We start from the raw sequence: 72089 nt of genomic DNA on the forward strand, positions 1-72089 counted from the left end.
GTGAAGAGGAAAGGCATCACATTCATTGTCAAAAAAAAAAAAAAAAAGTCAAGATCTATCCTGAAGTACAATGCTGTCAGTGACAGGATAATATCCATATACCTACAAGGAATGCCAGTTAATACAACAATTATTCAAATTTATGCGGCAGTTGCTAATGCCAAAGATGAAGTAATTGAAGATTTTAGCCAACTTTTGCAGTATGAAATCGATCAAACACGAAATCAAGATGCAGTGATAATTACTGATTGGAATGTGAAAGAAACAAAGATGGATCAGTAGTTGAAAAATATGGTCTTGGTGACAGAAATGACACCTGAGATCACATGACGGAACTTGCAAGATCAGCAACTTATTTGTTGCGAATATCATTTTTCAACATCATAAACGGTGACTATACATGTGGACATCGCAGGATGGAACACAGAAACCGTACCGACTATATCTGTGGAAACAGACAATAGAGCAACGCTACGTCATCAGTCAGGACAAGGCCAGGGGCTGACTACAGAACAGATCATAAATTGCTCATATGCAAATTCAACTTGAAGCTGAAGAAAATTAAAGCACATCCAGGAGAGCCAAAGTATTACCTTGAGCGTTTACCATCAGAATTTAGAGACCATCTCAAGAATAGATTTAATGCATTGAACTATAATGCCTGAAGACCACACGAGCAATGGGATGACATCAAGCACATCATATATGTAGAAAGCAAAGGTCGTTAAAAAACCAAGAAAGAAAGGAGAGACCAAAATGAATGTCAGAAGAGACTCTGAAACTTGCTTTTGAACACTGAGTAGCTAAAGTGAATGGAAGAAATGATGAAGTAAAGGAGCAGAACAGAAGATTTCAAAGGGTGGCTCAAGAAGACAAAATATTATAATGAAATATGCAAAGACATGGAGTTAGAAAACCAAAAAGAACATGCTCTGCATTTCTCAAGCTGAAAGAACTGAGGAAAAAATTTAAACCTCTTGTTACAACGTTGAAAGATTCTATGGGCAAAACAGAGCCCTGTTAGCACAATTGTTAAGAGCTCAGCAGATCAAATCCAACAACAGCTTCTTAGAAACCCTATGGAGCAGTTCTACTCTGTCCTGTAGGGTTGCTAGGAGTTGGAATCCACTCAATGGTTATGGGTGGATATGGGCAAAATATTGAAAAACACAGGAAGCGTCAAAAGAAGATGGAAGGAATACACAGAGTCACTATACCGAAAAGAATTGGTCAACGTTCAACCATTTCAGAAAGTAGCATATGATCAATAACCTGTGGTACTGAAGGAAGAAGTCCAAGCCGCAGTGAAGACATTGGTGAAAAATAAGGTTCCAGGAGTTGAAGGAATACCAGTCGAGATGTTTCAACAAATGGATGCAGAGCTGCAAACATTTACTCATCTATGCCAAGAAATTTGGAAGACAGCTACCTGGCCAACTGGCTGAAAGAGATCCATATTTGTGCCAATTTCAAAAAAAGGTGATTGAACAGTATGTAGAAATTATCAAATAATACCATTAATATCACACACAAGCAAAATTTTGCTGAAGATATTTCAAAAACGGCTGCAGCAGTACACTGTCAACAAACTCTCAGAAATTGAAGCAGATTCAGAAGAGGATGTGATACAAGGGGTATCACTGCTGATGTCAGATGGATCTTGGCTGAAAGCATAGAACACCAGAAGAATATTTTTTTTTTATATTTTATTGGCTATGCAAAGGCACTCAACTGTATGGATCATAACAAATTATGAGCAACATTGCAAAGAATGGGAATTATAGAACACTTAACTGTACTTACAAAGAACCTGTACATAGACCAAGAAATATCCATTCGAAAAGAACAAGGGGATACTTTGTGGCTTAAATCAGGAGAGGTGTACATCAGGGTTGTATCCTTTCATCTTACTTATTCAATTGGTATGCTGAGCAAATAATCTGAGAAGCTGGGCTATATGAAGAAGAACAGGGCATCAGGATTGGGGGAAGACTCATTAACAACCTGCAATATGCAGATGACACAACCTTGCTTGCTGAAAGCAAAAAGGACTTGCATCACTCACTGATGAAGATCAAGTATGTGTCACACCTCAACATAAAGAAAACAAAAATCTCCCAACTGGACCAATAAGCAACATCATGATAAACTGAGAAAATACTGACATTGTAAAGGATTTCATTTTACTTGGATCTACATGGAAGCAGCAGTCAAGAAATCAAGTGATGCGTTGCATAGGACAAATCTGCTGCAAAAGGCCTCTTTAAAGGGTTAAAAACAGAGATGTCACTTTGAGGAATAAGGTGCACCTGACTCAAGCCATGGTATTTTCAATTGCATTATATGCATATGGAAGCTGGAGAATGCATAACGAAGACCAGAGAAAAATTGGTGCTTCTGAATTACGATGTTGATGAAGAATATTTAATATATCATTACCCGCCAAGAGGATGAACAAATGTGTCTTGGAAGAAGTACAGCCAGAATGCTCTCTAGAAGATAGGAAGGCTAGACTTTTTCTCACATGATTTGGGGATGTAATCAGAAGAGACCAGTCCCTGAAAAAGGACATCATGGTTGGTAAAGAAGAGGGGCAACAAAAAAGAGGAAGACCCTCAGCTAGATGGATTGATACAGTGGCTGCAACATGGGCTCAGATGTAGCAATGATTGTGAAGATGGTGCGGCACTATGCAGTGTTGTGTTTTATTGTACATAGGATCACTGTGAGTCGGAACTGACCGGACAGCCCCTAGCAACAAACAATGACATACACACGAAAGTGCTTGAAGTGATTAAAAAAAAAAAGTACATGCTTTGTATTGTCAGACATAAACAATTCTGGTATTACTCCCTGAAGGTAGCTGTTTGCACACCATCTACTCTAAGTTTCTTTATTTTGAGTTTGTCATTTAGGAATCGCTACGTTAAGACCTGTTCCTTGATGTATGCTGGCCTCTCAAATCTGCAAGTAAATATTGAGTCTGGAATACCAGATAACCTCTGAGGTATGTTGGGCATTTCATAGAATAACATGGTATCTGATACATAATAGAGCTCAAAAATATTTATTAGATTCAATTGAGATGTAGCATTTGGAAAATTGTAGCTCCAAAATAGAATCTCACTTTTCTTTGAAGCATAGATTATCATTTTAATACCCAAGTGGTTAGTAAACATCTACATGAACTCCTCAGGTAACAAAGAATTCATGTTTTTTGATCATATGGTTTAGCACATCCAGTTTCTAATTTTTAGAGACTAACTGTGAGCATCCATTGAGTTGCCTGTCATAAAGCTTTTTATTTCAGCCTTCTTGAGCATCTCCCCACTTTTTTGTTTTTCTTGTGGAATTATCAGGGAAACCAAATAAAGCTTACCAGTAAGTACTGCCAAATACAGCACACAAATATTGAACACATTATGTGCCTGACAGGTTCCATGTGTCTACCAGAAGCACAAGGATAAGGTGAATCCTTGAACTCAGCCCACATAATGTGAAAGAATCAAAAAAATAAATTGATGGTTTTAGTATGGTACAAAAACTCAGGAGGGAGGGCACACGAAAGGCTTTGAGAAGAAGTGATATTTGAGCAAAGTCTCAAAAGACCAGAAGTCGGTTGTAGGTTGAACAAAGCAGAAGGAATTCAATTATCAGATGAAATGGTGACATGGGGACAATTCTTGGATATGTAAGGAGTGTGGTTCATTATGCAACATGTAATTAATTCTGGATTGCTGATCCAAAATAAGTAAGGAGGAGGCAAGCTGTGGGAGGATAGGCTGGAGAAGAGGGCTGGGATTGGATCCTGAAGTGTTTATACGTGATGATGAGGATTTGGATCTTAGTGTAAGAATAAAAAGGAGTAATTCTGTAGCTTTAAACAGAAGATCCTGGTAATAATTGATGAGGGCCAAAACTAAGGTAGAAGCAGTTAGTTAAACAAAAAAATAGCAAACATACAAACAAAAAAGCAGGGTTAATCTGGAAAATATTTATCAAATGGATTGGGAAAGACCTGAGAAAAGATTGAAAGACAAGAGGTGAATAAACAAAATAGCAGCCTAAATTGATCAAAGGTCCTGATTTCTGGCTTGAGTGCCATGGGGAGGAATGATGCCATTCTCTACACAGGAAAGGCAAGAAGAGAAAAATAGATCTTCGCTGTTGTTAACGAAGAGCTCGACTCCGTGCATTTTCATTTGCAAGCCTGTTGGGCGATCCAGTTCACAATATGGTAATCAGATTTGGGGTAGATGAAAGAAAGAAGCAATAGGGAAAAAAAAAAAAAAACAAAGGAAGCTTTGTACTGAAGGGCTTTAAAGAACAGAAATTTATTTGCTCACAGTTTCAGAAGCTACAACTCCGAATGCCGGCACCCACTCTAGGGAAAGGCTCTCTCTATCCGTTCTAGGGTAAAAACTTTGTCTCAGGTTCTCTAGTCCCAAAGTTCCGTGGAGTCACGTGTCATAAACTTGGTGATTTCCACGGGGCATCTATCCTATCATTCCTTTATTTGTGCTTGCTTGCCTTTGTATCTCATCTGCTCTTTTCATATCACAAAAGTTGTTAGGTTTAAGGCACAGGCTATAATGATACGGTCTCAGTAACAGCAAAAATCCTATTCTCAAATGGGATTACATCCACAGGTTTAGCGGTTAGGATTCCGACACATATTTTGAGGGGCACAATTCAGTCCATAAAAGTAACATAATGAAATTTCAGATGTAGGACAAATATATTAGAATAAGGAATGTAGAGTTATCATGAGTCAGAGCAGTCTTTAAAACACAGGACGAAGTTAAAAAGTGACTGAAGCCCCGTTCTCCCAGGACTCGCACCAGCTGGCCGGGTAGCCGCTTCCTTCGTTGTCCTCGCGAAGCCCTGGGCGTACTTTTCTCCTCTGAATGTTCAGAATGTTCTCCTCCTTCTGCTGTATGCAGGTTTCATCATTTATAAGTCCAACTCACGTTTTATCATCTCTGTAGTAGTTCTGAATTTGCTTACATTTTATCTAATAGTTTTATTATTTAAATCTCATTTTAACAACTAGGATTTTAAGCTTCAGGGATTGCCTTAGGCATTTTTGTATTCTCTTTAATGGCTTCAGAGTAAGTTCCCAGTAAATACTTGCCAATCAAAATAAATATTATGTAGTTTGCCTAGGAATAAAAAGTTAATGAATGTAAAGAAAGAGGTATTCCCCAAGATGAACCACTTTCACAAATTTGACTGTAGCTTGGGAGTATACGTGTATCTTCAGAAAATAACGCTAAGACGTTTTGATGTTATCGCTCGCTCACTGCAGTACAATTGAGTTGATTTCTACTCACGGCAAACCCATGCGTGCAGAGTAGAACAGCTCCAAATGGCTTCACGACTGTGACCTATTGGAAACAGATCACCAGGCCTTATTTATGAGGTGCCTCTGGGTGGGTTTGAACCTCTAACCTTCAGGTTAGTAGTCAAGCATTTAACCGTTTGTGTCACTCAGGAACTCAGATATTTTGTTAATCACTTATAAAATCATTGCTTGAAGATTTTAAGTTGTTTTCTAGAGACATAAGAGTATTAGTGCTGCTCCCAGAGAGGTTGACAAGATAATGGGAATAAGGGGTGGACAGGACACTTCAGTGTTTACCTCATTCCAAAAGATATCCCCCATCAAGAACAGCATTAAAGAAAGGCATTGTGTGAAGTGGAGGTCTAGTGGCACCTTCTAAGATGAACGACTGTCCTTATTTTATAGCTTTGTATCATTCCACTCAGTATTGTCATAAGTCAGGCTAGGAGAGAAGGCACTAGTTTCCTTTCCTAACATGGCAAGATGAAACTTACAGTCATTTGCCCAAGGTCACCATCCAGTGAAAGAAAATGAAAAGTGGTCTTTTGTACAGTTGTCTCTAATAAATGACACCTCTACCCAGTTGTGCTTCAAATGGAGATATATTCAGCAATTCAGGGGTACAAGCGAAACTTTTGTAATTGCATAATCCAAGTAATGACTCATAAAAAAATGGCTTTTAAGTTTCCTTTCAAAAAATGTGTCCCTAATGTTGAAGTAATTTTTCCCAGGTTGTGCCTGATGCACATTAAAAAAAAAAAATTTTTATTGTGTTTTTTTTTTTAAATAATTTTTATTGAGCTTTAAGTGAAGGTTTACAACTCAAGTCAGTCACATATAAGCTTATATACACCTTACTCCATACTCCCACTTACTCTCCCCCTAATGAGTCAGCCCTTCCAGTCTCTCCTTTCGTGACGATTTTGACAGTTTCTAACCCTCTCTACCCTCCTATCGCCCCTCCAGACAAGAGATGCCAACACAGTCTCAAGTGTCTACCTGATACAAGTAGCTCACTCTTCATCACCATCTCTCTCCAACCCACTGTCCAGTCCCTTTCATGTCTGATGAGTTGTCTTCAGGAATGGTTCCTGTCCTGGGCCAACAGAAGGTTTGGGGACCATGACCGCCAGGTTTCCTCTAGTCTCAGTCAGACCATTAAGTCTGGTCTTTTTATGAGAATTTGGGGTCTGCATCCCACTATTCTCCTGCTCCCTCAGGGGTTCTCTGTTGTGCTCCCTGTCAGGGCAGTCATTGGTTGTGGCCAGGCACCATCTAGTTCTTCTGGTCTCAGGATGATGTAAGTCTCTGGTTCATGTGGCCCTTTCTGTCTCTTGGGCTCATAGATATCGTGTGACCTTAGTGTTCTTCATTCTCCTTTGATCCAGGTGGGTTGAGACCAATTGATGCATCTTAGATGGACGCTTGTTAGCATTTAAGACACCAGACGCCACATTTCAAAGTGGGATGCAGAATGTTTTCATAATAGTATTATTTTGCCAATTGACTTAGAAGTCCCCTTAAACCATAGTCCCCAAACCCCCACCCTTGCTCCGCTGACCTCTGAAGCATTCATTTTACCCCGGAAACTTCTTTGCTTTTGGCCCAGTCCAGTTGAGCTGACCTTCTGTGTTTTGAGTATTGTCCTTCCCTTCACCTAAAGTAGTTCTTATCTACGAACTAATCAGTAAATAACCCTTCCCTCCCTCCCCCTCTCGTAACCACAGAAGTATGTGTTCTTCTCAGTTTATACTATTTCTTAAGATCTTATAATAGTGGTCTTATACAATATTTGTCCTTTTGCCTCTGACTCATTTCGCTCAGCATAATGCCTTCCAGGTTCCTCCATGTTATGAAATGTTTCACAGATTCGTCACTGTTCTTTATCAATGCGTAGTATTCCATTGTGTGAATATACCACAATTTATTTACCCATTCATCCGTTGATGGACACCTTGGTTGCTTCCAGCTTTTTGCTATTGTAAACAGAGCTGCAATAAACATGGGTGTGCATAAATCTGTTCGTGTGAAGGCTGTTATTTCTCTTGGGTATATTCCGAGGAGTGGGATTTCTGGGTTGTATGGTAGTTCTATTTCTAACTTTTTAAGAAAACGCCAGATACATTTCCAAAGTTGTACCATTTTACATTCCCAACAGCAGTGTATAAGAGTTCCAATCTCTCCACAGCCTCTCCAACATTTATTATTTTGTGTTTTTTGGATTAATGCCAACCTTGTTGGAGTGAGATGGAATCTCATTGTAGTTTTAATCTGCATTTCTCTAATGGCTAATGATCCAGAGCATTTTCTCATGTATCTGTTAGCTGCCTGAATATCTTCTTTAGTGAAGTGTGTGTTCATATCCTTTGCCCACTTCTTGATTGGGTTGTTTGTCTTTTTGTGGTTGAGTTTTAACAGAATCATATAGATTTTAGAGATCAGGCACTGGTCGGAGGTGTCGTGGCTGAAAATTCTTTCCCAATCTGTAGGTGGTCTTTTTAGTCTTTTGGTGAAGTCTTTAGATGAGCACAGGTGTTTGATTTTTAGCACCTCCCAGTTATCTGCTTTCTCTTTGTCATTTTTGGTAATATTTTGTATTCTGTTTATGCCTCGTATTAGGGCTCCTAACTTTGTCCCTATTTTTTCTTCCATGATCTTTATCATTTTAGTCTTTATGTTTAGGTCTTTGATCCACTTGGAGTTAGTTTTTGTGCATGGTGTGAGGTATGGGTCCTGTTTCATTTTTTTGCAAATGGATATCCAGTTATGCCAGCACCATTTCTTAAAAAGACTATTATTTCCCCAATTGACTGACACTGGTCCTTTGTCAAATATCAGCTGCTCATATGTGGATGGATTTATATCTGGGCTCTCAATTCTGTTCCATTGGTCTATGTGCCTGTTGTTGTACCAATACCAGGCTGTTTTGACTACTGTGGCTGTATAGTACGTTCTAAAATCAGGTAGAGTGAGGCCTCCCACTTTCTTCTTTTTCAGTAATGCTTTACTTATCCGAGGCTTCTTTCCCTTCCATATGAAGTTGGTGATTTGTTTCTCCATCACATTAAAAAATGTCATTGGAATTTGGATCAGAAGTGCATTGTATGTATAGATGGCTTTTGGTAGAATAGACATTTTTATTATGTTAAGTCTTCCTATCCATGAATAAGGTATGTTTTTCCACTTAAGTAGGTCCTTTTTAGTTTCTTGCAGTAGTACTTTGTAGTTTTCTTTGTATAGGTCTTTTACATCTTTGGTAAGATTCATTCCTAAGTATTTTATCTTCTTGGGGGCAACTGTGAATGGTATTGATTTGGTGATTTCCTCTTCGATGTTGTTTTTGTTGATGTAGAGGAATCCAAGTGATTTTTGTCTGTTTATCTTATAAGCTGAGACTCTGCCAAACTCTTCTTTTAGTTTCAGTAGTTTTCTGCAGGATTCCTTAGGGTTTTCTGTGGATAATATCATGTCATCTGCAAATAGAGTTAATTTTCCTTCCTCCTTGCTAATCCAGATACCCTTTATTTCTTTGTCTAGCCTAATTGCTCTGGCTAGGACCTCTAGCACAATGTTGAATAAGAGCGGTGATAAAGGGCATCCTTGTCTGGTTCCCGTTCTCAAGGGAAATGCTTTCAGGCTCTCTCCATTTAGGGTGATGTTGGCTGTTGGCTTTGTAGATGCCCTTTACTATGCTGAGGAATTTTCCTTCAATTCCTATTTTGGTGAGAGTTTTTTTTTTTTTAAATTTTTATTAAGCTTCAAGTGAACATTTACCATTCCAATCAGTCTGTCACATGTAGGTTTACATACATCTTACTCCCTTCTCCCACTTGCTCTCCCCCTATTGAGTCAGCCCTTACAGTCTCTCGTTTCGTGCCAATTTTACCTTCTTCCCTCTCTCTCTATCTTCTCATCCCCCCTCCAGTCAAGAGTTGCCAACACACTCTCCTGTGTCCACCTGATTTAATTAGCTCACTCTTCATCAGTATCTCTCTCCCCCCCACTGACCAGTCCTTTTCATGCCTGATGATTTGTCTTCGGGGATGGTTCCTGTCCTGTGCCATCAGAAGTTCTGGGGAGCATTGTCTCTGGGATTCCTCTAGTCGCATTCATACCATTAGGTGTGGTCTTTTAATGAGAATTTGGGGTCTGCATCCCAATGGTCTCCTGCTCCCTCAGGAGTTGTCTGTTGTGTTCCCTGACAGGGCAGATATCGATTGTGGCCGGGCACCAACTAGTTCTTCTGGTCTCAGGATATTGTAGGTCTCTGGTTCAAGTCGCCCTTTCTGTCTCTTGGGTTCTTAGTTGTCATGTGACCTTGGTGTTCTTCCTTTGCCTTTGCTCCCGGTGGGTTGAGACCAATTAATGTATTTTAGATGGCTGCTTGTTGGCATTTAGGACACCAGGTGCCACAATTCAAAGTGGGATGCAGAGTGTTTTCATAATAGAATTGTTTTGCCCATTGATTTAGAAGTCCTCTCAAACCAAGTTCCCCAGACCCCAGCCCCTGCTTCGCTATCCTTTGAAGCTTTCATTTTATCTCGGAAACCTCTTTACTTTTAATCCTGTCCAATTAGGCTGACCTTCCTTGTTTTGAGTGTTGTCTTTCCCTTCACCCAAAGCAGTTCCCATCTACAGATTGATCAATAAAAAGCCCTCTCCCTCCCTCCCTCCCTCCCTCCCCCCTTTGTAACCACAAAAGTATGTGTTCTTTTCCGTTTTTTCTATTTCTCAAGATCTTATAATAGTGGTCTTATACAATATTTGTCCTTTTGCCTCTGACTCATTTCGCTCAGCATAATGCCTTCCAGATTCCTCCATGTTATGAAATGTTTCAGAGATTCGTCACTGTTCTTTATCGATGCGTAGTATTCCATTGTGTGAATATACCACAATTTATTTACCCATTCGTCCGTTGATGGACATCTTGGTTGCTTCCAGCTTTTTGCTATTGTAAACAGAGCTGCAATAAACATGGGTGTGCATATATCTGTTTGTGTGAAGGGTCTTGTATTTTTAGGGTATATTCCGAGGAGTGGGATTTCTGGGTTGTATGGTAGTTCTATTTCTAACTGTTTAAGATAACGCCAGATGGATTTCCAAAGTGGTTGTACCATTTTACAACCTCACCAGCAGTGAATGAGAGTTCCAGTCTCTCCGCAGCCTCTCCAACATTTATTATTTTGTGTTTTTGAATTAATGCCAGTCTAGTTGGTGTCAGATGGAATCTCATCGTAGTTTTAATTTGCATTTCTCTAATGACTAATGATCGAGAGCATTTTCTCATGTATCTGTTGGCTGCCTGAATATCTTCCTTAGTGAAATGTGTGTTCATATCCTTTCCCCACTTCTTGATTGAGTTGTTTGTCTTTTTGTGGTTGAGTTTTGACAGAATCATGTAGATTTTAGAGATCAGGCGCTGGTCTGAGATGTCATAGCTGAATATTCTTTCCCAGTCTGTAGGTGGTCTTTTTACTCTTTTGGTGAAGTCTTTAGATGAGCATAGGTGTTTGATTTTTAGGAGCTCCCAGTTATCTGGTTTCTCTTCATCATTTTTGGCAATGTTTTGTATTCTGTTTATGCCCTGTATTAGGGCTCCTAGGGTAGATCCTATTTTTTCTTCCATGATTTTTATCGTTTTAGTCTTTATGTTTAGGTCTTTGATCCACTTGGAGTTAGTTTTTGTGCATGGTGTGAGGTATGGGTCCTGTTTCATTCTTTTGCAAATGGATATCCAGGTATGCCAGCACCATTTGTTAAAAAGACTATTATTTCCCCAATTGACTGACACTGGTCCTTTGTCAAATATCAGCTGCTCATAAATGGATGGATTTATATCTGGATTCTCAATTCTGTTCCATTGGTCTATGTGCCTGTTGTTGTACCAGTACCAGGCTGTTTTGACTACTGTAGCTATATAATAGGTTCTGAAATCAGGTAGGGTGAGGCCTCCCACTTTCTTCTTCTTTTTCAGCAATGTTTTGCTTATCCGGGGGTTCTTTCCTTTCCATATGAAATTAGTGATTTGTTTCTCTATTCCCTTAAAGTTTGACATTGGTATTTGGATTGGAAGTGCGTTGTATGTATAAATGGCTTTTGGTAGAATAGACATTTTTACTATGTTAAGTCTTCCTATCCATGAGCAGGGTATGTTTTTCCATTTGAGTGTGTCCTTTTGAATTTCTTGTAGCAGAGTTGTATAGTTTTCTTTGTATAGGTCTTTTACATCCTTGGTAAGATTTATTCCTAAGTATTTTATCTTCTTGGGGGCTACTGTGAATGGTATTGCTTTGGTTATTTCCTCTTCGGTGTTCTTTTTGTTGATGTAGAGGAATCCAAGTGATTTTTGTATGTTTATTTTATATCCTGAGACTCTGCCAAACTCTTCTATTAGTTTCAGTAGTTTTCTGGAGGATTTCTTAGGGTTTTCCACGTATACGATCATGTCATCTGCAAATAGTGATAGCTTTACTTCCTCCTTACCAATCTGGATACCCTTTATTTTTTTGTCTAGCCTAATTGCTCTGGCTAGGACTTCAAGTACGATGTTGAATAAGAGCGGTGATAAAGGGCATCCTTGTCTGGTTCCCGTTCTCAAGGGAAATGCTTTCAGGTTCTCTCCATTTAGAGTGATATTGGCCGTCGGCTTTGCATATATGCCCTTTATTATGTTGAGGAATTTTCCTTCAATTCCTATTTTGGTGAGAGTTTTTATCATAAATGGGTGTTGGACTTTGTCAAATGCCTTTTCTGCATCAATTGATAAGATCATGTGGTTTTTGTCTTTTGTTTTATTTATGTGATGGATTACATTAATGGTTTTTCTGATATTAAACCAGCCTTGCATACCTGGTATAAATCCCACTTGATCAGGGTGAATTATTTTTTTGATGTGTTGTTGGATTCTATTGGCTAGAATTTTATTAAGGATTTTTGCATCTATGTTCATGAGGGATATAGGTCTAAAATTTTCTTTTTTTGTAATGTCTTTACCTGGTTTTGGTATCAGGGAGATGGTAGCTTCATAGAATGAGTTGGGTAGTATTCCGTCTTTTTCTGTACTTTGAAATACCTTCAATAGTAATGGTGTTAAGTCTTCCCTGAAGGTTTGGTAGAACTCTGCAGTGAAGCCATCTGGGCCAGGACTGTTTTTTTGTTGGGAGTTTTTTGATTACCGTTTCAATCTCTTTTTTTGTTATGGGTCTATTTAGTTGTTCTACTTCTGAATGTGTTAGTTTAGGTAAGTAGTATTGTTCCAAGAATTTATCCATTTCTTCTAGGTTTTCAAATTTGTTAGAGTACAATTTTATGTAGTAATCTGATATGATTCTTTTGATTTCATTTGGTTCTGTTGTGATGTGGTCCTTCTCGTTTCTTATTCGGGTTATTTGTTTCCTTTCCTGTTTTTCTTTAGTCAGTCTAGCCAATGGTTTATCAATTTTGTTAATTGGCTTTGTTAATTCTTTCAATTGTTAATTCTTTCAATTGTTTTTCTGTTCTCTAATTCATTTAGTTCAGCTCTAATTTTTATTATTTGTTTTCTTCGGGTGCCTGATGAATTCTTTTGTTGCTCACTTTCTATTTGCTCAAGTTGTCGGGACAGTTCTCTGATTTTGGCTCTTTCTTCTTTTTGTATGTGTGCATTTATCGATATAAATTGGCCTCTGAGCACTGCTTTTGCTGTGTCCCAGAGGTTTTGATAGGAAGTATTTTCATTCTCGTTGCTTTCTAAGAATTTCCTTATTCCCTCCTTGATGTCTTCTATAACCCAGTCTTTTTTCAGGAGGGTATTGTTCATTTTCCAAGTATTTGATTTCTTTTCCCTAGTTTTTCTGTTATTGATTTCTAGCTTCATTGCCTTGTGGTCTGAGAAGATGCTTTGTAATATTTCGATGTTTTGGATTCTGGAAAGATTTGTTTTATGCCCTAATATGTGGTCTATTCTAGAGAATGTTCCATGTGCGCTAGAAAAAAAAGTATATTTTGCAGCAGTTGGGTGGAGAGTTCTGTATAAGTCAATGAGGTCAAGTTGGTTGATTGTTGTAAGTAGGTCTTCCATGTCTCTATTGAGCTTCTTACTGGATGTCCTGTCCTTCTCCGAAAGTGGTGTGTTGAAGTCTCCTACTATATATGTGGAGGTGTCTATCTCACTTTTCAGTTCTGTTAAAATTTGGTTTATGTATCTTGCAGCCCTGTCATTAGGTGCGTAAATATTTAATATGGTTATGTCTTCCTGATCAATTGTCCCTTTTATCATTATATAGTGTCCTTCTTTATCCTTTGTGGTGGATTTAAGTCTAAAGTCTATTTTGTCAGAATTAATATTGCTACTCCTCTTCTTTTTTGCTTATTGTTTGCTTGATATATTTTTTTCCATCCTTTGAGTTTTAGTTTGTTTGTGTCTCTAAGTCTAAGGTGTGTCTCTTGTAGGCAGCATATAGATGGATCGTGTTTTTTTATCCAGTCCGTGACTCTCTGTCTCTTTATTGGTGCATTTAGTCCATTTACATTGAGCGTAATTATAGATAAGTAAGTTTTTAGTGCTGTCATTTTGATGCCTTTTCATGTGTGTTGTTGGCCATTTCATTTTTCCACATGCTTTTTTGTGCTGAGACGTTTTTGTTAGTAGCTTGTGAGATCCTCATTTTCATAATGTTTAACTTTGTGTTTATTGAGTCGTTACGTTTTTCTTGGCTTTTTTCTTGAGTTATGGGATTGATATTCCTTTTTGTGGTTACCTTTTTATTTACCCCTATTTTTCTAAGTAAAAACCTAACTTGTATCCTTCTATTTCGCCTTGTATCACTCTCCATCTGGCAGTTCAATGCCTCCTATATTTAGTCCCTCTTTTTGATTATTTTGATCGTTTATCTATTGATTTCCATGATTTCCTGTTGTGTGTATTATTTTGTTTATTTATTTATTTTTTAGAATTAGTCTTAATTTGTTTGTTTTTGTGCTTTCCCTGTTTGAGTTGCGTTGATATCAGGACATTCTGTTTTGTGACCTTGTATCGTGCTGGTACCTGATATTATTGGTCATCCGGCCAAACAATCTCCTTTAGCATTTCTTGCAGTCTTGGTTTAGTTTTTGCAAATTCTCTAAACTTGTGTTTATCTGTAAATATCTTAATTTCTCCTTCATATTTCAGAGAGAGTTTTGCTGGATATATGATCCTTGGTTGGCAGTTTTTCTCGTTTAGTGCTCTGTATATGTCGTCCCATTCCCTTCTTGCCTGCATGGTTTCTGCTGAGTAGTCTGAACTTATTCTTATTGATTCTCCCTTGAAGGAAACCTTTCTTTTCTCCCTGGCTGCTTTTAAAATTTTCTGTTTGTCTTTGGTTTTGGCAAGTTTGATGATGATATGTCTTGGTGTTTTTCTTTTTGGATCAATCTTAAATGGGGTTCGATGAGCATCTTGGATAGATATCCTTTCTTCTTTCATGATGTCAGGGAAGTTTTGTGTCAGGAGTTCTTCAACTATTTTCTCTGTGTTTTCTGTCCCCCCTCCCTGTTCTGGGACTCCAATTACTCGCAAGTTATCCTTCTTGATAGAGTCCCACATGATTCTTAGGGTTTCTTCATTTTTTTTAATTCTTTTATCTGATTTTTTTTCAGCTATGTTGGTGTTGTTTCCCTGGTCCTCCAGAAGTCCCAGTCTACATTCTAATTGCTCGAGTCTGCTCCTCTAACTTTCTATTGCGTTGTCAAATTCTGTAATTTTATTGTTAATCTTCTGGATTTCTACATGCTGTCTCTCTATGGATTCTTGCAACTTGTTAATTTTTCCACTATGTTCTTGAATAATCTTTTTGAGTTCTTCAACAGTTTTATCAGTGTGTTCCTTGGCTTTTTCTGCATTTATCCTAATTTCATTTGTGATATCTTTAAGCATTCTGTAAATTAGTTTTTTATATTCTGTATCTGATAGTTCCAGGATTGTATCTTCATTTGGGAAAGATTTTGATTCTTTTGTTTGGGGGGTTGGAGAAGCTGTCATGGTCTGTTTCTTTATGTGGTTTGATATGGACTGCTGTCTCCGAGCCATCACTGGGAAACTAGATTTTCCAAGTAGTCAGCTAAAAAAAAATGCAGTCAGATCCCTATCTGAATTCTCTCTCTGGCTCCGGGTATTCGGATGTTAATGGGGTCGCCTGGGGAGGGTGGGGGAGGGATCTGAGAGCTAGGAGTGTAGCACCACAGAATATAGAGCTGAACAACACGTTCACGCTCCGCCCCCGTTCGCCAAAATCCGGGCTGGACGGGTCCCTGGCTAGGACACTGCTTTCCTTGCTCAGAAACCAGTCAATTCCTCCTGGGGACTTCCTCTGGTGCGCGGCACCGCTCGTGGGCACTGGGTGGGCGTTTCCCGCACGAACGGGTGGGCCTGCCCCCAGGGTCTATTCAGGCGATTATAGTTAGGTCCCGCGGTCAGTTAGGTCCAGCGGGATGACTTCCGGTTAAGACGCTCCTTTCCCTGTTCGGGAACCAGTCACTTCCTCCCCGGGACTTCTCCTTCCAGAGCGCCACACCTCTCACGCGAACTGGTTTGGCGTCACCTGCACGCCCAGGTGGGCCCGCCCCCGGGTCAATTCAGGGCAATAAAAATGGACTCTGTGCTCACGCCCCGTTCGTGCGCGCGCCCAAGCCCCGGCAGGACGGCATCCCGTCTGGGACGCTACTTTCTGCGCTTCGGGACCAATCAGTTCCTCCGCACGGCCTGGTGGGCCCGCCCCCTGTGTCAATTCAGGGCAATAAAAATGGACTCCGCGCTCACGCCCTGCTCATGCGCGCGCCCAAGACCCGGCAAGACGGCACCCTGTCTGGGACGCTACTTTCTGCGCTTCGGGACCAATCAGTTCCTCCCGGGGACTTCTCCTTCCGGTGTGCCACACCTCTCGCGCAAACTGGGAGGGCGTCACTCGCACGACCAGGTGGTCCCGCCCCCTGGGTCAATTCAGGGTAATAAAAATGGACCCCGCGCTCATGCCCCGCCCGCGTGCGTGCGCGTGCGTGCCCAGATCCCAGCGGAATGGCTCCCCGTCTGGGATGCTGCTTTCCCTGTTTTGAGACCAGACACTTCCGGGGATTTCTCCCTCTGGTGTGCCGTGCCACACGCGCGGACTGGGTGTGCGTCCTCCCACACGAACGTGTGGGCCCCGCCCTGGGGTCACTTTAGGGAAATATAGTTGACCCCCCACCCACTCGCGCCCCGTCGGCTTCTCGCCTAACTCCCGGCGGGACGGCACCCCAGCTGGGACGCTGTTCTCCCCCCTCCCAGATCAGTCACTGCCTCCCGGGTGCTTCTCCCTCCGGCTGCGCCCCTACGCCGCCCGCGCCAACCTGCTAAGCTTCCTCCCGGGATGGGTTCCGGGGGGGAAGGGGTGGGCCCCCTTTCTGTGCCGTCTGCCCCCCTGGGTTCTGCCCCAGATCGAGCTCCGAAGGTCACCTGCCTGGTGCGCTGGCTCCTAGTTCTGAAAACAGTCGCTGTCTGCCCGTATTTGTTCGTTTTCCGTCTCTAAGTCTGTGCTTGTTGTTCAGAGTTCGTAGATTGTTATGTATGTGATCGATTCCCTTGTTTTTCCGAGTCTTTGTTGCAAGAGGGATCCGCGGTAGCGTCCACCTAGTCCGCCATCTTGGCCCCCCCACCTTGGTGAGAGTTTTTATCATGAATGGGTGTTGGACTTTGTCAAATGCCTTTTCTGCATCAGTTGATAAGATCATGTGGTTTTTGTCTTTTGTTTTATTTATATGATGGATTACACTAATGGTTTTACTAATATTAAACCAACCTTGCATACCTGGTATAAATCCCACTTGATCGTGGTAGATTATTTTTTTGGTATGTTGTTGAATTCTATTGGCTAGAATTTTGTTGAGGATTTTTGCATCTATGTTCATGAGGGATTTAGGTCTGTAATTTTGTATTTTTGTGATGTCTTTACCTGGTTTTGGTATCAGGGATATGGTGGCTTCATAGAATGAGTTAGGTAGTATTCCGTCATTTTCTGTGTTTTGAAATACCTTTAGTCGAAGTGGTGTTAACTCTTCTCTGAAAGTTTGGTAGAACTGCAGTAAAGCCATCTGGGCCAGGGCTTTTTTTGTTGGGAGTTTTTTGATTACCATTTCAATCTCTTTTTTTGTTATGCATCTATTTAGTTGTTCTACTTCTGATTGTGTTAGTTTAGGTAGGTAGTGTTTTTCTAGGAATTCATCCATTTCTTCTAGGTTTGCAAATTTGTTAGAGTACACTTTTTTGTAATAATCTGATATGATTATTTTAATATCAGTTGGGTCTTTTGTGATGTGGCCCATCTCATTTCTAATTCGGGTTATTTGTTTCCTTTCCTGTATTTCTTTAGTCAGTCTAGCCAATGGTTTATCAATTTTGTTAATTTTTTCAAAGAACCAGCTTTTGGCTTTGTTAATTCTTTCGATTGTTTTTCTGTTCTCTAATTCATTTAGTTCAGCTCTAATTTTTATTATTTGTTTTCTTCTGGTGCCTGATGGATTCTTTTGTTGCTCACTATTTGTTCAAGTTGTAGGGACAGTTCTCTGATTTTGGCTCTTTCTTCTTTTTGTATGTGTGCATTTATCGATATAAATTGACCTCTGAGCACTGCTTTTGCTGTGTCCCAGAGGTTTTGATAGGAAGTGTTTTCATTCTCATTGTATTCTATGAATTTCTTTATTCCCTCCTTAATGTCTTCTATAACCCAGTCTTTTTTCAGCAGGGTATTGTTCGGTTTCCAAGTATTTGATTTGTTTTCCCTAATTTTTCTGTTATTGATTTCCACTTTTATGGCCTTATGGTCTGAGAAGATGCTTTGCAATATCTCGATGTTTTGGATTCTGCAAAGTTTTGTTTTATGACCTAATATGTGGTCTATTCTAGAGAATGTTCCATGTGCGCTAGAAAAAAAATATACTTTGCAGCTGTTGGATGGAGTGTTCTGTATAAGTCTATGAGGTCAAGTTGGTTGATTGTAGCAATTAGGTCTTCCGTGTCTCTATTGAGCTTCTTACTGGATGTCCTGTCCTTCTCCGAAAGCGGTGTGTTGAAGTCTCCTACTATAATAGTGGAGGTGTATATCTCACTTTTCAGTTCTGTTAAAATTTGTTTTATGTATCTTGTAGCCCTGTCATTGGGTGCATAAATATTTAATATGGTTTTGTCTTCCTGGTCAATTGTCCCTTTAATCATTCTGTAGTGTCCTTCTTTATCCTTTGTGGTGGATTTAACTTTAATGTCTACTTTGTCAGAAATGAATATTGCTACTCCTCTTCTTTTTTGCTTATTGTTTGCTTGATATATTTTTTTACATCCTTTAAGTTTTTTTTTTTTTTTAAGTTTTAGTTTGTGTCTCTAAGTCTAAGGTGTGTCTCTTGTAGGCAGCATATAGACGGATTGTGTTTCTTTATCCAGTTTGAGACTCTCTGTCTCTTTATTGGTGCATCGAGTCCATTTACATTCAGCGCGATTATAGATAAGTACATGTTTAGTGCTGTCATTTTGATGCCTTTTTATGTGTGTTGTTGACAATTTCATTTTTCCACTTACTTTTTTGTCCTGAGACGTTTTTCTTTGTAACTTGTGTGTTCCTCTTTTTCATAGTATTTATCTTTATGTTTGCTGAGTCGTTATGTTTTTCTTGGTTTTTATTTTGAGTTGTGGAGTTGTTATACCTCTTTGTGGTTACCTTAATATTTACCCCGATTTTTCTAAGTAAAAACCTAACTTGTATTGTCCTGTATCGCCTTGTATCCCTCTCCATATGGCAGTCCTATGCCATCTGTATTTAGTCCCTCTTTTTATTATTGTGATCTTTTACATATTCACTTCAATGATTCCCGGTTTTGAGCTTTTTTTTCTTTTTAAAATTAATCTTAATTTGTTTTTGTGATTTCCCCATTTGAGTTGCTATCAGGATGTTCTGTTCTGTGTCCTTTTGTTGTGCTGCTATGTGATATTATTGGCTTCTGACCAAATAATTTCTTTTAGTATTTCTTGTAGCTTTGGTTTGGTTTTTGCGAATTCTCTAAGCTTGTGTTTATCTGTAAATGTTTTAATTTCACCATCATGTTTGAGAGAGAGTTTTGCTGGATATATGATCCTTGGCTGGCAGTTTTTCTCCTTCAGTGCTCTATATGTCATCCCATTGCCTTCTTGACTGCATGGTTTCTGCTGAGTAGTCTGAACTTATTCTTATTGATTCTCCTTTGTAGGAGAACTTTCTTTTCTCCCTGGGTGCTTTTAAAATTTTCTCTTTATCGTTGGTTTTGGCAAGTTTGATGATAATATGTCTTGGTGATTTTCTTTTTGGAACAATTTTAAATGGGGTTCGATGAGCATCTTGGATAGATATCCTTTCGTCTTTCATGATGTCAGGGAAGTTTTCTGCCAACAGATCTTCAACTATTCTCTCTGTGCTTTCTGATATCCCTCTCTGTTCTGGGACTCCAATCACATGCAAGCTATTCTTCTTGATAGAGTCCCACATGATTCTTAGGGTTTCTTCATTTTTTTAAATTCTTTTATCTAATTTTTTTTCAGCCATATTGGTGTCAATTCCCTGGTCCTCCAGATTTCCCACTCTGCATTCCAACTGCTCAAGTCTGCTCCTCTGACTTCCTATTGAGTTGTCTAAATCTGTAATTTTATTGTTAACCTTTTGGATTTCTGAATGCTGTCTCTCTATGGATTCTTGCAACTTATTAATTTTTCCACTATGTTCTCGAATAATCTTTTTGAGTTCTTCAACTGCTTTAAGTGTGTTCCTTGGCTTTTTCTGTAGATTGCCTTATTTCATTTTTGAGGTCATCCCTGATGTCTTGAAGCATTCTGTAAATTAGGTTTTTATATTCTATATCTGGCAATTCCAGGATTGTATCTTCATTTGGGAAAGATTTTGATTCTTTAGTTTGGAGAGTTGTAGAAGCAATCATGGTCTGCTTCTTTATGTGGTTTGATATCGACTGCTGTCTCTGAGCCATCTCTAAGATATTGTAGTGATTTATTCTATATTTGCTCACTGAGTCTTATCTTGTTTTGTTTTCTTTCAATATACATAGATGGGCTACTAGATTGTGCTGTCTTGATTGTTGTAGGCCTTGAATCACTTATGTCCTATTACCAGGTGGTTTGGGCTGTTACCAGATGTATAAGCCTAAGAGTCCATTCACTATTCTTGAGTAGTATCTGATTTTGGGTCACCAAGTGTGTGGTGCAGACTGTCACCTATTCACCTAGAGAAGTAGTGGTGATAGTTGTGTGCACCAGATTCTAGTAGCAGCAGGGGTTCACGCTCTGGGGGGGGGCAGGATGCTGACAGGCTTCTCCCAAGTGCCAGTGAGGTAAGTGTGTCTCTATTCCTAAAGCACTTTGGCGGGTGGGCTCTGCAGCTGTACCTTAGGCCCCCAATGCAAGTACCTCTAGAGATTGGTAGGTGTCACCCTCCTTAGACCCCTAAGGCAGGAGGCTAGGTGGTCTAGGGGGAGCTTCAGCCCTCAGTTCCCTGTTGTGGGTCAGTGAGGGCTCTGTTGAATAGGCAGAGATATCAGACCTGGGAAACCTGTCTTTCCAGTAATTGGATAAAACAATTACAGTCAGATCCCTATCAGAAATGCCTTTGCATTATAATAGCCACCTTGTTCCCTGTAGGGATGAAAGCCCAAGACTGTGGATCACATATGCTTGGCTGGAGCTGGTTCTGTGTTTTTAGTCCAATTAAAAAAAAAAAAAAGGATTTTTGGTCCCTGGGTTTTTTGTAGCTGCTCTCTCAGGCCAGGAGAATGGGTTAGGAAAAGACCAAAAAAAAAAAAAAAAAAAGAAAGAAAGAAAAAACGCAGAGCAGTTCACTCTCTGGCTCAGGAAATTCCAGTGTTAATGAAGCCGCCTGGGAAGGCGAGGGGAGGGTTCAGGTAAATAGGAGAAAGTAGCACCCTGGAATATAGACAAAGTTACTTATCTTGCTTGGGATGACTGTTTTATCCGAGATTCCCGAGTGGCGCGTTGACTGTGTGAGCTGGCTGGGTACAGATTGCCCCCGAGGGTCAGGCCCGCGTCCTGTGCTTGCGCTGTCTCAGAAGCCGCGGTTAGTTCCTCTGCTCCCAGTCCAAAGCCCAGCGCCAAGTTTCCCCAGCTGGGACGCTGCTCTCCCGGCTCCAAAACCAGTCACTGCCTCCTGATGACTTCTCCTTCTGTCAGCCGCCTGGTTGCGCTGCCTGCGTGCACTGGCTGGGCTTCCCCCGAGGTCAGTTCAGGGGGCTAGGGCTGCGCCCCGTGTTTGCGCCCTCTCAGGATGCCGTGCTCAGCTCCCCTGTGCCCAGTCCAAAGCCCGGCACCAAGGTTTCCTGACTGTGACGCTGGCTCCAGGCTCCAAAAACAGTCGCCGCTTCCCTGTTGTTGTTCGTTCTTAGTCTCTGTCACTCAGATCAACTCTTTAGATCTGTGTTTGATGGTCAGGGTTTGTAGATTGTCATATATGGGATTGATTCACTTGTTTTTCCAAGTCTTTGTTGCAAGAGGGATCCGAGGTAGCTTCTACCTAGTCAGACATCTTGGTCCCACCTCTTACTGTGTTTCAAGTGCAAGTTTACAAACCAAGTCAGTCTCTCATACAAAAACTTATATACACCTTGCTATATACTCCTTGTTGCTTTCCCTTTAATGAGACAGCACACTCCTTCCCTCTACTCTCTATTTTTTGTCCATTTGGCCAGCTTCTAACCCGCTCTGCCCTCTCATCTCCCCTCCAGACAGGAGATACCCACACAGTCTCATGTGTCTACTTGATCCAAGAAGCTCACTCCTCACCAGTGTCATTTTCAGTTCCATAGTCTGATCCAATCCCTGTCTGAAGCCTTGGCTTTGGGAATGGTTCCTGTCTTGGGCGAACGGAAGGTCTGGGGACCATGACCTCTGCGGTCCTTCCAGTCTCGGTCAGACCATTAAGTCTGGTCTTTTTATGAGAACTTGGGATCTGTATCCCACTGCTCTCCTGCTCCCTCAAGGGTTCTCTGTTGTGTCCCCTGTCAGGGCAGTCATCAGTTGTAGCCAGGCACCATCTAGTTCTTCTGGTCTCAGGCTGATGTAGTCTCTGGTTTATGTGGTCCTTTCTGTCTCTTGGGCTTATAATTACCTTGTGTCTTTGGTGTTCTTCATTCTCTTTTGCTCCAGATGGCCGCTTGCTAGCATTTAAGACTCCAGACGCCACTTTCCAAGGTGGGATACAGAATGTTTTCTTAACAGATTTTATCATGCCAATTGACTTAGATGTCCCCTGAAACCACGGTCCCCAAATCCCCATTCCTGCTACGCTGGCCTTCAAAGCATTCAGTTTATTCAGGAAACTTCTTTCTGATGTGCATTTTTTTACAGTCCAAATTACAGAGTACTAAAAAATAAGATGATATAATGGAAATGTGGACAGACTTTTAACATAAATTGTACAGTCTCCACGAATATGGAACTAGCTTAAAACAGAGTAACTGGAGATCTCTTAAAATTTATGACTACAAATATTGATATGTTATAATGCATACATATGAATTCTAAGCTGGAAAGATATGAGTATAATAAACTGATTTAAAGTGAGATGAACTTTGATTGTAAAACAAGGGCAAATAACTAGTCACATTTTATAGATTAGACTATTGGTTTCTTATTATTATAGTTATTATTTATAATATCAACCTAGAGTAAAATATATACCACATTTATCCTACTTGTGTTAGAATCAGTTGTAATTGTTGACAAATTGGAAGGAATGCCTGAGCCTGTTAAAATGAAGGCAAAATTATGTAGAGTAAAATGCTATTTGAACAAATGCATACTTAAAGCCAATAATAGGAATAAATTGTTTTTTCTTCATTACAAAGAAACTTTGTTTTCAGATCTTTATAAGACAAAACATCTAAATTTTTGGACTCACTATTGAGAGTAAAAAATCAAAGCACAATGAATCGGATAAGAAAACAGACGTTTCTTAAAAGAGCACATTTTCAGATATTTATGTTTGCTTATAGATCTGACATTTAATCAGAGAAAACCACAATGATTACAGCAAATGAAGTTTTAAACAATATCAAATGAGAAAATCGGGAATGAAGGTTTGGGGAATAACATATTTTATTTGCAATGATTTTAATCTGATCTCAGGTGTGAATGATTATATGAAGCTCACGTCTCAGGATTTCCATTCTGCATAATTTTACTGATGATTGAATTTATAGTCCAGTTAGTCAACTTTTCAGATGTCTCAAGGTGAGGAATGCCAGGAAAGTATACAAACACACATTCTTAACCTGCCAGTCAGAGGTTTCAAAAGTGACAATTATGTAAAGATTATATAAAATATGTTTTAGAGCAGGATCTAAAAGCTCAGAAAAAAAAAATTAGAGTATTTAGTGTAAAAAAGGGAACATATTTAATAGGGACACTGATAAAAGGAAGGCATTACAATAAAATAAAAAAAAAAAGACAACATGGGAATGGAAAGATACATTTGTTGTTGTTAGCTGTCATTAAGTCAGGCCCAGACTTATGGTGGCCCCATGCACAGTGGAACAAAACATTGCCCAGTCCTGTGCTATCCACATGCTTGGCTGGGGATTGGACCATTGTGTTTAATAGGATTTTTATTGGCCGATTTTTGGAAGTATACTGTCAGGCCTTTTTTCCTAGTCTGTCTTTAAAAAAGACCATTAAAAGTCCATTGCCATCAAGTTGATTCCGACTCATAGCAACCCTATAGGGCAGAGGAGAACCTGCCCCGTAGAGTTCCCAAGAAGCGCCTGGTGGATCTGAACTGCTGACCTTTTTGTTAGCAGCCGTAGCACTTAACCACTATGCCACCAGGGTTTCCGGTCTGTCTTAATCTGGAAAATCCTGTGAACACTGTTAAGCATCATAGCAACACACAAACCTCCACCGACAGACAGGTGGTGGCCGCGCATGCGGTTCATTGGCTGGGAACCGAGCCTAGGGTTTTTGCCTGGAAGGCAAGAATTCTACAGCTGAACCATCACTGCCCCCATATTTGGTTAGTGGCGAGTCTAAAATGTGTCTGGAACATATAGAAGGCCAGTGGAATGAAAGGTGTTTGGGATCAGATAATGGTAGCCCTTGAAGGCTAAACTATGTGTTACTTACTTTATCCAGAGGGCTTAGGGCCATGGAAAGTGAGTTCTAATATTGGTTGTTACATATAGTGTGTAGGTGGAATTTGTGTGTGTGTGTGTGTGTGTAAGCAGTTAAAACAATGTCAGAGAAAATAAGGCTTTAAGGACGTTTTAGGACGTGATCAGGTAGATGTAATCACTGTCTTCTACTGCTTTTATTAACGAAATGCAATAAAAAGTAGCTAGAGGGGAAATAATATCAAAGCAAGTGTTTTGATTCATTGCATTAACATTTTAATTTCGGAGGAGGTATAGGAGTGACCGCAATTATCTTTGTAATGGTCAAAATGAAAGGAACAATGTCAGATGCAAGTGGGGGTCTCTCTACCCCTTAACATCTAGAGACGATAAACTCACGCTCAATACCATAGGAAGGCGCAGTGCCAATTCTCAGGGTGCATCTGCTCTCACATCATCTCTGACTCTGAACTCTTGCTTCCATTACTTTTAAGGTTTATGTTTTAGGATTCTGATACACTAGAGAAACAGAATAAGTGGTGTACATATATACCTGTATATTTTTTATATAATTATATACATATGTATGCTGAATGACGAGAAAAAAACAAAACCAAACCCAGTGCCGTCAAGTCGATTCCAACTCACAGAGACCCTATAGGATGATGAGCGAGATATTTAAATCAAGGAGTCGGCTTACATGATTGTAGAGGGTTGGCAAGTCCAAGATCTGTAGTTCAAGTGAAAGGCTGGACGCCCTGCTGACTTGCATGTCAGGGGAGGCACGGATGGCAAGTCCGAAATCCGTAGGTCAAATGACAGGCTGGAGACTGCAGTGTGTTCGTGTCCCAAAACATGTACGTAAGGCAAGAAAAAGAGAAAAGGGTAAGAGTGTTATGGTAACATGTATATTTATAGTCTACAGGCAGAACACACCCTATTAAAACTTCATTTTTGCTATTATTGCCATCAACTGATTGACTGAGGCCTTTCCACATTATGGAAGATAATCTGCTTTATATGAGGCTAACGGATTTAATCACATGTAATTACTTTTTTTTTTTTTTAATTACTTTACAACAGCAACTGGGCTAACGTCTTACCAAACAACGGGGCACGATGGCCTAGCCAAGGTGACATGTAAAACTAACCATCACAGTTCATTATCTCACAACTGCTGCCTCTATTCCAGGGACTTTTCTTGCTTACACAAAACCGAGTGTATTTTATGGCTTTTGTTCATGCAGCAGACTGTCGTTTAGTTTTGAAACCTATGGCTTGCAGCAATACAATTTAATATTGACATCCCAGTTCTTAAAAATGTACAATTTATGCTCTAGCTTTTCATATTTGTCTACCATTCTGTCCCTCTCTTCTTTTCTCTCTCCTCCCCACACTATCAGATGAAAAACAAGCCAAATGAAAAAATAAAGGAATCCCAATGTTTCTTTTTTAAAATTTGTTTGTTAAATAGAGAGAAGCCCTGCCCACTTATAGGTTTGACCTCATCTAAGAGACTCTAAATTCAGCTCCAGAGCCTATCCATTCATAAGCTGATATCCTTTTTTATAAATGAAGATAATTTTTTTTTTTCCAAAAGAAATCTGGTCCCAGGGCAATGAGTACTATCTAATCCTTAAACAGATTCATTTTATATTCATTTGCAGCCAGCCCTTGATGTTACCGGTGTCATCCTCTCGCATGGGCTTTCAAGAACCAGATCTCACAACTTGAGAGAGACTCCTCGTCTGGGCTAGCCATCCCCACCCCTGGGTCATCTCACAGAAATTTTCACTTTTCACATTTTAGCACAACTGTTTGTTTACATGTTATATTCCCTACGTAGACTGACAAGTATGTGAGGGTAAGAATACAGTCATATTCATGTTGTAATCGTGAGTACGTGAGTACAATTAGGGTAGGATGTAAAACAGAATCAACAAATTAACATCAAGTAGATACAACATGAAATGAAAGGGGAGGCAGGCATGAGATATTGCTTGTGTTTGTTGCCGTCATCAGCTCCAGCTCATGGCAACCCCATGTTCAACAGAATGAAATGTTACCTGGTCCTCTACCATCTCCAGTTTAGTTAGTGTGCTTGAGTCCTTTGTGGTGGCCACTATGTATTTTGAGTTTCTTCCAATTTAGGAGGCTTGTCTTCCAGCACTATATTCTGCTGTAATCCATAGGGTTACATTGGTTAATTTTCAGAAGTCGATCAACAGGCCTTTCTTTTAGCCTGTCTTGGTCTGGAAGCTCTGCTGAATCCATGGGTGACCCTGGTTACTTGAAACGCTGGTGGCATAGCTTCCAACATCGTAGCAATACAAAAACCACCACAGTCTGACAGATTGACAGATGGGTGGCCAGGGCGTGGTCCTATAATTCTGCTCTAAGTGTATCTTTTTATGTATTGTTCCACATGCATTACTGGAAGTGGCTGTCATAAACATCAACACCACTTCTTCAATATGAAAAATTTTAGAGCTTTCCCGACTCTGTGTTTCCATCTCTCTCTCTGGTTTTAGTACCCACTAAAACTCTAAGCAGTCTCTTCATTCTTCCATTACTTTATCCCCTAATCCGTAACTGATCTTTAAATAAATTGATTACAATATACTACCATATAATACACAATAGTTTTTTTGGGTTTTTTTTTTTTTTTTTGAAAAAGAGAAATCAAAATTATGATCATGCAACTAATGTGTATTTAGCTCTATGAAATTAAAAACTAGAGAATAATCTAGTTGGTGTCACTGACCTTATATACATTTTATTGGATGAGCTTGTGCCCCAGAGTATGTATGATATGGAATCTCTGGATCTCCCACTTTATCGGTTTGTGTAATTGTCTTTCACCTCCAAAATGCCAGCATTTCTCCAAACTAAATGTAACTCTGGTGTTAATCCAGTGTTTACAAAAAGTGGTTTCCTCCCTGGAATGCAACCTATGAATCACAGGGCACAGAACAGATCATGGAGAGAAACTATCTGTGCAGATGAGCTTCTGTTATACTGGTTGCAAAAAGTTTGTATTTATTATGCATGAAATATGAAATGATTTAAAAGGAATTTTTGATAAATACTTAAACGTAAGGCAACTATCTTATTGGATTATCAAATGAAGAGTGATTAGATACACCATTGAAGAAAAAACTGGACTCCCTGAAGGATTTCCAAGCCTGATACAATACAAAGACAATTTTTGCTCTATGTGCCACATTGGCAAAAAAGTCTCTAAGGTGAATACCCTCTCCAATATAACATGCCAGACTTTTTCTGAAGCCAATCACTTTGTAGCTTTATGATAAAATATGTCTACATGTATTTATATACATGTTTGTATATGCACACATACGTGGATATGGATTTAATAGCTATTTATACAACTTACTTTATAAAACAAACACCTTTGTAGGTCAAAGTCTAAAACATTTAAAACGGAAATATCTACAGCAAGGTCATTTTCCTTTCTTTCAGTGATTATAACCCAGGCCTATGAAACATACTAATTTAGGGATGCTTCAGACTTTGGTGGCTGGAAGGTACGTGTAGGAGGGGCAGTGATTCCTTAATTCTGATAAAATAAAATTATTTTTTAAAGAAAATCCAAGCCTTTTGGTGTGTATAGACACTTTGTGTTGTGAAAGGGTGCAGTGACTAAGAACGACAATTACCTAATTACTGTACTCCAGTTCACCATAATACAATTACTGAGACAATGGTGTTTTTAGTGAGTCAAATAAATTTTAAGGGAGCCTAGGACTCCTTAGCACATATTGGATAAACTGTAAAAAGCAAAAAGTGGTGTGGTTACGAATGGAGATAAGGGTAAGGGACAGCCAGGCAGAGTTTGAATTTGCCTGGAGGTTAATGGAAAGAACTTCATTCTCCTTCATTTATATCAGTATTAATTCCTGTTTATGTTTTGTCTCAGACAAGCTAATTAAATTTTAATATACTGTCAAACCTTAAAACTGAAAACTGAATCAGTCATATTTCCCATAAATCCAAAAAAAAAAAAAACCCTTTGCCACCTGGTCAATCCCAACTCATAGCAGCTGTTCCAGTATGTCTCTGCTGTCACCAACACTGGTAGTTTCTTCTCTAGTTCCCCAAGACTGAAACTCAAAACTCTTGAATTTTCTCCTTGTCCCTGTTCTCATTCACATCTAATTTACCTGTAAATTCTAAATATTCTCTGACAATACTAAATTTAGCTTTTCTTTTCCATTTCCTAAAGAGTTTGCTAATCTCAGTGTAGATCATAAACACCTATTGCACAGACACCTTTCTTAGATTTTCCTCCAATTCATTTCTCAACTAATATCTGATGTATTATTGTAAAACAGTATTTTGTCATGTTATTATGCTGTTCCACACCTATAATTATTCTCAATTTTTTTTTGTATCTCATATTAGCTTTTAAGCCCCTTTTCAATATAACATTGCCATCCTAATTTTTATTTCTACACTGTTGGAATATTTCACCCATCTGTCACAGCCCAGTTTCCTAACCTGCAATGCAAAATGTGTGTTGGTCCCAGTGCCACCTAAATTTACCCTTATTTTATGTGATAAATCTCTCAAATTTTTGCTACTTGAAAATATAGCGAAAAACAGAGTAGTCACTATAATCATGCCCTCCACAATTTCTATAGCATATAATCAAAATTAGTTTTCATTCACAGAGGTTGAAAAATGTGAATCATTTTATTCAAACTTAACATTAATTCCAAAAGGTTTTAATATCAATATTTTAGAATTTTCAAACTGTTTTAATTTATTCAAAAAATATATATATCTCACTTGTTATGTGCCAGGTACTTTATCAGACATTGTGCTAAACCTTGGCATTGTAGATTGATCAACACACATTTTAGAAGAAGAAAAACTTAGGTAAGTAAATAAGGAAGGTCATCTAAATAGAGATATGTCCAATGAAGGGAGTAAAAGAGATGGAGGTGTCTTAGCCATCGCGTGCTGCTATAACAGAAATACCACAAGCGAATGGCTTTAACAAAGAGAACTGTATTCTTTTACAGTCCACTAGGCTAGAAGTCCGAATTCAGGGTGCCAACTCCAAGGGAAGGCTTTGTCTCGCTGTTGACTCTGGAGGAAGTTCCTTGTCATCAGTCTTGCCTTGGTCTGGGAGCACCTCAGCACAGGAACCTCAGGTCCAAAGGATGCACTCTGCTCCTGGCACTGCTTTCTTGGTGGTATGAGGTTCCCAACTCTCTGCTTACTTCCTTTCCTTTTATCTCTTGAGAGATAAAAGATGGTTCAGGCCACACCCCAGGGAAACTCCCTTTATATTGGATCAGGGATGTGACCTGGTAAGGGTGTTACAATCTCACCCTAATCCTCTTTAACATAAGATTACAATCACAAAATGGAGGACAGCCCCAGAATACTGGGAATCACAGCCTAATCAAGTTGATACACACATTTTTGGGGGGACATAATTCAGTGCATGACAGGATGTAATACAGGGCAATAATGTAGATGTGTGGATATCTTAGTTGGAGTAGTCTGTTAATTCTTTGTAATGACAGCAGGCAGAGGTAAGACCTGAATGGTGAAAGAAGTCAACCTCACAATGATCTGAGAAAAGCCCGCATCAGTGAAACACAATTAGGACAAATACCGTGATGTGAAGTTGGGAGACAGAGGCAGGACATTACCAAATAGGTAGGGAATTATAAGATGTTCCTGGGTGGTACAAAGTTAATGCACTTGGCTGCTAACAAAAAGGTTGAAATTTTGAGTCCTCCCAGAAGTACCTAGGAAGAAAATCCTGGCAATCTAATTCTGAAAAATCAGCCATTGAAAATGCTATGGAGCACAGCTCTACTCTGACACATATGGGGTCACCATGAATTGGAATCAACTTGATAGAAACTGTTTTTTTAGGGACTTATAAACCTAGTAAAGAGTATAGTTTAGGTCAAGTACAAAGATATCAGAACATTTTGAGTATAAAAAATAAAAGTGATGATTGTAGCTTCTACATAGATAAAAAATTTAAAAGCATAATCTCAAGTTTTACTTTTATGATTGGTTGTATGACTTTACTGGCTTTCTTTCAGTTTCTGAACATGAGATACAGAGATGAAAAGGATTCCGGGGCAGAGTCTTGAGTGATAACGATACTTAGAAGTTGATCAACGCCAAATGGGGTGGCAACGAAGAATGAGAATGAGAGCTACAGAGGTATGAAGAAAGTCAGCGTAGTGTGTCATTACGGAAACCACGATCCAAATATTTCAAGAAAATAGGGAGATGTCAATTATGTCGAATGCTGCTTAGAGGTAGGGTTAAGTGCAAACAAAGAAATGAGCATTGCATATTGCAACCTGAGTGCTGCTAATGACTATGACAAGAGCAGTTTTGTTGGCGTGGAGAAGATGAAGTGGAGAGAGGAGAGGCTATAAGGTAAGAAATAGATCACATTGAGTGTACACAACTTCTTTTCCTTTTTTTTAGATGCTTTGCTGGCTGGAGGATGAGAGAACTGAAAAAGTAACTAGAGGGAAAAATATGGTCAAGGAAGGTCTTTTAGCTAGTTTGTCTACTAACAGGCAGGAAGCTAAAATCAAATTGTAGTATATATAGATGGCAGCCCTGGTAGCACAGTGGGTAAGAGCTCGGATGCTAACCAAAAGGTCCACCAGCTGCTCCTTGGAAACCCTGCAGGGCAGTTTTACTCTGTCCTATGGGGTAGCTATGAGTTGGAATCGACTTGGTAACAAGGAGTTTTGTGGGTTTTTTTGGTTATATATTGATGGGAATTAATCATAAAGAGGAAAAAATAATGCTATAGTAAAGAAACAATACAATTGCCAAAGTCAAAATAATGCACATTATAGAGGAAATGGGATCCATATATCATGTAAATTGAATATTGAAGCACAGTTACAGTAGCAAAGGAAAAGTTTTTGGGTAGAGATGTAGGTTGTTGATAGATTTGATTGTGAGAAGAGAAAGACTTTTCTTAATTCCTCTTATTTTATCAGTGAACTTTTAGGAAGAATGATCAGCTGAGAAGTTTAATGGAAAATTTGAGTAATGAAGTTTAAGTAAGAATTTATTGTTGATTGCCGTCTAATTATCTCTGACTCAAGAGACACCATATGTAACAGAATAAAACATTGATCAGTCCTATACCACCTTCATGACTGTTGATTGGTATCTTTCAGTCCGTTCTCGCAGCCATCTGTTGATTTATCTCATTGAGGGTTTCCCTCACCTTCACCAGCCTTCCACTTTGCCAAACATGATATCCTCCTCCAACAATTAAGTCCCTCCTGATGGTGTGTCCAAAGTAAGGAAGATGAAGTCTTGGACAATATTCTGTGATCCATAGAGTTTTCGTAAGCTAATTTTCCAGAAGTAGATCTCTAGGTCTTTCTTCCTAGTTTTATTTACTCTGGAAGCTCTGTTGAAAACTGTCTACTATAGGTAACCCTGCTGGAATTTGAAATACCAGTGGCATAGCTGCCAGGATCATAGCAACACACAAGCCACCACAATATGACAAAATGACAGACAAGTGATGGGAGTAAGAAATACATGGTATGAAAAAGTCTTCTCAAGGAGTGGGGGAGAAAGATCACCGAGCAGATATATGTGGGTTTCTGACGGTCATGAGGGTTCATACGAGATTCATGGTTATGAATTTAAACTACTCGGCATTGCTGCATGATTTTTCTCTAGAAATATTAACCCACTAGTGGAAATATGGCATACAGATAAGATTTAAGACATAGATAATGAAGAGAGTTGTTTTTCTTGAAATATGGTGGCCTGATGAACACAAAATATTCCCAGCTCCAGAACCCCGTCCTTTAACGTATTTTACCTTTAGTTTCCGGTTGTTTTCCTCAAATGGCCGCACTTCTAACCCCAGCAGATACCTTCAAAAAAGATCTACTGAGATCCACATATAGTTCTTTAGGTCAAACATGTCTGCACAAAGAAATAATTTTTAGTTTCTTTTAAAAGGGACCTCAATTTTTAAAAGGCTTCATTTAAACAAAAATATTTATTTATTTTTTCTTTTAAGTTTTATTAATTCAATTTTTATATTTATATAATATATACTTTAACAGTAATATAAATAACATGTTATTAAAATCTAATAAAATCCATCTTGTGATGTTTGTAACATTACTAGTGTATAGTACTAATATATAAATACATTATACAAGGTTTATATTATATACACCAGAGCTTAAGTCCCTATCAGATAAACATGCTCTTTCATTATTAGACAAGATTCTGTAGCCCCCACCTCAAAAAGAGAGAAGAAAAATCATTTTTTTTAACATATAGTCTTTCCAAGGATAATATTTTGCTTTCAATTACATTATTGTGAAGTGCTGAAAAAAAATTCTAGCACTAACTCTTCCACCCATTTTTATTTTTAGGACCGTAAGGTAGAAATTACTTTCTATTATGTATTAAACCAGTGGATCATTTTCCTATATCCTTGTCTATCTTGAAGTTCTGCTTATCCTGTTCATTCTCATAGCTCCAGTTTTTTCTTACAATTTAAGCCATTGAATTTGGAATATTATTACTTACAACTTCGAGGATTCATTTTGCCTTGCCTTTTGTGTATCATTACATAAATACACTAAGATGGAACTCCTCATTCTATTTATGGAGAACCAAACCCACAGCCGTCCAGTAAATTCCAGCTCACAGTGACAATATAGGAAAGAGTAGAACTGCCCCATAGGTTTTCTTCCAAGGAATGGCTGATGAATTCAAATTGCCAACCTTTTGGTTAGCAGCTGAGCTCTTAAGCCACTAAAAAAAAAAAAATTTTTTTTTTTTTTTTTTTTTTTTAGTGCTAAAACCTATTAAATCTGTTTTCTTTCTTAGAAAAACAATTGAGTATTTTATTGCTTTAATAATTACTTACATTTTGCCCCGTTTTCCATATATCTTGCTATCCCTCTCTAAGGTCAGAGAGTAGAAAATTAACCATGATAATATCCATTTATATTTTATGATGATGTGGGTCAGACAAATGAGAAGCTAATATTATTTAGCCTTTTGCTTCTTGATCTCATTCTTGCCTTAGCTTTCTGGTATATTCTCTCTTAGGGATATTATCTGTTCTAGAAGCCCATGATCTTGGTATAAAAAGGGAATATTCTAACCAGAGATCTGGAAAACATCAAGTCTCATGAGAACAGTATAACCCAACTTCTTTTGGAAACCACCCTTAGTATCTATAAAAAATGACCAGGAGATCGTATGCATGCATGCACGTGTGCACGCACACACAGACACACACAGAGACACACACACAGACACACACATTGCACGATAAGCCCTCCCCTAGGGGGTATCTCCTTCAGTTTCTAATGGATATTAGTGGGCATGCAGTGACAGTCCCCATATCTGACAAACATATTTATCAGTTGCTGTCAAGCTGATTAGGACTCATGGCCACCTCACCTGTGTCCGAGTAGAACTGGGTCAGAATAGAGGGATTTTCAATGACTGATTTTTTGGAAGTCAGTCACCAGGCCTTTCTTCCAAAGCACCTCTGGGTGCACTAGAACCGCCAAACTTTTGGTTAGCAGCTAAGTGCATTAATCATTTGCACCGCACCACCCAGGGGCTCCCCCAGAATCTGAAGCTGTAGGTTCACAGCTCCAGGCTTTTGTATGTTGGTACTGCTGGATGAGCTGTGATGCAATCTCTCTATTTACATATTTTGTATTTATATTCTGAATCCCTTTTCTTGGACTATGTTCTCACAATATCTGTAAGGAAGTGCTTGTATTATGGAATTATACTCTTTGTATGCATTTTATCCCAAACATAACTTCCCTTATTAGTGTATACACTTGATAATCCTTGTCATCACTATGTTTAATTAGTAGGCTTTCTGCTATCCCCAACTTCAAATCTGTATCCAATCTATTTTCAGATCAAGCCTAAGTTTGGTGCCTCGTGTCAGTGGGAGAGGTAACACTTCTTTCAATGGTGATGAGCCAAAGTTCAGGGTCCATACACGATCAGTTTCGTTTGACTTTATATCTCAATTTCAATTTAAAATTACAGATGTTGAGGAAGGTAGTTTGGCATCTCAAATAAAAATTGACCCAACATTGACTGTAAGATTTCTTACGACGATTTTAATGATTAGTCAATTATCTTGTCATGCCAAACTGATGAGCCATGCAAAATCTGAAAGAGTGAATTTTTCCTTTAGGAAGATAGTGGCAAATGGATCCCGAGTCTATTTTTTTATGGTTAAAGTGAGCTCTGAAATAATTTCTTCATGTTTTGTTTCAGCATTGGGCTATGGCTTATGAGAGTGCAGGTAATGTGCCCTTGACTCTTGTCTTTGATATGTCAGTTTTACTATCAAGTAAAGCAGATAAAATATTTTCACCACAATTGAATTCCACTTACTCTCAATAAATAAAATAAAATTAGCATTCAGGTGTAACATTTTTTATTCATGTAGTAGTAGCAAAATTCTCTCTCTTGGTAGTTGTCATGGATTGAATTATGTCCCCCCCAAAATGTGTGTATCAACTTGGTTAGGCCATGATTCCCAGTATTCTGTGGTTGTCCTCTATTTTGTGATAGTAATTTTATGTTAAAGAGGATTTGGTTGGGATTGTAACACTGGTACCAGGTCATAACCCTGACCCAATGTAAAGGGAGTTTCCCTGGGGTGTGGCCTGCACCACCTTTTATGTCTCAAGAGATAAAAGGAAAGGGAAGCTAGCAGAGAGGGGGACCTCATACCACCAAGAGAGCAGCACGAGGAGCACAGTGCGTCCTTCGGCCCTGGGGTCCCTGCGCCCGAGAAGCCCCTCAACCAGGGGAAGATTGAGGACAAAAACCCTCCTCCAGGTCCAACAGAGAGAGAAAGGCTTCCCCTGGAGCCGACGTGATGAATTTGGACTTTTAGCCTACTGTACTATGAGGAAATAAATTTCTCTTTGTAAAAACCATCCACTCATGGTATTTCTGTTACAGCAGCACTAGGTAATTAAGAATAGTGCTATCCCAAGCAACAGATTGACTCACTCCTTCTACAGATAAACTGTTTCTTGTTTGTACTTAATTTAATCCATAGTGACTATGACACCATTTTTAGAACTATTTTTGTGTTTTTTAAAACATTTTTGAACGATTTCTGTGACATAGTCATATAAAACTCAACATAAAAGAAGGAATGAACAGTTCAAAAATCACAAATATAAGCAAACAAAATGACAGAAATATGTATTCACTGCAGTGTACCAACACAACACTTAAAATTTATGTACACACATTAAGAACATAACAATTGTAAAAAACAAATGATAGATTTCTGTGACAATCACAAATTAGCCAGTATTTTCAAATGTATGAAGAAAATTATTCAACATTGATTTAGTATTTCCCCCTGCATTTACCAAGCTATCAAAGGACTATTTAATCTATCACCAGGGACATCAGCGATTTGCAGATTACCCTATCAGAAATATTGGTGTTAGTATATTACAGTGTTTCTTAAACGTTAAGAATCACTTGTGGTACTTATTAAGATATCATGCCCACAGAGTTGGTTCATTAGATTTAAGATGGGGCCCAGAAATCTACTATGTATTTATTTATACATTTATTTACTACAGAATCACTAAGCTATTCTGATGCAAATTTCCTAAAACCTACACTAGGGCAAACACTAGCAAAGGGATTATAAAAGGCAGAATTTTGTATTAGACAAGCCTGGATATAAATTCCTACTCTGTGACTATGAGTAAGTTATTTATGTTTTGTGATACATAGTCTCCTGATCTGTTTGTTGGGAATAATTAGTGTGTTAATTCTCTAAACTTTGTGATGTAATTAAAACAAAGCATTTGAAAAGCTCAGCTGAGTTACTGGCAGTCAGGAATTGCTCAATACATATTATCAGTTATGATCTTTAATATTTGTATTAGTCTAACCCAGGATCTAATGGCCAAAGGCTATCACCGGCTGTTATCCACTCTACTTCATGAAAGTGTTTCTTTCTTTGGACTATTTCATGATCTTTCTCAGATTTCTTCATGGTCTCCTTTCACTTCACTTTCAGTTATACCATTATATTTTGTGTTTATGAGCTCCTGTGTTCCTTTTCTTCACCTAGTAAGCACTCTCCTTTGGTGTTCTCATTCAAGTGGCTACAGAATCTTTGTGACATTGACCTCTCAATTACATTTACCTGGCTATTTACTATCCCTAATTAATAGTCCTCAAATCAACTTAAAAAATATGGACAACAGTTACTTCATCAATTTCTTCCCCCCACCGACTTATTTCTCCTTCTGTTTCCCAATGACTCTCTAACTTCTTCACCCACTTTTAAAAGTCAAATGTAATTTTATTCTCCTTTGTTTTTTTTTTTCTCTCCTTCAATTTTTCCATCTAACTTACCTCCAAAAAATCTCTTAAATATTTCTACCTTTATACAATTTCCAAAGCTATTACCTAAATTCAGGTAACATTGGTCATCTTATATAGCCTATCATAGATCCCTAAATGGTTTCTACACCTCTGTACTTGATCCCACTTAACCCATTTTGTACCAGATAACCAGGATTGTATTTTTAAATGTAGAACTGAGGCTGCCACCCCTTTGCTCTAAAAAGGTTTTTTTTTTTTTTTTTTTAATACTTCTTATATTTTTTCGAACTCCTTAAAATGTCTGCTAGGACATTACTGATACAGGTTTTAGCTTCAACTCTTGACACAACTTCCATTAAACTTCAAACAGTTTAACACACCCCCTTCCCTCTTTACCTAGCTAATTCTTTTCATAGCTGTCATAGTTATCTAGTGCTGCTATAACAGAAATGCTGCAAGAGGATGGCTTTAACAAACAGAAATTTATTCTCTCATAGTCTAGGAGGCTAGAAGTCTGATTTCAGGCTGCCATATCCAGGGGAAGACTTTCTCTCTCCGTTGGCTCTGGGGGAAGGAACTTGTCATCAATCCTCCCCTTTTGAGGAGCTTCTTAGCACAGGGAGCCCATGACCAAAGGACAAGTAATTCTCCTGGCTCTTGTTTCTTGGTAGTATGAGGTCCCCACATCTTTCTTCTTGCTTCTCTCTTTTATATCTCAAAAGAGATTGACTTAAAACATAATCTAATATTATAGATTGAGTCCTGCCTCATTAACATAACTGCCACTAATCCCATCTTATTAACATCACAGAGATAGGATTAAAGCACAGGAAAATCACATCATATGACAAAATGGTGGACAATCACACACCACTGGGAATCATGGCCTAGCCAAGTTGACACATGTTTTGGAGGACACAATTCAATCTCTGACAATAGTCTCTGATATATTCTGTATTTTATCCCCAAAACTAGCACATCACAACCTTTCAAAATAGTGGTAAAAAATAAGCTAAAACAAAAACAAAAAAAACATTGCCTTTGAGCCAATTTCGACTCACAGAGACCCTGTAGGACAGAGTAGAATGGCTGCATAGAGTATCCAAGGCTATAAATCTTTAGGATTTCTCCTGCAAAGGTAGCTGGTGAGTCCAAACTGCTGGCCTTTCGATTAGCAGCCAAGCATTTTAACCATTGTGCCACCAAGGCTCCTTAAAAATGTAGTAACCCTAACCTGTTGTTGAGTCAATTTCGATTCATACCCACCCAATAGGACAGAATAGCACTGCCCCATATGTTTTCCAAGGAGTGGCTGGTAGATCTGAACTGCTGACGTTTTGGTTAGCAGCTGAGCTCTTAGCTACTGCACCACCAGGACTCCAAAATGGTAGTAAATAGAGGAAATTCTTAGCAGAACGGACATCTCCATATAAAAATTTTAAAAAATGAAGAAGATCATTATGGCCACTGCATTTTTATTTCTAGTTCATTAACCCTCATTCAAGGGAGAAAAGACCTTGCTAGGAAACCCTATGGGGCTGTTCTACTCTATTCTATAGGGTTACTATGAGTTGGAATTGACTCACTGATACACAACAGCAGCAGCCCTCATTGACAGAAAAGTAAAATCTTAGAACAACATTAAAATTTAGATGAAATCATATCTCACAATACTTTATAAATTTAATAGAGCTTCTCAAATCATCTGTGATAGCATGCTGGTGTGCTGAGTGGGTGGCTAGCATAGAATTGCTGAAATATTTATCTCTATAGTCTTTGGGGACAATGGGCTGACGTGTGAGGTGGTTGGGATCCCTAGGTCTGTCTTTTCATTAGGAACATTATCACCCAGTTACCCTGTGTTCCAAGATGTAAAGGAGTTTGAGAAACATACTTCTACTGTGATACTCTCTTCACTACCATGCCTCCTCACTATCTTAAAACAGTTCACAAAAAATGGAATATGGTGTTATGTGCAGCTCTAACTTAAAAATTTGGAGCCCTGGTGGAGCAGTGGTTAAGAGCTCAGCTGCCAAAAAGTCAGCAGTTTGGATCCACTAGCCGCTCCTCAGAAATCGTATAGGGCGGTTCTACTCTGTCATATAGGGTCGCTATGAATTGGAATGGACTCAATGGCATAGGAATTTTTGTTTTTTTTATATCTTAAAAATTGGAGAAAATAGATCCTAAGTGAGATCCTTGCGATCTGCTTCCGTAAAGACTGCAGCCAAGAAAACTCTGTGGAGCATTCTACTCTGCAGCGCCTGGGGTCACTGTAAGTTGAAATGGACTCAATGACAACAGGTAAGCATAAATATTTCACAAACGCCATGAACCTGATCCTCTTCATCAGAAGGGAAAAACAATGGACTAGAAACGCTAACATTACTTAAATCGCCAAAGTATATTAGTGTATTCCTTACAATTGTTTTGTACTTAAAATTTTTTTCCTTTCTTTCAAAACATTGTATGAAAGTGGCAAAGTTATGTGTATTAATACTGTATACAAACTTTAGAGTAATTACCAACATTCCAGAAAGGAAAGGGGAAAAAAACCTGCCAACTGGAAATAGTGATAATGCACAAAAACCCTTTGCATTTAACTGAGGTTGTTGTTGCTGTGTGCCAAAAAGTTGATTCTGACTCAGAGCGGCCCTACAGGACACAGCAGGACTTTGCTCCAAAGAGTTTCCAAGGAGCATCTGGTGGATTCGATAACTGAGGTTATATGTACGAAATATAAAAAATAACATATCTTCTATTAAAAACAAAAGAGTAGGCAGACCCCTAAATGGAGTAGGACATAAGCTTTTCCATGGTTTTCTACATCTTCCAACTTTTTTCTACCCATTCACTCTGATTGAACCTCACCTTAGTAAAACGTTTAAAAAAAAAAAAAAACTAATGCTAAACGAAAAACTCATTGCCCATTGCACCAACATAAACGGCGACTATACACATGGACCTCACCAGATGGAACACACAGAAATCAAATTGACTACATCTGTGGAAAGAGACTATGGAAAAGCTCAATATCATCAGTCAGAACAAGGCTAGGGGCCGACTGTGGAACAGACCATCAATTGCTCATATGCAAGTTCAAGCTGAAACTGAAGAAGATCAGAGCAAGTCCACGAGAGCCAAAATATGACCTTGAGTATATCCCACCTGAATTTAGAGACCATCTCAAGAATAGATTTGATGCATTGGACGCTAGTGACCGAAGACCAGACGAGTTGCGGAATGACATCAAGGACATCACCCATGTAGAAAGCAAGAGGTCATTGAAAAGACAGGAAAGAAAGAAAAGACCAAGATGGATGTCAGGGGAGACTCTGAAACTTGCTCTCGAAGGTCCAGCAGCTAAAGCAAAAGGAAGAATTGATGAAGTAAAAGAATTGATCAGAAGATTTCAAAGGGTGTCTCGAGAAGACAAAGTAAAGTATTATAATGACATGTGCGAAGAGCTGTAGATGGAAAACCAAAAGGGAAGAACACACTCTGGGTTTCTCAAGCTGAAAGAATTGAAGAAAAAAATTCAAGCCTTGAGTTGCAATAGTAGGGAAAATATTAAATGACCAGGAAGCGTCAAAAGAAGATGGAAGGAAGACACAGAGTCATTACACCAAAAAGAACTAGCTGATGTCCAACCATTTCAAGAGGTGGCATATGATCAGAAACCGATGGCACTGAAGGAAGAAGTTCAAGCTGCTCTGAAGGCATTGGTGAAAAACAAGGCTCAAGGAATTGATGGAATATCAATTGAGATGTTTCAACAAACAGATGCAGCGTAGAGGTGCTCACTTATCTATGCCAAGAAATATAGAAGACAGGTTCCTGGCCAATGGACTGGAAGAGATCCATATTTATGCCTATTCCCAAGAAAGGTGATCCAACTGAATGTGGAAATTATAGAACAATATCATTAATATCACATGCAAGCAAAATTTTGCTGGAGATCATTCAAAATGGCTGCAGCAGTATATCAACAGGGACCTGCCAGAAATTCAGGCTGATTTCAGAAGAGGACGTGGAACCAGGGATATCATTGCTGATCTCAGATGGCTCCTGGCTGAAAGCATAGAATACCAGAAGGACGTTTACCTGTGTTTTATCGACTACGCAAAGGCATCCGACTATGTGGATCATAACAAACTATGGATAACACTGCGAAGAATGGGAATTCCAGAACACTTCATTGTGCTCATGAGGAACCTTTACATAGATCAAGAGGCAGTTGTTTGGACAGAACAAGGGAATACTGATTGGTTTAAAGTCAGAAAAGGTGTGTGTCGGGGTTGTATTCTTTCACTGTACCTATTCAATCTGTATGCTGAGCAAATAATCCCAGAAGCTGGACTATATGAAGAAGAACAGGGCATCAGGATTGGAGGAAGACTCATTAAGAACCTTGTTATGCAGATGACACAACCTTGCTTGCTGAAAGTGAAGAGGATTTGAAGCACTTACTAATGAAGATCAAAGACCACAGCCTTCAGTTTGGATTGCACCTCAACATAAAGAAAACAAAAATCCTCACAGCTGGACCAATGAACATCATGATAAATGGAGAAAAGATTGAAGTTGTCAAGGATTTCATTTTACTTGGATACACAATCAACAGCCATGGAAGCAGGAGTCAAGAAATCAAAAGACGCATTGCATTGGGTTAATCTGCTGCAAGGGACCTCTTCAAAGTGTTGAAGAGCAAAGATGTCACCTTGAAGACTAAGGTGTGCCTTACCCAAGCCATGGTATTTTCAATCGTATCGTATGCATGTGAAAGCTGGACAATGAATAAGGAAGTCCAGAGGAGAATTGACTCCTTTGAATTGTGGTGTTGGCGAGGAATATTGAATATACCATGGACTGCCAAAAGAACAAACAAATCTGTCTTAGAAGTACAACCAGAATGCTCCTTAGAAGCAAGGATGGTGAGACTGCGTCTTACATACTTAGGACATGTTGTCCGGAGGGATCCATCCCTGGAGAAGGACATTATGCTTGACAGAGTACAGGGTCAGCGGAAAAGGGGAAGACCCTCAACGAGGTGGATTGACGCAGTGGCTGCAACGATGAGCTCAAGCATAACAAGGATTGTAAGGATGGCTCAGGACCGGGCAGTGTTTTGTTCTGTTGCGCATAGGGTCGCTATGAGTCGGAACCAACTCAATGGCACCTAACAACAACAACATTGCCATTGAGTTAATTCAGACTCATAGCAACTCTACAAGACAGAATAGAACTGCCCCATATGTTTTTCAAGGAGGAGCTGATGGATTAGAACTGTCAGCCTTTTGATTAGCAGCCAAGCTCTTAATCACTGTGCTGCCAGGACTAAAATATAGTGGATCCAAAATGTGTAACTAATTAATATGGAAGGTAAGTAAAAGGGTCATAAAATTTAGTGTATGTATTTTCCATACGAGCTAGTGTGAAATTCAAAGCTTTCATTTTTATTCTGGAATGGACTTCATAGTATAGAAACCTGTTGAAATATCTTCATCTTTACCTATGGATTTTATTAAAGACAACTGGAAAATAAAGCTTCTGAGATAAACCAATGATTCTCTAAAAATAAAATATAATGCAAGAGACAATTTCATTTTATTTTTATTGATTTTAGCAATAATAATGTTTATATGAACTGTTATAGAAATAATAAATTATTCCCACAAAATTTTAAACTATGCAAAAGGAAAACAAACAAACAAAAAAACAAACCCAAGTAAAACTATACTAATTGGACTGTAAAAAAAAATATATATATATGAAATCAGTAAAAGATGTGCCTCACAGAATTATAACCCCTAAGTCACCGTAGTTTATCTTGGTTCCCAAGCTGCATTATGAAGGCCCTTGAACAATAGTTTTGAAGTGCCTAAGTAAATTGCTTGTGCCAATTTTTCCTTTTGTATTTTCTTGGAAGAGAGTAGCTTAGATTTACTCAATTTTGAAAACCAGAAGTATTTGCCTGCTGGTTGTCTGCAAAGAATTCAGCTAAACAAACCTTAAGAACCATGATTCCTATGTGAGAATGGGCTTTTATTTATTGCCTGTGTTTATATTTTATTTATTGATCTAATTTATGTAAATCACATCTTTACCTAAAGGCTCCAGAGCTCCTGCACATGATATAAATTCAACATTCAGCCTGAAGTCAATTCTCCATTATTCAGTCATTGGTTTTCCAGTCCGGTGTAAGGATAATTCATGCCTTTGGCCGGTTCTCCTTCCTTTCAGTTCTTGCATTTTAGATGCTTTGCTTACTGTGGTTTTTTTTTTTTTCCCCCTCAGAGAATCAGCAGCAATGGAATACCCAGGTATATCACTCTGACAACCTCACCTTCAAATTTTGTTTCCTTCTTTTACCCAAATCAATATTTTGGTTAAAGGTTTCACTTTTGATGTTACATGGATTCTCTGCCTCAGTTCTATGCCAATTTGTAGCCCCATGCAAATCAGCCCTAAGCCTTGATACAGGAACCAGACTGCTGTGTTTATAACTTCTGTGCTTGCCCTAGTATAGGTACTGTGGACTCTTAACAATTCCTTTCTACTAGAAACTGCCACTTGTAACAAATATTTTAGGACCGTTGTTTATGAGCCTTCCTATATACTATTAGTTATTTTGCCAGAATGTTTTTGTTGTAACGTGCCCTTGAGTTGGTTCCCACTCATAGCAACTCTATGTGCAATAGAATGAAACAGCATCAGATCCTGCATCATCCTCCAAATTGTTACTATGCTGGAGCTCATCATTGTCATCAGCTTGAGTTGGCCCTAACATTTTCTCCAATCTGGAATTATCTTTCCATTGCACATCATTTTACTACATCCTATGCTTTTATCGTATATCCTATGCTTCTATTGGAAACCCTGGTGGTGTCGTGGTTAAGAGCTATGGCTGCTAACCAAAAGGTTGGCAGTTTGAATCCACCAGGTGGTCCTTGGAAACCCTATTGGGCAGTTCTACTCTGTTTTATAGGGTCGCTGTGAGTCAGAACCGACTTGACAAGAATGGCCTTTTTTTTTTTCTTCTATCAAGGTTCACAACCCACATCCTGGGTAAAAAGGCTTACTCCATCATTTCAGCAAATAGAAAACTCAGACCCAGATCCTGTTTATAAAATGGAGAAAGTCCAAAAAGTTTTGTTTCATTTTAGGAGAGACTTGACTAATTTCTTGATCCTACATTTCTTACCTGATATTGACATTTAATTCTGAGCCATTCGTAGGCATACTATCCAAACCACATCCAGCTTCCTTTCAAACAAGTACATTATCCTCATACACACAGCTTGGTATTTTCAAGATCATAACTACTTTCTTGTCCAAGATTTTCCAAAATAATTTATGGGCTTGGTATTATGGGTCTAACCAAAGAAGGAATGGTCCTATGGAGAGGGAAAAAAAAAAAAAAACAAACAAACCTACCAGGCTCATCCCTTCATCTCCACAGGGGCAGACACCCTGTTTCCCTCATGCTTTATAGAGATGATCATTGTTCTTATGTTCAATTACTCATCCCCTGCCCTTTTCCAACTGATTAGTCCTTAGGAATGTGTTTGTTATTGAGTCTCTTGTTTATGCATACACTCTAAATAATCGATGAACCATTGATGACTGCTATCACTAAACAAATATAATATTTGTGTGTGTGTGTAAGTGGTGTACTGTATTGCTCAAGGGCACAACATCAAAGATAACTGAAAAACTTGTGTGAGTAAAGAGAAATGTAGATATAATCAGAATTGAGAAAATATCAGGAAAATGCGCTTGGAGAGCAAAAACAAACTTCAACTGAGTTAGTCAAACTAAAGAAACTCTACCGATGTGCAATAAAATTTGTATTATTACTCAACTAATTCAATAATTTTGTTAACTTTTTAAAAAATTTGTATTGACTATCAAGGATTGATCAATATAGACAAACATATTTCAACTGATTCATTAAACAAAGTATCACATAGAATTTTCCAGACCAATATGAGAATGGCTTATACTTAAGGAACAGTATAAAAATGTACAGAACCCTGAATAATGAGTTACACATAAAAATTGCTGTCATATTTTATCTATGAATTTAGAGTGAGGAAGAAGTGTATTAGTTTCGAAGACCAATTTAATTTCATCTATGGAATAAAAAAAATAGGACTGGTTTTATTTGAATTTTTACATATTATTCATCTTGTAAAAATGGTGTTTTTTTATGATAAAACATTCTAAAACAGGATTGGGTAAAATAGATTTCCGATTCTAAAGAGTATTAAATTTATTTAAATCTATTTGGTTTCTATAGAATTATATGAAAAAATTTCATGGAAACACTAAATTGAAAACGTTATTAAATTCTATTTTTTAAACTTTAATGGACAGTTTGGAATAAATCTTTTTTTCCTAACCTATGAATGAAATACAGAGAATAAGATATTACCAAAAATCTGCCTTCTAGTAAAAGTCTTGATAAAGTAATGAAGACAGCCCAGAATGGCATTTCTTTTGAGGTCAAATTTGCTGAGGACTGTATAGGGTCGCTATAGGGTCGCTATGAGTCGGAATCGACTCGACAGCACTGGGTTTGGCCTTTTTTTTTTTTTTTTTTTTTGGTACCTTTTTTATATAGCACCAGAAAAAAAAAATTAAGTTAAATGGAGGACAAATGCTTCTATTTCTCTAAAGACTTAACTTTATGTTTAACATTGTTTCCAAATAGGGAGACTGGTACCCGCAACATTTTGATTAATGTCATCATAAGCTTTTAATTTGACTCCCAATTAATTGTGAACTCAGATTGTCAAAAGGAAATAACAAGTTATAATGAATGCCATATAGCAAACCTGGGAACTTATCCATGATGAAAATGATACAGCTGGATAAGATAGGAAAATGATAAAAAGTGTTAAGACTGATAGAATCATTCAGTGGGAAATAAGATGCAAACATTCAGCACAGTGGCTAAATGAAGCCACAGAATACTGTCCTATGAATAATTCAACACAGATGATGGCAAAGGCGCCCACTGAATAAAGTTAAGGATTTTCTCTATTTCTAATAACAAACATTTTTCTCTAAATAAGAAAATCATAATACTGAATGTGTGGTTAACTACAAAGGTTGTAAACTCTAAGTAGATATAAATTAAATCCAGAGTAGATGTTGACTTCATTTGAATAAGAGTCAATCAGGTATATATTGAGTGTTCAATGCATATTTAACATCGTGTATGAGATTTTGGCAGACAATTTTAAAATGTATTTTCAAGTCCTGAAAAAGAAAAAAACAGTATCAAACCAATATTGTTTTTGGTCCTGGTGAATATAATGAATTCATGTAGCTTATAATATGGTGTGTAATCATAACTAATTGGCAAGTGTGAGCTGTTGGTCCTGAAAAGGGTTAACAAGGAATGGATTGATGCTAATTCGTCTTCACTGCTGAAACATAGGGGAATATAAGGCTTTGAATGCTTATGCATAAAAGAGAGCATAGTTATTGTCTTGGGCTGTGTTCCTAGCGAAGCAAAAGCAGTGAAGCATACATACATACATACGTGTGTATATATATATATACACATAAATAATGTTGAGGGAATGGCTTATGCAGTTGTATAGGCTGGAAAATCCCAAGTCTGTGGGTAAGGCATCATGCTAGAAGCCTCTGCTGACTCACATACATACAGGTGCTGACAAACCCAAGATTAGCAGGTAAGACAGCAGGCTGCTGGCACAAGTCCGAAGAAGTGGAGGTCAGATGATGATGAGCCAAATGCAAGATCCAGGGCAGAGCAAAAGGCAGCGAGTCTTGCCAGAAAGTCCACATATATTGGATGCAGGAAACACCCCCAAAGAAAATCCCTTTCAACTTACTGGCTGTTCATAGCAGATCTCATTAAGGAGGTAATTACATCATTACGTAACCGCCAAACTACATCACAACTGCCAAACCACTGGAAATCATAGCCCAGCCAAGTTGATATACAAGCTTAACTATCAGAGCCCACCCCTTGTCAACTTGGCACCTGTATACACCTTAAACAATACATAACCTCTAAATAAAGACAACTGTAAAGTCATACTTGCACCTAACCTGAAACAACTAACACATGTAAAATAGAAAACATAGTAGTCCTGTTTACATCTTATATTTTGTAGGTAGAAAAAAAAAATATTTGATGTACACATACAAGGAAGAAATACTGATAACAATAACAGCCATCATTTCTGTAACTGGTTACATGGTCATAGCTGGTGTTTAAAACTACTTTCTTCCACTATCATTCTACATTCCCTTTACCCTCAGCAAGCACCTTAGCTGGTTCTTTGCCTGGTGGAGTGATGAAAACATTCATTCCTGAAGTGTCCTGGGCCATTAGTTGTCATGTCAGAACTGGGTTGCTCTAGTTTTCCATTGACTTTCATCACATGGCATGGTGCTACCAACAGACTCCCTAAGGCAACTCCTGCATTCGCAACATACTCTTCATTACCTCCATTATGTAATATCAATCCAGTTACCTTTTGATAATCAGGATTAATCACAGCAGCCAATATTTTAATTCCCTTCTTTGCTTGTTGATCCAGAGTCATAAGAAGCCCAAAGAGGCCACATGGGGATGTTAACTTCCAGTTCAATGGAATCAGTGATGTGTCTCCAGATGGGAGCATTCCTTCCTTTGCAACTAAGACCTCTAGACCTACAGAGCACAGGGTCACAGGGACAGGAAACAAAAATTTTGCAAGTGGATCACTACAGGTAACAGCAAGCAGTGTTACTCTCATTTCCACCCCTTGATTCCGGGAACCATGAATCCAGGCTATGGAAGAAACAGCATCATACATCAGATGCTGGTATAGAGCATATACAGACTCCTGGAGAACATGGTCCCAAACTTGCAAAATATTGCCACCTAGCTGCTGCAGGGATTGTAACTTTAGAAGGCCATTCCATCATCCTATCAAGCCAGCTTTTCAGGATAATAGGGAACAATGTAAGACCAGTGAATTCCAAGAGCATGGGCCCATTTCTGGACCTCATTTATTGTGAAATGAGTCCCTTGAGCCAAGGCAACTCTGTGTGGGATACCATGAAGGTGGATAATGCATTCTTTAAGTCCACAGATGGTAGTTTTGGCAGAAGCATTGTATGCAGGGAAGGCAAATCCATACACAGAGTGTCTATTCCAGTAAGAACACAATGGTGCCTTTTCCATGACGGAAGTGGTCCAGTGTAATTAATCTGCCACCAGGTTGCTGGCTGGTCACCTTGAGCAATGGTGCCATATCGGGGACTCAGTGTTGGACTCTGCTCTGGCAAATTAGATACTCAGCAGCGCATGTAGCCAAATCAGCCTTGGTAAGTGGAAGTCCATGTTGCTGAAGCCATGCATAACCTCCGTCCCTACCACCATGGCCACTTTGTTCATGAGCCCATCAAGCAATGACAGGAGTGACAGGGGAAAGAGAATGCCTGATTTCCACAGAATGCATCATTTTATCTATTCGATTGTTAAAATCCCATTCTGCCAAAGTCTCCTTTGGTGAGCATTCACATGAGATAAATATCATCACTTCTTTGGCCCATTGAGAGAAGTCTATCCACATACCTCTTCCCCGTACCTCCTTGTCCCAAATTTTCCAGTCAAGCTCCTCAAAGTCCTTGACTATCCAGCCAAACCATTGGCCACAGACCATGCATCAGTATAAGTTGCACATCTGGCCATTTCTCCTTCCAAGCAAAGTGAAAAACCAGGTGCACTGCTCCAAGTTCCTCCTATTGGATGGATTTCCCTTCATCACTGTCCTTCAGCAAGGTGCCAGAAAGGGAATATAGTGCTGCTGCTGTCAACTTTCAAATGGTGTCTGCATATCACACAGAACCATCTGTAAACCAGTTACTAGATTTCTCTTCCTCAATCAACTGATCGTAAGGAACTCCCCATGACATCATAGGTGCAGACTGGTAGGTGGAAAGTAATGTGACTGGAGTGGAGATCATGGGCATTTAGTTCACTTTCTCATGCAATTTATCCTTTCAGGTCCTGCTCGGGCATGATCTTGTATACACCACTTCAACTTAATGAAGCGCTGTTTTGAACGACCAACTCCATGGCTCTGTGGGTTAAACAATAGCCAGTTCGTGATGGGCAGGTCAGGCCACATACTGACTTGGTGGCCCATAGTTAAGTATTCAGTCTGTATTAAGGCCCAGTAACAAGCCAAAACCTGTTTCTCAAAAGGAGAGTAGTTATCTGAAGATGACAGGCACTTGATCCAAAATCCTAAGGGTCTGCCCTGTGATTCACCAATAGCAGCCTGCCAAAGACTCCAAACAGCATCTCTATCTGCCACTAACACTTCAAGCACCATTGGATCAGCTAGATCATATAGGCCAAGAGGCAGAGAGGTTTTCACGGCAGCCCGAACCTGTTGCAGAGCATTTTCTTGGTCTGGGCCCCACTCAAAAGCAGCAGCTTTTTGAGTCACTTGATAAATAGGCCACAGTAACATACCCAGAAAAGAGATATGTTGCCACCAAAATCTAAAGGGAATTGGCCTCCATTTTAGCTGTGGGAGGAGCCAGATACAATAACTTACCATTCACTTTAGGAGGACTATCCTGACACGCCCAACACCATTGGAACCCTAGAAATTTCACTGAAGTGGAAGGTGCCCGAATTTTTGTGGGATTAATCTCCCACTTTGGAGCACCCAAATGTTTTGGCAAGCGCAGAGTGACACTCCTTATCAGCATAACGTTATGAATGCAATGGAGCAATGTCAGGTCTTGTGGAAGGGAAAACTGATCAAGGTTGCTATATAATAAATTATTAAATATGGCTAGAGAGATGATATGCCTCTGAGGTAGGACAGTGAAGTTATATTGCTGGCCTTGCCAGCTAGTGGTAAACTGCTTCTGATGGTCCTTTGAAACAGGTATGGAGAAAGAGCCATTAGTCAAATCAATAGGTCCCTACAAGGTACCAGGAGATACATTAATTTGCTCTAGCAATGAATCCACATCTGGAATAGCAGCTGTAATTGGAGTCACAACCTGATTAAGTTTCCAGTAATACACTGCCATTCTCCAAGATCCATCTATTTTTTGCACAGGTCAAATAGGTGAGTTGAATGGGCATGGGGTGGGAATCATTGCCCCTGCATCTCTTTCAAGTCCTTAATGGTAGCAGTAATCTCTTCAGTCTTTCCAGGAATGTGGTATTGCTTTTGATTTACTATTTTCCTAGGCAGGGGCAGTTCCAAGGCTTCCACTTGGATTTTTCTACCATACTAGCCCTTCCTCCACTTGCCAGGAATCCAATATGATGGTTCTGCTAGTTGCTGAGCATGTATATTCAAATTATGCATTCTGGAACTTGGGAAATCACTACAGGATGGGTTCAGGGAACCTCTGGACCCATTGTGAGATGAAACTGAGCTAACACTTCATTAATAACTTGACCTCCATATGCCCCTATCCTGATCTGTGGGCCACAGTAATGTTTCGCATCTACTGGAATTAGTGTGAATTCAGAGTCAGTATACAGTAATTGCCAAAAAGTCTGATTATTTCCTTTTCCCCAATGAAAAGTCACTCTCATAAAAGGCTGTAGATCCCTTTGGACAAGACTAAGAGAAAGATTAACAGCATAAATTTTTGGAATGTAATGGGATCCTTCCTCAAGGGTACCCGGCTTCCCTTTCATTCAATGTGTTGTAAGTCTGTAAACTGGCTAAAGTCTGGAAAGAAATTGAGAGCTTTATGACTCTCTATTCTGGTGACTCAAGTTAGACTATCACTAACTTGACCTAGAATTTTTTCCTTTATACTGATCAAGTAAATATTTAGCAGGTTTCCCATCTATTTCACTCCTAGGGACCAAAAAAAAAAAAAATTACCTGTTGCCATCAAGGCAATTCTGACTCATGGTAACCTTATAAGAACACCATGGCTAAATAGCCAAAACCATAACTACATACGAGTCAGACTGTTCTGATTATTGCTTTGACTCTGTTGTCCTTTATGATAACCATGCCCACCTTACCTGTGTTGATTAAGTAAAACCACTTGGCTCCTACGACCACAGAATTCAATGATCCCCATTATAGTTAGGTGTTTTAATTCAGTTAAGGCACTTTCCACTGTCGAATCTGACAGCTATTACAATAATCTTCAAGGATGCTGGGGCTCCCTTCACAAACGTGTTCCTCATGTTGTGGTAAAAGATGTGTCCTCTGGACACCCCATATGTGGGTCTGTGGGTCTAACCCGATATAAATTTTGCTAAGCCTTTGGATACCTTCTTCTATAGTATACCGAGGCAGGTCTGGCACTTCAACTTGATTTAGTATAGAAGGTGCCACATAATCCATACATCAATGACTCAACCAAATAAACTATTAGATCCTTTCTGAACCCCTCAAGCTGAAGCATTGAATAAATGTGCTTAGGGGGCCCATGTCAATAATTTCAGACTGGTCCAACTTATGTTCCTTGCACCATTATTCCACACCTGTAATAGCCATTACCACACATATTTCCCAGGTTTTTGTTTGTACATATTTGAAAACTCAAGCAATTCTTCTGGAGCATAATGTTCCTCCTTCTAGGTCATGCTTTTCACCATCTTTTGGGGCTTACTGGGACTTAGGACTATTTATAGGTCTAGAAGCAAAAATGAGTGGTAGTGACATGTTTTGAGAAGATTCGGCAATGTCTTTTAAGGCATATGCCTCAGGAGATGTCCCAGGCATGAGTTAGACAATTCTCCAGGCAATGACTCAGACTCCACTCCAAACAATATCTCACACAAATCTTCTTCAGACACAGCTGGGTTAATATCATCAGATGGGGGTGGAAGGGGCTAATGGTTTTGTGGCACAAATGATTTAAAGAAATTTACGGGCCCATTTTCCTGATCAGCTGCCCATATATCCCCATCCCACATTTCAGGATCCCATTTTGTGATTGTTATGGTTGTGTGTCAACTTGGCTAAGACATGATTCTCAGTGATTTGGCAGTTATGATGTAGTTTGGCAGTCCTATGATGATGTGATCACTTTCGTGATGAGATTTGATATAATGTGATCACCTCCAGGATGGGATCCGCTGTGAATAGCCAATCAGCTGAAAGGGAGTTTCCTTGGGGGTGTGGCCTGCAACCTATATAAGTGGATTTTCTGGCAAGGCTCACAGGCTTTTGCTTGCTCTGGATTCTGCAAGTGGCTCCTGTTCATCTGACCTTTGGTTCTTTGGGACTTTGGCTAGAAGCTTCCCTGAGGTCTTGCCTACCTATCTTGGGGTTCATCAATATTCTCACCTTGTGAACAAGATCCTTGGTGTCTGGCTGCCAATCTTGGGTTCACCAGCCCCTGTGGGTACGTGAATCAGGAGAAACTCCAGCCTGACCCACAGATTTGGGACATTCTAGCTCTCTCTACAATCCCATGAACCCTTTTCTTTATATAAATCTCTCTACATAGATATTTATATGCTTTATTGGTTTTGCCTCTCTAGAGAACCCAGCCTAAGACACATTTCTTCCCAATCAATGCCCTTTAACTTCAGACACCATTCAAGGCTGAGAATTCAATTTGCTCTGTAATTCTGCCATTCTTACAATAAGACTCTGGGTTTGGTTTTTGGCAATACCAGCTCTATTACTACAAGAAGTAAGCCTTACTTTCAGGCCACAAGTGGCAAATTTGAGGTCATTTATGTGACACTGGAGCTTTGACTCCAAAGCCCTGAGCTCATCCCTTTATTTCGCTATTTTACCTAATAAAATTAGGACCAACCAACCAGCTTTCAAACATGAAATCACCCAGAGCCTCACCTTTCACCAATACTTGATCTATTGGTGGTGATATTTTGGATATTTCTACTGCCATCTTACACCATGGATTAGCAGTGCTCTTTAAAAAAAATTTTTTTTTTTTTTACTACTAGAAGCAGAGTCATCAACATACTTAAGACTATCCATACTCAAGAAACAATTTTGAAAACTCATCCATACAATTTTGTTTCTCTAGAAATATGGTATATAAACATATATATAAACATACATATGTATATATACATATATGTGTGTATATAGGTATATATGTATCTATACATTCGTGTGTGTATGTGTATATATATACATACACACTCACACTTCACTGGTTTTACTTCTCTAGAGAACCCAGCCTAAGACACTTATATATATATATATGGAAACCCTGGTGGCATAGTGGTTAAGAGCTACAGCTGTTAGCCAAAAGGTCAGCAGTTCAAATCTACCAGGTGCTCCTTGGAAACTGTATAGGCCAGTTCCACCCTGTCCTATAGGGTCACTATGAGTTGGAATTGACTCGATGGCAATGGGTTGGGGGTGTATATATACATGAAATGAATTTTGTAAACGTTACGACCCTATGGAATGACCTAATTTCCCTGGAAAATTTTTTAAATTTGTTTTCTGTTTTTTTTTTTTTTTTAATCAAAATCTGTGATCTTCCGGTATTCATTTGTAGGATCCTTGGACTTTTGTTTTGTTTTTTTCTAATACCTTCCTAAAATTAAATTGTCAAATAATATTAAATGTTATGTAATTAAAGTGATACTGTCCTGGGAGACATATATAGTGAAAAGTTTCCCCCCTTTTTTAAAAAATTTATTTTACTTTATCTTATTTCCACTGGGTTAAATAAATTTGAAAAACAAGACACTATACTGATTCATTGATGAATATATTAAGGGCTCTGGAGAGTTACTGAGTTTAAAAAAACACATTAAAACTTTCTTTAACTTAGTATTTTCCCAACCAATTTGAGCACAGAAATTTTTTTCTGAGACACAGCTACTGACAATATTTTTAGACACAACAATTTGGGAAACAGTGAAGAAAATGATAAATTGAGCAACATGTCACATTATCGGATGGTTTGTGATACAAAACTGATAGAGATGTCCTTGGAAAAGGAGACTTAATAGTCTCAGAAAAAAACAAAATAAAATGAATGAAAAAGGGGCTAAGATGTCATGACATTGAAATTTAGCAGTGAGAGATGAAACATACAATATCATAAGAATAAATAAGATGACGTATCAAAGCATTAGTGAAGCAAGCTCCTGATAATAATGAGGGGGAAGCATCAGGAAAGAAGGCTAACTCAACTCAATTCATCAAATATAGTAAACACCTTTTATGTAAAAAATGTTGTGCCAGTTTCTATAGTCGTTTTAAGAGGAGCTAGATATACTTTCTGTCCATAAAGAATGTTGAACCTACTTCAGTGAGGTGGAATGAAAGATTACATATGAATAAAGAGTTAACCATGAGGTAAAATCCGAGACCAACCTCCTCACACATATGCAAAAAAGAGTTGGATAATGAAAAAGGAAGATGGAAGAAGAATTGATGCCTTTGGATTGTGGTATTGGTGAAGAATATTGAATATACTGTGTACTGTGAAAGGATGAAGAAATCGGTCTTAGATGAAATACAACTAAAATTTTCCTTAGAAGCATTGATGGCAAGACTTCCATTCGCTTAGTTTGGACACATCATCAGGAAAGACCAATCCCTAGAAAAAGACATCAGGTTTGGTAAGTAGAGTGTCAGCAAAAAAGACTTAATACTTCAAGAAGATGAATGGAAACAATAGCTGCAGTAATGGACTCAAACATGCTAAAGATCATGAAGATGACACAGGAGCAGGCATTTTGCTCTGTTACACATAAGGTCACCATTGGTAAAAAAGACTCCATGCAGCTAAAAACAACAACAGAATGTGAGTCATAAGAGATTTATGTGTAAAACATTTTGAGGATCTAAGCAATAAAAAGTTTATATGAGCACAAAAAAACATGATTAATTAGCAAAAGATGGTAATCATTTTAAATAAAGGAAAGTGAACACTATTTTAGAGTAATTTCCAAGATATTGTTGGATGAGACTCAAGACTAGAATAGGGGAGATGTACATTAGCTTTTTTTGTAATACGTATTCAATCTGTATGTGGAGCAAATAATCCAGGAAGCTGGACTATATGAAGAGGAATGGAGCATCAGGATTGGAGGAAGACTCATTAACAATCTGCATTATGCCGATGACACAACTTTGCTTGCTGAAAGCGAAGAGGACTTGAAGCACTTATTGATTAAGATCAAAGACCACAGCCTTCAGTACAGATTACACCTCAACATAAAGAAAATAAAAATCCTCACACCTGGACTAATAAGCAAAATCATGATAAACAGAGAAAAGATTAAAATTGTCAAGGATTTCATTTTACTTGGATCCTCAATCAACACCCATAGAAGCAGCAGTCAAGAAATCAAAAGACCCATTGCACTGGGCAAATCTGCTCCAAAGTATCTCTTTAAAATGTTGGAAAGCAAAGATGTGTCCTTGAAGACTAAGGTGTTCCTGACCCAAGCCATGGTACTTTCAATCGCATCATACTCATGTGAAAACTGAACAATGGATAAGGAAGACCAAAGAAGAATTGACGCCTTTGAATTGTTGTGTTGAAGAATATTGTATATACCATGGACTGCCAAAAGAATGAACAAATCTGTCTTGGAAGGAGTACAACCAGAATACTCCTTAGAAGCAAGGATGGTGAGACTGTGTCTCACATGCTTTGGACATGTTATTAACAGGGATCAGTCCCTGAAGAAAGACATCATGCTTGGTCAGTGGAAAAAAGGAAGACCCTCAAGGAGATGGATTGACACAGTGACTGCAACAATGGGCTCAAGCATAACAACAATTTTGAGCATGGCACAGGGCCAGGCAGTGTTTCATTCTGGGGTACATAGCATTGGTATGAGTTGGAACTAACTCCATGGAACCTAACCACAACAACAACAGATTAGTTTTGCACAACATAAATAAATCAAATGGGAGAAATTCATGTACTTTAATAGTAGAGTTCATAATAATGAAAACAAAAAGTAAGGCTCAATTAGTGATTTTCATCATTTATCACCCAAGTGCTTCTTAAGAATTCAAATATCAGATTCTCTACCCTGAAGATTTTGACTCAATAGTTTTAGGGTCCATCTTAGAAATCTGTATTTTTTATAGTTGCTCAATATATTTTTATTTAGGGGACCTGTGTACCCAAAATATATTTAAAATAATACCCCAGTGTTCAGAAATGTAATTCACACAATATTTATTAATAATAAAGTAAATAACTACAAGTATATTTCCTTGACTTGGGATTTCAAAACAGAAGTTTCAAGAGTTATATCAAAAACCAAACCTGTTGCTGTCAAGTTGATTCCAACTCATAGCGACCCTATAGGACTGAGTTGAACTGCCCCATAGGGTTTCCAAGGAGTGCCTGGTGGATTCAAACTACGGACCTTTTGTTTATCAGGCAAATTCTTAACCTCTATAGAACCAGGTTTCCTCAAGAGCTATGGTAGCCTCTAAAAACAAAATTATGTCAATGCAATGACTAATTAGCTCAGTGAGCCGGAATCTAATGGAAACATACCTAAACATTGAGTTAATTAATGATCTTTGATTTTAAAAGATCATGCATAAAAAGTTAATATGAATAAATGATATAAACCTTAAAAAATGAGACCTGTAAGAAGAAGAAGGAATTCAGAGAATACCATTTGAGATGTTTCAACAAATGGTTGCAGCCCTGAAAACGTTCCCTTGTCTATACTAAGAATTTTGGAAGATAGCTACCTGGTCAACTGACAGGAAGAGATCCATATCTCTGCCCATTCCAAAGAAACATGATCCAACAGAAGGCAGAAATTATCAAACAATATCATTAATATTACATCCAAGAAAATTTTGCCGAAGATTTTTCAAAAGTGGTTGCAGCACTCCATCAACAGGGAACTGCCAGAAATTCAAGCTGCATTCAGAAAAGGATGTGGAACAAGAGGTATCATTGTTGATGTCAGATGGATCTTGGCTGAAAGCAGAAAATACCAGAAAGAAGTTTGCCTGTGTTTTATTGGCTATACAAAGGCTTTTGACTATGTGGATCGTAACAAATTATGGATAGCATTGAGAAGAATGGGAATTCCAGAACACTTAATTGTGCTCATGAGGAACCTGTACATAGACCAAGAGCCAGTCATTTGGACAGAAAAAAGGGATACTGCATGGTTTAAAGTCAGGAAAGATGTACATCAGGGTTGTATCCTTTCACCCTACCTATTCAATTTTTATACTTAACAAACAGTCCCAAAAACTGGGGTAAATGAAGAAGAATGAGGCATTAGGGTTGAAGGAAGACTCACTAACAACCTAAGATATGCAGATGACACAACCTTGCTTGCTGAAAGTGAAGAGAACTTGAAGCACTTATTGACGAAGATCGAAGCCTTTAGTATGGATTACACCTTAACATAAAGGAATAAAAAATCTTCATAACTAGGCCAATAAGCAACATCATGATAAATGGAGAAAATATTGAAGTTGTCAAGGATCTCATTTTATCTGGATCCACAATCAACACCCATGCAAAGCAGTCAAGAAATCAAAGTATGCACTGCATTGGGCAAATCTGCCGCCAACAACCTCTTTAAAATGTTTAAAAGCAAAGATGTCATTTTAAGGACTAAGGTACACCTGACCCAAGCCATGCCTCATATGCATATGAAAGATGGACAGTGAATAAGGAAGACCAAAGAAGAATGGAAGCCTTTGAATTGTGGTGCTGGCAAAGAATATTAAATATACCATGTACTGCCAGAAGAACAAATAAGTCCATCTTGAGAGAAGTACAGCCTGAAAGCTCTTTAGAAGGATGGCAAGACTTCATCTCACACACTTTGGACATGTTGTCAGGAAGCACCAGTACCTGGAGAAAGACATCACACTTGGTAATAGAGGGTCAGTCAAAGAGAGGAAGACCTTCAATGAGATGGATTGATACAATGGCTGCAACAATGGGCTCAAGCATAACAACATTTGTGAGGAAGACGAGAACTGGGCAGTGTGTTATTCTGTTGTACAGAACCCTCATAGGGTCACTATGAGTTGGAACTGACTTGACGGTGCCAAACAACAACCATATCAACATAAGAAGAATAAGGGTAAGCACAATAAAAGGAAAATAATTTCCACGATATGATCCTAAAAAAACAAGGAGGAAATATTTGTTAGTTGGGGAAAATGGTTTAAGGATGAAAGTATTTCTTATGTATAAAGTGTAAGTCAAATATTAGTAAGAATATAATAAAGCCAAACACATTTGAAGAGAAAAAAGACCATATGAAATTTCAGTTGTTTAAAAATGAAGTCTACAAACGCAGATTGGTGACATGCAGAAATTGGCAGGGTGTGTGGGATTTGATAAGAGCTCTGCTGCTAACCAAAAGGTCAGCAGTTGAATCCACCAGCTACCTCTTGGAAATCCTATGAGGCAGTTCTACTCAGCCCTACAGGGTTGCTATGAGTCAGAATCAAATTGATAGCAACAGATTTAAAATTTTTTTTTTTTGGTGGGATTTGAAAATGAGCTAGAGGAAACATTTGTTCACAACCTTTGTGAATATGAACAGCTGTGGTGACACATGACTGGGTTTTGCAAAATTTTCCACAATTTAAAAAAAAAAAAAGTTTGGAAGCTACCTAATAAGTTCAAAACTTTGCATAAATTCCAAATATGTAGCTTCAAATATTTATGAATCTTGAGTGAAAAAAAGTATTAAAAAAAAAAAACCCACAGATATCATTAGGAGTTAATTATGAATACGTTATAATAGTCATTCTAAAAACATTTCAAAGAATATTAATTTTTCAAATGTTGTTGTTTTTATTGCTGGTAGGTGCCTTTGAGTGGCAGTCAGCTCATAGTGACGTTATATATAACAGAACACAGCTTGCTTAGTCCTGCGCCATTCTTAGAATCATTGCTGTGTTTGAGCCCATTGTCTTAGCCACTGTGTCAACTCATCTCTTTTTGCTGATCTCTACTTTAACAAGTATGGTGTCTTTCTCTGGGGTTGTAAGCTAGATGAAGCCTCTCCATTCTTGCTTTTAAGGAGTATTCTAATTGTACTTCCTCCAAGACAGATTTGTTTGTTCTTCTGGCAGCCCATTCTTTACCAATACCACAATTCGAATGTATCAGTTCTTTTGTCTTCCTTTTTCACTGCCCAGCTTTCATATGCGTATGAGGCAATTGAAAATACCATGGTTTAAGTCAGGTGCACCTTAGTCATCAAAGTGAAATCTTTGTTTTTTTAACATTTTAAAGAGATCTATTGCAGCAGGTTTGTCCAAAGCAATGCCTCATTTGATTCTGGACTGCTGCTTCCATAAGCATTGATTGTTAACCTAAGAAGAATGAAATCATTGATAGCTTCAGTTTTTTTTCACCATTTATCATGATGTTGTTTATAGGTTCAGTAGTTAAGGTTTTAGGTTATGTACGGATGTAATCTATACAAAAATTGTACTCTATTACCTTCATCGGTAAGTGCTTCAAGTTGTCTCCACTTTCAGAAATCAAGATTGTGTCAACTGCATATCTCTGGTTGTTAAAGAACCTTCTTCTGGTCCTGATGCTGTTTGATCAACTGCCTTGTGATCCATGTGCAGGTTCTGCATAAGCACAAATAAGTGTTCTGGACTTCCTATCTTCACAATGTTGTCCATATTTTATTATGATCCATATAGTTGAATGCCTTTGCATAACTGATAAAACATAGATGAACATCTTTCTGGTATTGTCTGCTTTTGGCCAAGATCCATATGTTAATAGATATTATCATAAAAATAATTATTTGGTTAAAAATGTTTGTCAAATTGAGCCTACTGTATATTTATCTTGCATTTTGATTATTTGTATAACATCATAAAGGTTTAGAGAATTCCTGAAATTTAGAAAAATCATCTCTTTATTTTTTTTATAGCCTGTTGTTGTGTGCCATCGAGTCAGTTCTGACTCATAAAAAAAAAAAAAAACTTTTTTTTTTTTTTTTTTTTTAAAACAGAGTAGAACTGCCCCATAGGGTTTCCAAGGAGTGGCTGGTGGATTTGAACCGCCAAAATTTTGGTTAGCAACCTGAGCTAAATTTATGTATCCTTATAAACAGAACTTCTATTAATTTTTTAATCAGATATTCAAGTAATTTGTAACAAAAATTTAGAAATGTTGTACTAAGTGCAAGTTATACCAAAATAATGTCATTCCCTTTCTGTGGCATGGAATAATTACTGCAGCAAAATGAACTCACAAGTTATACTGCATGTTGAATTTTTAAAAACTTTTGAGATTGTTATGGGCTAGCAGAGGCACTGGTTAATCAATTCCTATGTTGTTTATGGCTTTGATGGCAAAAGACAAAAGGCAAAAAAAAAAAAAAAAGATTAACTAACATATAACTAAAGGAAGTGTTTTTTGTTAACATTTTAAGACCTTTGTTTTTCGCTTTTCTCCACTTTTTTCAGGAATGGGAGAAAAATAAGGTAAGTTTATTAAAAAATTTACATTAAAAATATATGGTAGAAATTACTATTATTTAGGGTTAAAGTTTAAAATAAACATGATAGAATAATGAATTTAGTTACAGAAATTAAAAGTTAAAATTGGATCCTTTTTCCATATGTTGGTGTAAGTTCACCAGATGTTAACAGGACTATTTAAGGGCTTGAAAGCAGGTAGGTTGTGGAGGGATGTCAGGTCTTAGAGCTGTTATCTATACAAGAGCGATTTTTACAAGATTACTTTTTTCTCTCTTTTCAGTCTCCCCAGAGGGTGACCCACTGTCCAGTAATAGCCTGGCAGAGCAGCATTACATGAGACTAAAACTCAGAAACCTCTAGAGAAAGGCAAGAGTACATGGTGCCTCTTCGGGGTGAAAACTGTGGAGGGAACCCAGAGAGGAAGGGGTTAGAGAAGTAGGCCTCTGTAATTCTGTGTTCGAATCAGCACAAGGCTCAGGCTCACTCTCAAGCTCCTCATACACAGGATAGAGCCAAAACCACATAGCAAAGGTTTGGAGAACTATACTGATATTTAACCATGCCCCAATTCTCCAGTTAACTTCTGAGTGATACGTTCATAGGATGGACCAAAAGAAGCATAACAAAAGCTTTGAAAAATGAACTCAAAATGACACAGAAATTGTCATTTTGCTCTCTGAAAGAAAGAAAAAGGTCTGAACTACAAATAAACCAAAAAACCAAACACATTGCCGTTGAGTTGTTTTTGACTCAGAGCAACCCTATAGGACAGAGTAAAACTAGCCCACCGGGTTTCCGAGGAGCAGCTGGTGAATTCGAATGGCTGACTTTTTGGTTAGCAGCCACAGCTCTTAACCACCGCGCCACCAGGGCTCCAAACTACACATAGAAAACCGAAACTATACTACTAACCACTTTGATCTCATTGACATATAACAATACATCAGACGATTATGGAATTCACATTCTTTTCAGGTTTGCCTGGTGTATTCACCAAGATAGAGCACATGCTGTTATCGTTGTTAGCTGCCATCAGGTAAGCCCTTGACTCATGGAAACCTCATGTGCTACAGAGCAGAACTGTTCCATAGCGTTTTCTTGACTGTAATCTTTAAGGAAGCAATTTGCCAGGCCATTCTTCTGCAGAACCACTGAGTGGGTTTGAACTGTCAACTTTTCGATTAGCAGCCTATTGCAAACTGCTTGCACTACCCAGGCTTCAAGGCTAGACCATAAAAAAAAGTTCAATAAATTGAAAAGCATTCAAATCATGCAAAATGTGTTTTCTGACCATAAAAAAAAAAAAATAGTGATGTAAAATTAGAAATCATAGCAATAATATATTTAGAAAAACCCAAAATATATGGAAATTAAACAATATATTTAGGTGTTAAATATTAAATCAGAAGATAACTTTAAAGTGTATTTTGATCCCAATAACACTAAAAATTCAAAAAATCAAAATTTATGGAATGCAGCTAAAGTAATACTTACAAGGGAACATATAACTTTAAATGTGTACAGTAAAAACGAAAGAAAGATCTGAAATCAGAACTCTAAGCTTGCACCTTAAGAAGCTGGAAAAGTAAACCCAATGCAGGATATGTAAGGAAATGAGAATAACATGAAGAGAAGTTATTAAAACAGAAAACTGGCAGACACCAGAGAAAATTAACAAAGCCAGTGACTCTTTCTTTGAAGATATTAAAAAAAACAACAAACCTCTAGCTATACTAATGAAGAAAAAGGTACAGAACACAAATGATCAATATCAATAAGAAAAAGTGGTTATCACCACAGATCCAACAGATATTAAAAGGAAAATAAAATAACACAACTCTATGCCACCAAATTCAGCAACTTAGATAAAATATATAAACTTCTTGAAAAATACAAATTTCCAAAAATTGTCCAAGAAAAAAAGATCTAAAAGCCCTATATCTATTCAAATAAATAAATGTATTATATTATACTTTATTATTTATTTTATATCATACTATCCCACTGCCATCAAGTCAATTCCCTCAAAACATACATACACTAAGATCCTTAACAAAGTTTAAGAAACTCATAACAATTATGTAGGACAGAATAGAACTGCCCCATAGGGTTTCCAGGATGTACATCTTCACAGAAACTTACTGCCACATCTTTCTTCCATGGAGAAGCTAGCTGGTGGGTTCGAACCACTGACCTTTCAGGTAGTAGCTAAGTGCTTAACCACAGGGCCACCAGGGCTTTTATACCACCTTTTTTTAAAAAAATAGAGAAAAGGGGATAACTGACAATTTGTTTCCAGCATAATCCTAATACAATAATCTAAAAATACTTTGGAAAATATTTGAACAGCATCCTTCAAAAATGTATACGCTAAGATCTTTAACAAAGTATAAGAAAATCATATTCAACTACATATAAATAGGATTATAGATTATAACAAAATAGAAACTTGTAGGCCTTCAAGGCTAGTTTAATATTCAGAAACTAATCAATATAATTCACCATTTTAATAGACTACAGTCCAAAAAATGGTCATTTCGATAGATGCTGAACTCTTATTTGACAAAAAAACAAAACCGTCTATAAAAGTTCTGAGGAAATTGAAATAGGAGAAAACTTACTCCAACTGATAAAAGGGATCCGTAGAAAATCCACAGCTAACATCAGACTCAATGGTGAAAGATTCTGTTTCCTTTTGATATTGGGAACACGGCTAGGACTGCAGATTGTACTAGTTCTAGTCAATTTTTTGGGGGGGGGGTCTGGAAATCTTTATCATTGCAATGAGGCAAGACAAAGCAACAAGAGACATAGTTTGGAAGAGAAGAAGCAAAACTATCATTTCAGAATAGGTCAAAACAACAGAAAGACAGATAGTGCCAGAGTTCAAGGTAAAGATTAAAAAAAAAATACAAAATCCTATGGGGCAGTTTTGCTCTGTCACATGGGGTCTGTAGGAATTGAAAATCAACCTGTTGGCACTCAATAACAACAACAAACTGAGCATATTAAAAATGTATATTTCAATTAGTTTTGACATATGTCTATGCCTGAAAAACCATCACCACAATCACAATAACAAACATTTTCAAAAGCTTGCACTTCAATGACTTCTAAAAATTTCCTTGTGCAATTTTGTAATCCATCCCCTCATCGACCCTCACCCCTATGTGGCCGTGAACCGTCTTTCAGTTGCTGTATTTGTAAAATAGCTTTCATTTGACAAATAATAAAATAGTCTAGAAGAGAAAACTATTTTAATCTCTATTCCTGAAGATTAATTGTGCCTGGCTTGAAAACCATAACATGAGTATTGTGCTATCAACAAAGTATAGGACTCTTAACTATGGTCGGAATATTTAATATTCCGACCATAGTTTAGAGTTGATTTTCAATTCCTACAGACCCCATGTGACAGAGCAGAACTGCCCCATAGGATTTTGTATATATTTTTTTAATCTTAATGGGATCATTTTCTCTGGCAGAACAATTGGTGGATTCAAACCACCAATATTTCAGTTAGCAGCCAAGTGCTTAACAAAGATTTAATAACAAAAAATGTTTAAAAAAAGAGTAAAAGGGAATTTTCTGATTCACTTAGCGATTTAAAAATCACATACGTTTGTGTGCGCACGCATTTGAGTATTTGTTCATAAAACAAAGAACATTTGCTATGATCACTAAGATGCCATTAAACAAATGAATTCAAGTAATATGTGTACAAAAATGGCAGCCTGAGTAGCTGGGGTTTACAAGGACAACCATAAACATGGAAGATATTATTTTTAGGAACCTTAATATCCAAAGAGATTTTTAGAACAGTGACCAAAAAATTCAAGAAATCTTCAAATCAAAGTGTATTCTTAATAATTAGTAGACTCAATCTGCATCTTAAATTGTGTACTAAATACAATTGCTATCACAGGGTGAGATTTCTGGGAAAGTTGGCCATTTCAAACGTAGTCACACATTCAGTAATAAGCAAAAAAGAAACCTCTAAATAGTCATGAAAATGAAATATACAAGCATTTCTCTTTTAAACCATATAAAAAAGTAGAAAATATACTTGGTTACTAATTGCAAATGTATATATTCTTTTTAAAGCCACAGATGAGGTACAGCTAAGGTGAGGTGACTAAAATGAGGGATTAATAGAAATACACAAACAGGCAAACACACTGTGTCCTCTGGAGCCATTTGTACTTAGTGGAAGCAGACCTGCTACCCAACAAAAGCCCTTGAGGATATTAGACCAAAATTTGTATTCCGAATAAGAACTCTGACTCAGCAAGGGGGGACTGAAGCATATTCACCGTGCTTTGTTTAAACCTAAGTTAAAAAAAAAAAATATGTGCTTTAGCATAAGGTGGTTTGGTTTTGTTTGTTTTGTTCTTGACTATTACTTATTTTGCTAAGAGGCTTTTGGCTCTAAGTAACAAAAAAGTAGAGCAGTTTCCTAGCACAGCACGTAAGAGCTCTTGTTCTCTGCTTTTGGCTATTGGCCATTATTATTGCCACCCTTCTTCTGTGGGCTTGATATTATAGCTGGAACATTACGGCAACAGCTGTAACAGATGTACCCTTCAGACACCAAAAAGTCCCGTAGAAAAGGAGACTGTTTCTTCCAACGCATCTCTCTTTTAAGAACAATAAAACCTTTCTAAAACCTGCAATCCTGCCCCCCACATCCCAGTCCCCAATGGCCATGTCCTCTCTGCCCTCCAAGAAACCTCCTTGTATTCAGAAAAACAGAGCCAATAATCTCTCTCTCTCTCTTTCTCCACTGTTGTTGTTAGGTGCCATTGAGTCAGTTCTGACTTGTAGTGGCCCTTTGTACAGCAGAACAAAACACTGCTGGGTCCTGCACCATCCTCATAATTATTGCTATGCTTAAGCCCATTGTTGCAACCACTGTGTCAATCCATCTTGTTGAGGGTCTTTCTCTTCTTTGCTGGCCCGATACTTTACCAAGCATGTACTCCTTCTTCAGGGACTGATCCTTCTTGATAACACATCCAAATTATGTGACACTAGTCTCCCCATCCTTGCTTCTAAGGGGCATTATGACTGTACTTCTTCCAAGACAGATTCTTTCTCTCTCTCTCTCTGTATACATCTATATGTATACATACACACACACTGTCACAATGGTGAAATCATATAGTAAGTCCTTTTTTGCATTCCTCTTTGTCTCTCTCTCAGAGAAAAGATTAGGTGCTCAATATATTCACTGAATATATAAACAGACTTACCAACCTCCAAGTGTTACCTTCCAGAGCATACTAAAAAAAAAAAAAAAAGTTGTAATAAAGGTCAAGTCATATAGTAAGTCCACTTTTTTTGCATTTTTCCTTTCTCTATTTTCAGGAGAACACTGGAGATTCTAATAAAATTGAAGTATTTGAGAAATCTTTGAAGTTGGCCTCATAAGTGTCAAAGAAGGAGAAGAAAGTCTTCAAAGATGTTCAGAAGTATATTCAGAATATCCAGAGGGAGACAAAAGTCCAGATGATTTATGTTACTAGCAAATAGACAGAGGCGAATGTTCTCCCGGCCCATCCCCAGGTGAGAGGGCTAACACAAGGCATATGACGAATAATATGGGGGCCTCCCTGCATTGCATCAGAAACTCACAGAAATTCACGAATAAGCTTCTTTGCTGAGCCATTCAAAAGGTATTCAAAAGTTTGTATGGATTAACTTTCTGTTTTAAAAATGCATGATTAATTCTCAATTTAGCATTGGTACTTGGTAATACAATTAGACTTACAATTTCAGTATTTTTATCTCCCGTTTTTATGTGAAAATGAAATAATATATTGCTGTCAGTGAATTAAGTTACAGTAAGCAATTTGTCGGTAATAAATTTAGATAATATATCCAAAGGAGAATTCAGTTTTACAATTCACTTTTGCAACACAATTAATCCCATAATGAACCGTTTGATTCACTTGATCATAGTTTTATTTAGTACTAGATGTAAAATAAGCTACATAGAATTGATGGAGTTGCTTAGATATGAATATATTTTGAGTGATCATTCAAGTGATGTTGCGTTAACTTCCAAAATATTTAATTTATGCATTCAAGATGTATATATCAGAACTGATTGTGTACCAGGCTCTGGGCTACAGTGAGTGCTAAAAAAAAAATCTCACAAACATTTTAGAAGAAATTCAAAATGCAATATATTAAGGAAATTTTCTGGCCAAAAATACATGTCCAATGAGTGGGTAGAATGAAAATTGGAAAAGAGTGTCACAGTATCAGTCTACATCAGACTCTTTTCCTTTAAATTCATTAGTTTTGCTACACAGCTTTTTAAATTACATCTGCTATTTCTAGGATGGCTCATCTCATCCTTATGTATGAAGCAGGTAAGAGCATATTCCCACTCATAAGCCTTTTATCACTTATCAGTAGGCCTTGTTTCTATAGATATTTCATGGCAGAAAGTCAGTAAGTTCAGGAAAATAAAATTAGAAGGAAGAAAAACCGTCAGTAAGCATCAAATGGAATTTTGTGTTAGTATCCAGTTATTTTACTTTACACTGTCAGAAAGAAAGGTGTTCAATCATTGTGAGTAATCTGCCATAGTTGAAAACCTACAACATGGTGTTAGAAATTGTGCTAATGTCTGTAATATGCTTTCTTAATTAATTTCTAAATCAAACAAAGACACACAGACCTTGCAAAGATACCTTGCTTATGAACAAGTATTCAAACGTAATGTTTAAATAAAGCCATTTTATTGGTCAGGGTCTTCCAGAGAAACAGTACCAGTAGGTCCAGAACCTATAGGTCAAGTGACAGGCTGGAAACTCCAGCAAAATATCTATGTTACAATCTTTTCCTTTCTCCAACTGATTGAATGAGATCCACCCGCATTGTCAAAGACGATCTCCTTACTGAGGGCCAACTGATTATAGAAGTTAATCACATCGATGAAATACACTCAGAGTATAACCTATACTAGTGTTTGACCAAAAACTGGCGCCACAGCCTAGCCAAGTCGACACAGAAGTTAACTGGTGCAGTCCGCCACTTGTCACAAATATATTCAGGCTTTCTGTTCATTCAGAGAGGTCTATTCGTGTACCTGTTCCCCAGGTCTCCTTTTCACAAATTTTCTAATCATGTTTCTTCCAAGTCTCTGGCCACACAGCCAAACCACCCTTCACATCCATGATCCATATGCAATTGATGGGCCAATTGAGTTTACGTTTTTCCTAGTTCTTTAATTTCATAATTATCAAGTCAAATTTTTTTATTGCATATTTCAATAAAGCTATTTGAATTCATAAAAATTAATAATGTACAGAGATTTCATGTATCTTCTTTGTCACAACAGAAACTCAGGCTCAGGTGAAATATCCTTGTTTTAATATTTTAATCAACACAAAGTATCATGTTTAAATTAGTAAATACTTCCCTTTGCTATAAATGTGCAGTACAATTCTGATTGCATTTACTAATTCATCTTAAGACTCTTTCTAGTCTCAAGGTACAGATGTGGGGTATCTTATAAATATGGTTTAGTTCAAACTAAAATGTATAATGAAAAGTGTCTCTGTATGTACTACTGATACTGCCATTCCTGCTCTTTCTAAATTTATTTCCTGAAAATTCTTCTTCCGGTTATTTATACTTTTTATCTTCACTGTAAATATTTTAATCTTTCTATGGCTGTGTGAGAATCCATGGGCGGTACAAATGTCTGTGCATGACTACTATCCTAAAGGCTGATGATTCAAACTCACTCAGTGGCACTCCGAAAGAACCTATTGCCTTTGAGTCGATTCCAACTCGTAGTGACCCTATAGGGCAAAGTAGAACTGCCCAATAGGGCTGTGGAAGAAAGACCCGATGACCTACTTCTGTGAAGATTATTGCCAAGAAAAGCCTATAGCTGTTCTACTCTGTAACTCATGGGGTCACCATGAGTCAAAATTGACTTGAAGACAACAGGTACAGCACAGGTTTAACTGTGTGACTCAATCAACAAACAGTTGGACATAAACAAATCTCTTAGAACATAGGAGAGTGTGCACGTAGGGCACCGGTATTCTGATTCTAATCATCATATGATATCCACATGAAACATGTAACTAACATAAAACCATACATGAAGCTTGACCAAAGAGGTGCAATGGTTAAGCACTTGGATGCTAATCAAAAGATTGGGAGTTCAAACCCACTAGTGGCTCTATGGGAGAAAAGACCTGGAGATCTGCTCCTGTAACGATTATCAGCCTAGTAAACTCTATGGGGCAGTTTTACTCTGTCAGGGTTGGTGTGAGTTGGAATCTCCTTAAAGACATTCCACAACAACAACAAACTTATAATTATATCTATAATTTGGAAACCCTGGTGGCGTAGTGGTTAAGTGCAACGGCTGCTAACCAAGAGGTCAGCAGTTCGAATCTGCCAGGCGCTCCTTGGAAACTCTATGGGGCAGTTCTACTCTGTTCTATAGGGTCGCTATGAATCGGGATCGACTTGACGGCAGTGGGTTTGTTTTTTTTTAATAAATAATTTACACATGCCTGTAGAAAAAAGAAGTCCCTGGGAGGCACAAATGGTTACTGGACTATAAACTGAAAGGTTGGTAGTTCAAATCCATCCAGAGTCACCTCGGAAGTAAGGCTTGGTGATCTGCTTCTGAAAACCTTATAGAGTAGTTCTCCTCTGCACAAGCCGGGGTTGCCATGAGTAGAAATTGACTCAAATGGCATCCACCAGTAAAAAGAACAATATAGGAAATCAATTCTGAGAATTAAGCACAAACCAAAATGAAACCCATTGCTGGTGAGTCAATTCCAACTTATAGTGACCCTAGATTCCAATCTCAGTCCCCAGTTCCCTCTCAGTAGAATCAGTGTTGACCACTGCAGGCTAAGAGCTCTTAACCCACAGACTGTGTTCTCAGGGTAAAGTCCTCTGCTTCATACCCCCACTCACACTTTGCCCATACCATCTGCTCCAAGAGGTCTGCTGCTCATTTCAGAGGTTTTAATTACTGGCCCCAAAGAAATATTAAATTTTGCTTGTTAACCCCGAGCATCTCTCTTTCAACTCAAGCCACTATATCTGCGCTTTCTGTTATTTCCATCCTCTCTCTGGGATCAGAGCCCTGGTTGCACAGTGATTAAGAGCCACCAGCAGTTCAAACCCACCAGCCACTCTTTGGGAACCCTATGGTACCCCATTCTGTCCTGTAAGGTCTTTATGAGTAGGAATCAACTCAATGGCAATGGGTTTGTTTGTTTGTTTTGGGGGGGAGGGATCTGGAATCAGCATTGTTCTTTAAACCATGGCATTAGTGTAAGCTTAAATTCCCCTATATAGCAGAAATGTTTTTGTTAAGATTTGTACCTTAAAGATAACATTGTTTTTTTTTTTTTTTTCTGCAGCATCAAGACACTTACTATATATTATCAGGAAATATCCAAAAGTAACAGTGGCTCAGGGGATTGTCACTGAATTGTTTTCTATCCAAAGATCTTAAAAAGAAATCTGACCATATTGTTACATTTTTAGAGAGAAGGCTGCCATATAGCCAAAGCCCACAGCCTATTTTGGATGCTTACTGAAAATACTGATAAATAAATAGTAAAGAGATTCTTCAACATCATCAGATATCTATCCCAAAGATTCACACTCAAATTAAGTTATGATAGTATGGAACATGGTAATATCTTCTATGCAACAATTTGAAATAATACCCATTTAAAAAACAAAACAAAAAAAAACTGGAACCATATTAAATTTCAGAGTATAAAACAAATGCAATAAAGAGGAGAATTACGGGAAAATATATTCTCTCTAGTAGAATTTTTATTTTATTTTATTTATTTATTTTTGCAGGAAAGAATTCATTCATACCCTACATGTATAGAAAAGGGAGCTGTTTTCAAATAGTTTCTGATTTCTGTTTTAAACAATAAAAAAAAATTTTTTCTATCACTTGGTTTAAATAAACTAAGGTGCCATTGAGTCAGTTCTGACTCATAGTGACCCTGTGAACTACAGAATGAAACACTGCCCAGTCCTGCACCATCCTTAAAATCGTTGTTATGTTTGAGCTTATTGTTGCAGCCACTGTGTCAATCCACCTCATTGAGGGTCTTCCTCTTTTCTGCCGACCCTGTGCTTTGTCAAGCATGATGCCCTTCTCCAAGGACTGATCCCTCCTGACAACATGTCCAAAGTATGTAAGACACAGTCTCGCCATCCTTGCCTCTAAGGAGCATTCTGGTTGTACTTCTTCCAAGACGGATTTGTTCATTCTTTTGGCAGTCCATGGTATAGTCAATATTCTTCACCAACACCACAATTCAAAGGCATCAATTCTTCTTAGGTCTTCCTTATTCGTTGTCCAGTTTTCACATGCATATGATACGATTGAAAATACCATGACTTAGGTCAGGCGATCTTAGTCTTCAAGGTAACATCTTTGCTTTTCAACACTTTAAGGAGCTCCTTTGCAGCAGATTTGCCCAATGCAATTCGCCGTTTGATTTCTTGACTGCTGCTTCTATGGCTGTTGATTATGGATCCAAGTATAATGAAATCCTTGACAACTTCAATCTTTTCTCTGTTTATCATGATGTTGCTCATTGGTCCAGTTGTGAGGATTTTTGTTTTCTTTATGTTGAGGTGCAATCCAAACTGAAGGCTGTGATCTTTAATCTTCGTTAGTAAGTGCTTCAAGTCTTTTTCACTTTCAACAAACAAGGTTGTGTCATCTTCATAACGCAGGTTGTTAATGAGTCTTCCTCCAATCCTGATGCCATGTTCTTCTTCATATAGGCCAGGTTCCTGGATTATTTTCTCAGCATACAGATTGAACAACTGCCTCTTGATCTATGTAAAGGTTCTTCATGAGCATGATTAAATGTTCTGGAATTCTCATTCTTCACAATGTTATCCATAATTTGTTATGATCCACACAGTAGAATGCCTTTGCGTAGTCAGTAAAACACAGGTAAACTTCCTTCTGGTATTCTCTGCTTTCAGCCAGGATCCATTTGACATCAGCAATGATATCCCTGGTTCCACGTCCTCTTCTGAAACCAGCCTGAATTTCTGGAAGTTCCCTGTCAATATACTGCTGCAGCCATTTTTGAATGATGTTCACCAAAAATTTGCTTGTGCTTGATATTAATGATATTTCTCTATAATTTCAGCATTCGATTGGATCACCTTTCTCGGGAATAGGCATAAATATGGATCTTTTTCAGTCAGTTGGCCAGGAAACTGTCTTCCATATTTCTTGGCATAGATGAGTGAGCACCTCCAGGGCTGCATCCATTTGTTGAAACATCTCAATTGGTATTCCTGAAGCCTTCTTTTTCACCAATGCCTTCAGAGCAGCTTGGACTTCTTCCTTCAGTACCATCGGTTCCCGATCATATGTTACCTCTGGAAATGGTTGAACACTGACTAATTCTTTTCAGTATAATGACTTTGTGTATTCCTCCCATCTTCTTTGGATGCTTCCTGCATTTTATAATATTTTCCCCATAGAATCCTTCGCTATTGCAACTCGAAGCTTGAATGTTTTCTTCAGAAGTGAAGAAAATAACCTAAAAAAAAGCAATGGTTTATTTCATACATTTCAATATTAGTGCTAGTGTATATGAGTCAAAGTTCTTTTTTGCAAATACCTAACATGTCATTTAAATAGTTTGAAAAGAAAATTTATCAATCATCACTCTGTAACCCTGTAAGGAATATCTGAGTACAGGGTT

Source organism: Loxodonta africana, chromosome 20 (genome assembly GCF_030014295.1).
Source record: "Loxodonta africana isolate mLoxAfr1 chromosome 20, mLoxAfr1.hap2, whole genome shotgun sequence".
In the NCBI taxonomy this organism is placed as follows: Eukaryota; Metazoa; Chordata; class Mammalia; order Proboscidea; family Elephantidae; genus Loxodonta; species Loxodonta africana.